Below are 72,089 nucleotides of genomic sequence, written 5' to 3' on the forward strand. Positions count from 1 at the left end.
TTTTCAGTGCACGCGCATGGATTTGTGCCAGAGTACTTGTTAAGTATGCACATGCTGCTTTTGGCAGAGCGCGCACGTGCATTTCAGCCAAACGACGTGCCAAGCACGCCCATGATGCTCCTTTCAGAGCACGCGCATCGATTTGTGGTAAACTACTTGTTAAGCATGCACATGCATCTTTTGGTAGACGCGCACGTTGTGTTCTGCCAAACCAAGAGCTAGCCATGCACATGGTGCTTTTGGTACAGTGCGCACGTGGATTTCTGCCAAACCAAGTGCTAAGCACGCCCATGCTGCTCTTTTCAGGACACGAGCATGAATTTGTGCCAAACAACTTGTCGAGCATTCACATGCATCTTTTGGTAGACGCTCACGTTGTTTTCTGCCAAACCACAAGTTATGCATGCACATGCTGCTTTTGGCAGAGCGCGCACGTGGATTTCTGCCAAACCACGAGCTAAGCATGCCCATGCTGCTCCTTTTAGCGCACGCCATGGATTTGTGCCAAACCACTTGTTAAGCATGCACATGCATCTTTTGGTAGACGCGCAGGCTGTTTTCTGCCAAACCAACAGTTATGCATGCACATGCTGCTTTTGGCAGAGCGCGCACGTGCATTTCAGCAAAACGACGTGCCAAGCTCGCCCATGCTAATCTTTTCAGAGCACGCGCATCGCTTTGTGGTAAACTACTTGTTAAGCATGCAAATGCATCTTTTGTTAGACGCGCACGTTGTTTTCTGCCAAACCACAAGTTAGCCATGCACATGCTGCTTTTGGCAGAGCGCGGGCGTGGATTTCTGCCAAACCACGTGCTAAGCACGCCCATGCTGCACTTTTCAGCACAAGCCTATGGATTTGTGCCAAACCACGTGTTAAGCATGCACATGCATCGTTTGGTAGACGCGCACGTGGATTTCTGCCAAACGACGTGCGAAGCAAGCCCATGCTGCTCTTTGCAGCGCACGCGCATGGATTTGTGCCAGACCACTTGGTGAGCATGCACATGCATCTTTTGGTAGAGGCGCACGTTGTTTTATGCCAATCCACAAGTTAAGCATGCACATGCAGCTTTTGGCAGAGCGCGCACCTGGATTTCTACCAAACAACGTGCCAAGCACACCCATGCTGCTCCTTTCAGCGCACGTGCATGGATTAGGGCCAAACCACTTGTTAAGCATGCACGCGCATCTTTTGGTAGACTCGCACGTTGTTTTCTGCCGAACCAGAAGTTAAGCATGCACATGCTGCTTTTGGCAGAGCGCGCACGTGGATTGCTGCCAAACCACAGGCTAATCATGGCCATGCTGCTCCTTTTAGCACACGCGAATGGATTTGTGCCAAACCACTTGCTAAGCATGCACACGCATGTTTTGGCAGACGCGCACGTTGTTTTCGGTCAAACCACAAGTTATGCATCTACATGCTGCTTTTAGCAGAGCGCGCACGTGGATTTCTGCCAAACGACGTGCGAAGCACGCCCATGCTGCTCTTTTCAGCGCACGCGCATTGATTTGTGGTAAACAACTTGATAAGCATGCAAATGCATCTTTTGGTAGATGCGCACGTTTTTTTCTGCCAAACCACAAGTTAGCCATGCATATGCTGCTTTTGGCAGAGCGCGAACGTGGGTTTCTACCAAAGCACATGCTAAGCACGCCCATGCTGCTCTTTTCAGCGCACGCGCATTGATTTGTGGTAAACAACTTGATAAGCATGCACATGCGTCTTTTCGTAGGCGCGCACGTTTTTTTCTGCCAAACCACAAGTTCGCCATGGACATGGTGCTTTTGGCAGAGCGCGCGCGTGGATTTCTGCCAAACCACGTGCTAAGCACGCCCATGCTGCTTTTTTCAGCACACTCGCTTGGATTTGTTTCAAACCACTTGTTAAGCATGAACATGCAGCTTTTGGTGGCGCGCGGATGTTGTTTTCTGTTAAACCAGAAGTTAAGCATGCACATGCTGCTTTTGGCAGAGCGCGCACGTAGATTTCTGCCAAACCACGTGCTAAGCACGCCCATGATGCTCTTGTCAGCGCACGCCATGGATTTGTGCCAAACCACTTGTTAAGCATGCACATGCATCTTTTGGTAGACGCGCAGGTTATTTTCTGCCAAACCAACAGTTATGCATGCACATGCTGCTTTTGGCAGAGCGCGCACGGCATTTCAGCCAAACGACGTGCGAAGCACGCCCATGCTAATCTTTTCAGAGCACGCGCATCGCTTTGTGGTAAACTACTTGTTAAGCATGCACATGCATCTTTTGGTAGACGCGCACGTTGTTTTCTGCCAAACAAGCTAAGCATGCACATGCAGCTTTTCCGAGAGCGTGCACGGGGATTTGTGCCAAACGACGTGCGAAGCATGCCCATGCTGCGCTTTGCAGCGCACGCGCATCGATTTGTGCCAACCACTTGGTAAGCATACACATGCATCTTTTGGTAGAGGCGCACGTTGTTTTATGCCAAACCACAAGATGAGCATGCACATGCTGCTTTTGGCAGAGCGCGCACGTGGTTTTCTGCCAAACGACGTGCCAACCTCCCCATGCTGCTCTTTTCATTTCACGCGTATGGATTTGTGCTAAACCACTTGTGAAGCATGCACATGCATCTTTTGGTAGACGTGCACGTTGTTTTCTGCCAAACCACAAGCTAAGCATGCACAAGAAGCTTTTGGCAGAGCGCGCACGTGGATATCCACCAAACGACGGGCCAAGCACACCCATGCTGCTCTTTTCAGTGCACGCGCATGGATTTGTGCCAGAGTACTTGTTAAGTATGCACATGCTGCATTTGGCAGAGCGCGCACGTGGATTTCTGCCAAACCACGTGCTAAGCACGCCCGTGCTGCTCTTTTCAGCACACGCGCATCGATTTGTGCCAAACATCTAGTTAAGCATGCACATGCATCTTTTGGTAGGCGGTTAGTTGTTTTCTGCCAAACCACAAGTTAAGCATGCTGCTTTTGGCCAGCGCGCACGTGGATTTCTGCCAAACCAAGTGCTAAGCACGCTCATGCTGCACTTTTCAGCGCATGCGCATGGATTTGTGCCAAACCACTTGTTAAGCACGCACATGCATTTTTTGGAAGACGCGCAGGTTGTTTTCTGCCTAACCAACAGTTATGCATGCACATGCTGCTTTTGGCAGAGCGCGCACGTGTTTTTCTGCCAAACGACGTGCGAACCTCCCCATGCTGCTCTTTTCAGTGCACGCGTATGGAATTGTGCTAAACCACTTGTTAAGCATGCACATGCATCTTTTGGTAGACGTGCACGTTGTTTTCTGCCAAACCAGAAGCTAAACATGCACATGCAGCTTTAGGCAGAGCGCGCGCGTGGATTTCTACCAAACGACGTGCCAAGCACACCCATGCTGCTCTTTTCAGCACACTCGCTTGGATTTGTTTCAAACCACTTGTTAAGCATGCACATGCATCTTTTGGTAGGCGGTTAGTTATTTTCTGCCAAACCACAAGTTAAGCATGCAGATGCTGGTTTTGGCCCAGCGCGCACGTGGATTTCTGCCAAACCAAGTGGTAAGCACGCCCATGCTGCTCTATTGAGCGCACGCGCATGGATTTGTGCCAAACCACTTGTTAAGCATGCACATGCATCTTTTGGAAGACGTAAACGTTGTTTTCTGCCAAACCACAAGCTAAGCATGCACATGCTGCTTTTGCCAGAGCGCGCACGTGGATTTCGGCCAAACCACTTGCTAAGCACGCCCATGCTGCTCTTTTCAGCACAAGCCTATGGATTTGTGCCAAACTACTTGTTATGCATGCACATGCATCTTTTGGTAGACGCGCACGTTGTTTTCTGCCAAACCACAAGTTAAGCATGCACATGCTGCTTTTGGCAGAGCGCTCACGTGAATTTCTGCCAAACCACGTGCTAAGCACGGCCCATGCTGCTTTTTTCAGCACACTCGCTTGGATTTGTTTCAAACCACTTGTTAAGCATGAACATGCAGCTTTTGGTGGCGCCCGCACGTTGTTTTCTGCCAAACCACAAGTTAAGCATGCACATGCTGCTTTTGGCAGAGCGCGCACGTGGATTTCTGCCAAACCACGTGTTAAGCACGGCCATGATGCTCTTTTCAAGGCACGCGCATGGATTTGTGCCAAACAACTTGTTGAGCATTCACATGCATCTTTTGGTTGACGCGCACGTTGTTTTCTGCCAAACCACAAGTGAAGCATGGACATGCTGCTTTTGGGAGAGTCCGCACGTGAATTTCTGCCAAATGACGTGCCAACCTCCCCATGCTGCTCTTTTCAGCGCACGCCATGGATTTGTGCCAAACCACTTGCTAAGCCTGCACAAGCATCTTTTGGTAGACGCGCACATTGTTTTCTGCAAAACGACAAGTTATGCATGCACGTGCTGCTTTTGGCAGAGCGCGCACGTGGATTTCTGCCCAACGACGTGCGAAGCACGACCATGCTGTTCTTTTCAGCGCACGCTCATCGATTTGTGGTAAAATACTTCTTAAGCATGCACATACATCTTTTCGTAGACGCGCACGTTTTTTTCGGCCAAACCACAAGTTAGCCATGCACATGCTTCTTTTTGCAGAGCGCGCGTGTGGATTTCTGCAAAACCACATGCTAAGCAGGCCCATGCTGCTTTTTTCAGCACACTCGCTTGGATTTGTTTCAAACCACTTGTTAAGCATGAACATGCAGCTTTTGGTGGCGCCCGCACGTTGTTTTCTGCCAAACCACAAGTTAAGCATGCACATGCTGCTTTTGGCAGAGCGCGCACGTGGATTTCTGCCAAACCACGATCTAAGCACGGCCATGATGCTCTTTTCAGGACACGCGCATGGATTTGTGCCAAACAACTTGTTGAGCATTCACATGCATCTTTTGGTTGACGCGCACGTTGTTTTCTGCCAAACCACAAGTTAAGCATGGACATGCTGCTTTTGGCAGAGTCCGCACGTGAATTTCTGCCAATTGACGTGCCAACCTCCCCATGCTGCTCTTTTCAGCGCACGCCATGGATTTGTGCCAAACCGCTTGCTAAGCCTGCACAAGCATCTTTTGGTAGGCGCGCACATTGTTTTCTGCAAAACGACAAGTTATGCATGCACGTGCTGCTTTTGGCAGAGCGCGCACGTGGATTTCTGCCCAACGACGTGCGAAGCACGACCATGCTGTTCTTTTCAGCGCACGCTCATCGATTTGTGGTAAAATACTTGTTAAGCATGCACATACATCTTTTCGTTGACGCGCACGTTTTTTTCGGCCAAACCACAAGTTAGCCATGCACATGCTGCTTTTTGCAGAGCGCGCGTGTGGATTTCTGCAAAACCACATGCTAAGCAGGCCCATGCTGCTTTTTTCAGCACACTCGCTTGGATTTGTTTCAAACCACTTCTTAAGCATGAACATGCAGCTTTTGGTGGCGCCCGCATGTTGTTTTCTGCCAAACCACAAGTTAAGAATGCACATGCTGCTTTTGGCAGAGCGCGTACGTGGATTTCTGCCAAACCACGTGCTAAGCACGCCTATGACGCTCTTTTCAGCGCACGCCATGGATTTGTGACTAACTACTTGTTAAGCATGCACATGCATCTTTTGGTAGACGCGCAGGCTGTTTTCTGCCAAACCAATAGTTATGCATGCACATGCTGCTTTTGGCAGAGCGCGCACGTGCATTTCAGCCAAACGACGTGCCAAGCTCGCCCATGCTAATCATTTCAGGGCACGCGCTTCGCTTTGTGGTAAACAACTTGTTAAGCATGCACATGTATCTTTTGGTAGACGCGCACGTTGTTTTCTGCCAAACCACAAGTTAGCCATGCACATGCTGCTTTTGGAAGAGTGCGGACGTAGATTTCAGCCAAACGACGCGCCAAGCACGCTCATGCTGCTCTTTTCAGCGCACGCGCATCGATTTATGGTAAACCACTTGTTAAGTATTCTCATGGATCTTTTGGTAGACGCGCACGTTGTTTTCGGCCAAACCGCAAGTTAAGCATGCACATGCTGCTTTTGGCAGAGCGCGCACGTGTATTTCTGCCAAACGACGTGCGAGCCTCCCCATGCTGCTCTCTTTGGTGCACGCGTATGGAATTGTGCTAAACCACTTGTTAAGCATGCACATGCATCTTTTGGTAGACGTGCACGTTGTTTTCTGCCAAACCACAAGCTAAGCATGCACATGCAGCTTTTGGCAGAGCGCGACGTGGATTTCTGCCAAACCGCGTGTTAAGCACGCCCATGCTGCTCTTTTCAGCACACTCGCTTGGATTGGTTTCAAACCACTTGTTAAGCATGAACATGCAGCTTTTGGTGGCGCGCGCACGTTGTTTTCTGCCAAACCACAAGTTAAGCATGCACATGCTGCTTTTGGCAGAGCGCGCAAGTAGATTTCTGCCAAAGCACGTGCTAAGCACGCCCATGCTGCTCTTTTCAGCACAGGCGGATCGATTTTTGCCAAACATCTTGTTAAGCATGCCATGCATCTTTTGGTAGGCGGTTAGTTGTTTTCTGCCAAACCACAAGTTAAGCATGCAGATGCTGGTTTTGGCCCAGCGCGCACGTGGATTTCTGCCAAACCACGTGCTAAGCACGCCCATGATGCTCTTGTCAGGACACGCGCATGAATTTGTGCCAAACAATTGTTGAGCATTCACATGCATCTTTTGGTTGACGCGCACGTTGTTTTCTGCCAAACCACAAGTTAAGCATGGACATGCTGCTTTTGGCAGAGTCCGCACGTGAATTTCCGCCAAATGACGTGCCAACCTCCCCATGCTGCTCTTTTCAGCGCACGCCATGGATTGGTGCCAAACCACTTGCTAAGCCTGCACAAGCATCTTTTGGTAGACGCGCACATTGATTTCTGCAAAACGACAAGTTATGCATGCACGTGCTGCTTTTGGCAGAGCACGCACGTGGATTTCTGCCCAACGACGTGCGAAGCACGCCCATGCTGTTCTTTTCAGCGCACGCTCATCGATTTGTGGTAAAATACTTGTTAAGCATGCACAGACATCTTTTCGTAGACACGCACGTTTTTTTCGGCCAAACCACATGCTAAGCAGGCCCATGCTGCTTTTTTCAGCACACTCGCCTGGATTTGTTTCAAACCACTTGTTAAGCATGAACATGCAGCTTTTGGTTTCGCCCGCATGTTGTTTTCTGCCAAACCACAAGTTAAGCATGCACATGCTGCTTTTGGCAGAGCGCGCACGTGTATTTCTGCCAAACGACGTGCGAACCTCCCCATGCTGCTCTTTTCAGTGCACGCGTATGGAATTGTGCTAAACCACTTGTTAAGCATGCACATGCATCTTTTGGTAGACGTGCACGTTGTTTTCTGCCAAACCACAAGCTAAGCATGCACATGCAGCTTTTGGCAGAGCGAGCGCGTGGATTTCCACCAAACGACGTGCCAAGCACACCCATGCTGCTCTTTTCAGCGCACACGCATGGATTTGTGCCAAAGTACTTGTTAAGTATGCACATGCTGCTTTTGGCAGAGCGCACACGTGGATTTCTGCCAAACCACGTGTTAAGCACGCCCATGCTGCTCTTTTCAGCACACTCGCTTGGATTTGTTTCAAACCACTTGTTAAGCATGAACATGCAGCTTTTGGTGGCGCGCGCACGTTGTTTTCTGCCAAACCACAAGTTAAGCATGCACAAGCTGCTTTTGGCAGAGCGCGCACGTGGATTTCTGCCAAAGCACGTGCTAAGCACGCCCATGCTGCTCTTTTCAGCACAGGCGCATCGATTTGTGCCAAACATCTTGTTAAGCATGCACATGCATCTTTTGGTAGGCGGTTAGTTGTTTTCTGCCAAACCACAAGTTAAGCATGCAGATGCTGGTTTTGGCCCAGCGCGCACGTGGATTTCTGCCAAACCAAGTGGTAAGCAAGCCCATGCTGCTCTATTCAGCGCACGCGCATGGATTTGTACCAAACCACTTGTTAAGCATGCACATGCATCTTTTGGAAGACGTGCACGTTGTTTTCTGCCAAACCACAAGCTAAGCATGCACATGCTGCTTTTGCCAGAGCGCGCACGTGGATTTCTGCCAAACCATGTGCTAAGCACGCCCATGCTGCTCTTTTCAGCACAGGCCTATGGATTTGTGCCAAACAACTTGTTAAGCATGCACATGCATCTTTTGGTAGACGCGCACGTTGTTTTCTGCCAAACCACAAGTTAAGCATGCACATGCTGCTTTTGGCAGAGCGCGCACGTGGATTTCTGCCAAACCACGTGCTAAGCACGCCCATGATGCTCTTTTCAGGACACGCGCATGGATTTGTGCCAAACAACTTGTTGAGCATACACATGCACCTTTTGGTTGACGCGCACGTTGTTTTCTGCCAAACCACAAGTTAAGCATGGACATGCTGCTTTTGGCAGAGTCCGCACGTGAATTTCTGCCAAATGACGTGCCAACCTCCCCATGCTGCTCTTTTCAGCGCACGCCATGGATTTGTGCCAAACCACTTGCTAAGCCTGCACAAGCATCTTTTGGTAGACGCGCATATTGTTTTCTGCAAAACGACAAATTATGCATGCACGTGCTGCTTTTGGCAGAGCGCGCACGTGGATTTCTGCCTAACGACGTGCCAAGCACGCCCATGCTGTTCTTTTCAGCACACGCTCATCGATTTTTGGTAAAATACTTGTTAAGCATGCACATACATCTTTTCGTAGACGCGCACATTTTTTTCGGCCAAACCACAAGTTAGCCATGCACATGCTGCTTTTTGCAGAGCGCGCGTGTGGATTTCGGCCAAACCAAATGCTAAGCAGGCCCATGCTGCTTCTTTCAGCACACTCGCTTGGATTTGTTTCAAACCACTTGTTAAGCATGAACATGCAGCTTTTGGTGGCGCCCGCATGTTGTTTTCTGCCAAACCACAAGTTAAGCGTGCACATGCTGCTTTTGGCAAAGCGCGTACCTGGATTTCTGCCAAACCACGTGCTAAGCACGCCTATGACGCTCTTTTCAGCGCACGCCATGGATTTGTGCCAAACCACTTGTTAAGCATGCACATGCATCTTTTGGTAGACGCGCAGGCTGTTTTCTGCCAAACCAACAGTTATGCATGCACATGCTGCTTTTGGCAGAGCGCGCACGTGCATTTCAGCCAAACGACGTGCCAAGCTCGCCTATGCTAATCTTTTCAGAGCACGCGCATCGCTTTGTGGTCAACTACTTGTTAAGCATGCACATGCATCTTTTGGTAGACGCGGACGTTGTTTTCTGCCAAACCACAAGTTAGCCATGCACATGCTGCTTTTAGCAGAGCGCGCACATAGATTTCAGCCAAACGACGCGCCAAGCAACCTCATGCGGCTCTTTTCAGCGCACGCGCATCGATTTATGGTAAACCACTTATTAAGCATTCACATTCACCTTTTGGTAGACGTGCACGTTGTTTTCTGCCAAACCACAAGCTAAGCATGCACATGCAGCTTTTGGCAGAGCGCGCGCGTGGATTTCTACCAAACGACGTGCCAAGCACACCCATGCTGCTCTTTTCAGCGCACGCGCATGGATTTGTGCCAAAGTACTTGTTAAGTATGCACATGCTGCTTTTGGCAGAGCGCACACGTGGATTTCTGCCAAACCACGTGTTAAGCACGCCCATGCTGCTCTTTTCAGCACACTCGCTTGGATTTGTTTCAAACCACTTGTTAAGCATGAACATGCAGCTTTTGGTGGCGCGCGCACGTTGTTTTCTGCCAAACCACAAGTTAAGCATGCACAAGCTGCTTTTGGCAGAGCGCGCACGTGGATTTCTGCCAAAGCACGTGCTAAGCACGGCCATGCTGCTCTTTTCAGCACAGGCGCATCGATTTGTGCCAAACATCTTGTTAAGCATGCACATGCATCTTTTGGTAGGCGGTTAGTTGTTTTCTGCCAAACCACAAGTTAAGCATGCAGATGCTGGTTTTGGCCCAGCGCGCACGTGGATTTCTGCCAAACCAAGTGGTAAGCACGCCCATGCTGCTCTATTCAGCGCACGCGCATGGATTTGTGCCAAACCACTTGTTAAGCATGCACATGCATCTTTTGGAAGATGTGCACGTTGTTTTCTGCCAAACCACAAGCTAAGCATGCACATGCTGCTTTTGCCAGAGCGCGCACGTGGATTTCTGCCAAACCACGTGCTAAGCACGCCCACGCTGCTCTTTTCAGCACAAGCCTGTGGATTTGTGCCAAACTACTTGTTAAGCATGCACATGCATCTTTTGGTAGACGCGCACGTTGTTTTCTGCCAAACCACAAGTTAAGCATGCACATGCTGCTTTTGGCAGAGCGCGCACGTGGATTTCTGCCAAACCACGTGCTAAGCACGCCCATGCTGTTCTTTTCAGGACACGCGCATGGATTTGTGCAAAACAACTTGTTGAGCATACACATGCATCTTTTGGTAGACGTGCACGTTGTTTTCTGCCAAACCACAAGCTAAGCATGCACATGCAGCTTTTGGCAGAGCGCGCGCGTGGATTTCTACCAAACGACGTGCCAAGCACACCCATGCTGCTCTTTTCAGCGCACGCGCATGGATTTGTGCCAAAGTACTTGTTAAGTATGCACATGCTGCTTTTGGCAGAGCGCGCACGTGGATTTCTGCCAAACCACGTGTTAAGCACGCCCATGCTGCTCTTTTCAGCACACTCGCTTGGATTTGTTTCAAACCACTTGTTAAGCATGAACATGCAGCTTTTGGTGGCGCGCGCACGTTGTTTTCTGCCAAACCACAAGTTAAGCATGCACAAGCTGCTTTTGGCAGAGCGCGCACGTGGATTTCTGCCAAAGCACGTGCTAAGCACGCCCATGCTGCTCTTTTCAGCACAGGCGCATCGATTTGTGCCAAACATCTTGTTAAGCATGCACATGCATCTTTTGGTAGGCGGTTAGTTGTTTTCTGCCAAACCACAAGTTAAGCATGCAGATGCTGGTTTTGGCCCAGCGCGCACGTGGATTTCTGCCAAACCAAGTGGTAAGCACGCCCATGCTGCTCTTTTCAGCACAAGCCTATGGATTTGTGCCAAACCACTTGTTAAGCATGCCCATGCATCTTTTGGAAGATGTGCACGTTGTTTTCTGCCAAACCACAAGCTAAGCATGCACATGCTGCTTTTGCCAGAGCGCGCACGTGGATTTCTGCCAAACCACGTGCTAAGCACGCCCATGCTGCTCTTTTCAGCACAAGCCTGTGGATTTGTGCCAAACTACTTGTTAAGCATGCACATGCATCTTTTGGTAGACGCGCACGTTGTTTTCTGCCAAACCACAAGTTAAGCATGCACATGCTGCTTTTGGCAGAGCGCGCACGTGGATTTCTTCCAAACCACGTGCTAAGCACGCCCATGATGCTCTTTTCAGGACACGCGCATGGATTTGTGTCAAACAACTTGTTGAGCATACACATGCATCTTTTGGTTGACGCGCACGTTGTTTTCTGCCAAACCACATGTTAAGCATGGACATGCTGCTTCTGGCAGAGTCCGCACGTGAATTTCTGCCAAATGACGTGCCAACCTCCCCATGCTGCTCTTTTCAGCGCAGGCCATGGATTTGTGCCAAACCACTTGCTAAGCCTGCACAAGCATCTTTTGGTAGACGCGCACATTGTTTTCTGCAAAACGACAAATTATGCATGCACGTGCTGCTCTTGGCAGAGCGCGCACGTGGATTTCTGCCCAACGACGTGCGAAGCACGCCCATGCTGTTCTTTTCAGCGCACGCTCATCGATTTGTGGTAAAATACTTGTTAAGCATGCACATACATCTTTTCGTAGACGCGCACGTTTTTTTCGGCCAAACCACAAGTTAGCCATGCACATGCTGCTTTTTGCAGTGCGCGCGAGTGGATTTCTGCCAAACCACATGCTAAGCAGGCCCATGCTGCTTTTTTCAGCACACTCGCTTGGATTTGTTTCAAACCACTTGTTAAGCATGAACATGCAGCTTTTGGTGGCGCCCGCATGTTGTTTTCTGCCAAACCACAAGTTAAGCGTGCCCATGCTGCTTTTGGCAGAGCGCGTACGTGGATTTCTGCCAAACCACGTGCTAAGCACGCCTATGACGCTCTTTTCAGCGCACGCCATGGATTTGTGCCAAACCACTTGTTAAGCAAGCACATGCATCTTTTGGTAGACGCGCAGGCTGTTTTCTGCCAAACCAACAGTTATGCATGCACATGCTGCTTTTGGCAGAGCGCGCACGTGCATTTCAGCCAAGCGACGTGCCAAGCTCGCCTATGCTAATCTTTTCAGAGCACGCGCATCGCTTTGTGGTAAACTACTTGTTAAGCATGCACATGCATCTTTTGGTAGACGCGCACGTTGTTTTCTGCAAACCACAAGTTAGCCATGCACATGCTGCTTTTGGCAGAGCGCGCACATAGATTTCAGCCAAACGACGCGCCAAGCACGCTCATGCTGCTCTTTTCCGCGCACGCGCATTGATTTATGGTAAACCACTTGTTAAGCATTCACATGCATCTTTTGGTAGACGCGCACGTTGTTTTCTGCCAAACCACAAGTTAAGCATGCACATGCGGCTTTTGGCAGAGCGCGCACGTGTATTTCTGCCAAACGACGTGTGAACCTCCCCATGCTGCTCTTTTCAGTGCACGCGTATGGAATTGTGCTAAACCACTTGTTAAGCATGCACATGCATCTTTTGGTAGACGTGCACGTTGTTTTCTGCCAAACCACCAGCTAAGCATGCACATGCAGCTTTTGGCAGAGCGCGCGCGTGGATTTCTACCAAACGACGTGCCAAGCACACCCATGCAGCTCTTTTCAGCGCACGCGCATGGATTTGTGCCAAAGTACTTGTTAAGTATGCACATGCTGCTTTTGGGAGAGCGCGCACGTGGATTTCTGCCAAACCACGTGTGAAGCACGCCCATGCTGCACTTTTCAGCACACTCGCTTGGATTTGTTTCAAACCCCTTGTTAAGCATGAACATGCAGCTCTCGGTAGGCGGTTAGTTGTTTTCTGCCAAACCACATGTTAAGCATGCAGATGCTGGTTTTGCCAGAGCGTACACGTGGATTTCTGCCAAACCACGTGCTAAGCACGCCCATGCTGCTCTTTTCAGCACTAGCCTATGGATTTGTGCCAAACTACTTGTTAAGCATGCACATGCATCTTTTGGTAGACGCGCACGTTGTTTTCTGCCAAACCACAAGTTAAGCATGCACATGCTGCTTTTGGCAGAGCGTGCACGTGGATGTCTGCAAAACCACGTGCTAAGCACGCCCATGATGCTGTTTTCAGGACACGCGCATGGATTTGTGCCAAACAACTTGTTGAGCATTCACATGCATCTTTTGGTTGACGCGCACATTGTTTTCTGCAAAACGACAAGTTATGCATGCACCTGCTGGTTTTGGCAGAGCGCGCACGTGGATTTCTGCCCAACGACGTGCGAAGCACGCCCATGCTGTTCTTTTCAGCGCACGCTCATCGATTTGTGGTAAAATACTTGTTAAGCATGCACATACATCTTTTCGTAGACGCACACGTGTTTTTCGGCCAAACCACAAGTTAGCCATGCATATGCTGCTTTTTGCAGAGCGCGCGTGTGGATTTCTGCCAAACCACATTCTAAGCAGCCCCATGCTGCTTTTTTCAGCACACTCGCTTGGATTTGTTTCAAACCACTTGTTAAGCATGAACATGCAGCTTTTCGTGGCGCGCGCACGTTGTTTTCTGCTAAACCACAAGTTAAGCATCCACATGCTGCTTTTGGCAGATCGCGCACGTGGATTTGTGCCAAATTACTCGGTAAGCACGCCCATGCTGCACTTTTCAGCACAACCCTATGGATTTGTGCCAAACCACGTGTTAAGCATGCACATGCATCGTTTGGTAGACGCCCACGTTGTTTTCTGCCGAACAAGCTAAGCATGTACATGCAGCTTTTGGGAGAGCGCGCACGTGGATTTCTGCCAAACGACGTGCGAAGCAAGCCCATGGTGCTCTTTGCAGTGCACGCGCATGGATTTGTGCCAAACCACTTGGTAAGCATGCACATCCATCTTTTGGTAGAGGCGCACGTTGTTTTATGCCAATCCAGAAGTTAAGCATGCACATGCAGCTTTTGGCAGAGCGCGCACCTGGATTTCTACCAAACAACGTGCGAAGCACACCCATGCTGCTCTTTTCAGCGCACGTGCATCGATTATTGCCAAACGATTTGTTAAGCATTCAGATGCATCTTTTGGTAGACTCGCACGTTGTTTTCTGCCAAACGACAAGTTAAGCATGCACATGCTGCTTTTGGCAGAGCGCGCACGTGGATTGCTGCCAAACCACAGGCTTATCATGGCCATGCTGCTCCTTTTAGCACACGCGCATGGATTTGTACCAAACCACTTGTTAAGCATGAACATGCAGCTTTTGGTGGTGCGCGCACGTGGTTTTCTGCCAAACCACAAGTTAAGCACGCACATGCTGCTTTTGGCAGAGCGCGCATGTGGATTTCTGCCAAACCACATGCTAAGCACTCCCATGCTGCTCTTTTCAGCACACGCGAATGGATATGCGCCAAACCACATGTTAAGCATGCACATGCATCTTTTGGTGGACGCGCCCGTTTTTTCTGCCAAACCACAAGTTAGGCGTGCACATACTGCATTTGGCCGAGCGCGCACGTGGATCTCTGCCAAACGCCGTGCTAAGCACGGCCATGGTGCTCTTTTCAGTGCACACGCATGGATTTGTGCCAAACCACTTGCTAAGCATGCACATGCATGTTTTGGCAGACGCGCACGTTGTTTTCTGCCAAACCACAAGTTATGCATGCACATGCTGCTTTTGGCAGAGCGCGCACATAGATTTCAGCCAAACGACGCGCCAAGCACGCTCATGCTGCTCTTTTCAGCGCACGCGCATCGAGTTATGGTAAACCACTTGTTAAGCATTCACATGCATGTTTTGGTAGACGCGCACGTTGTTTTCTGCCAAATCACAAGTTAAGCATGCACATTCTGCTTTTGGCAGAGCGCGCACGTGTATTTCTGCCAAACGACGTGCGAACCTCCCCATGCTGCTCTTTTCAGTGCACGCGTATGGAATTGTGCTAAACCACTTGTTAAGCATGCACATGCATCTTTTGGTAGACGTGCACGTTGTTTTCTGCCAAACCACAAGCTAAGCATGCACATGCAGCTTTTGGCAGAGCGCGCGCGTGGATTTCTACCAAACGACGTGCCAAGCACGCCCATGCTGCTCTTTTCAGCGCAGGCGCATGGATTTGTGCCAAAGTACTTGTTAAGTATGCACATGCTGCTTTTGGCAGAGCGCGCACGTGGATTTCTGCCAAACCACGTGTTAAGCACGCCCATGCTGCTCTTCTCAGCACACTCGCTTGGATTTGTCCCAAACCACTTTTTAAGCATGAACATGCAGCTTTTGGTGGCGCGCGCACGTTGTTTTCTGCCAAACCACAAGTTAAGCATGCACATGCTGCTTTTGGCAGAGCGCGCACGTGGATTTCTGCCAAAGCACGTGCTAAGCACGCCCATGCTGCTCCTTTCAGCACAGGCGCATCGATTTGTGCCAAACGTCTTGTTAAGCATGCACATGCATCTTTTGGTAGGCGGTTAGTTGTTTTCTGCGAAACCACAAGTTAAGCATGCAGATGCTGGTTTTGGCGCAGCGCGCACGTGGATTTCTGCCAAACCAAGTGGTAAGCACGCCCATGCTGCTCTATTGAGCGCACGCGCATGGATTTGTGCCAAACCACTTGTTAAGCATGTACATGCATCTTTTGGAAGACGCGCAGGTTGTTTTCTGCCAAACCAACAGTTATGCATGCACATGCTGCTTTTGGTAGAGCGCGCACGTGCATTTGATCCAAACGACGTGCCAAGCACGCCCATGCTGCTCTTTTCAGAGCGCGCGCATCGATTTGTGGTAACTACTTGTTAAGCATGCACATGCATCTTTTGGTAGACGCGCACGGTGTTTTCTGCCAAACCACAAGTTAGACATGCACGTGCTGCTTTTGGCAGAGTGCGCACGTGAATTTCTGCCAAACCACGTGCTAAGCACGCCCATGCTGCTTTTGGCAGGGCGTGCACGTGGATTTCTGCCAAACGACGTGCTAAGCACGCCCATGCTGCTCTTTGCAGCGCACGCGCATAGATTTGTGCCAAACAACTTGGTAAGCCTGCACATGCATATTTTCGTAGAGGCGCACGTTGTTTTGTTCCAAACCCCAAGCTAAGCATGCACATGCAGCTTTTGGCAGAGCGCGCACGCGGATTTCTGCCAAACGACGTCCCAAGTATGCACATGCTGCTCTTTCCAGCGCACGCGCATGGATTTGCGCCAAACCATTTTTTAAGCATGCACAGACCTCTATTGGTAGACGCGCACGTTGTTTTCTGCCAAACCACAAGTTAAGCATGTACATGCTGCATTTGGCAGAGCGCGCACGTGGATTTATGCCAAACCACGTGCTAAGCAGGACCATGCTTCTCTTTTCAGCACACGCGCTTATATTTGTTTCAAACCACTTGTTAAACATGAACATGCAGCTTTTGGTGGCGCGCGGACGTTGTTTTCTGCCAAACCACAACTTAAGCATGCACATGCTGCTTTTGGTAGAGCGCGCACGTGGATTTCTGCCAAACCACGTGCTAAGCACGCCCATGTTGCTCGTTTCAGCACAGCCGCATCGATTTGTGCCAAACATCTTTTTAAGCATGCACGTGCATCTTTCGGTAGACGTTTAGTTGTTTTCTACCAAACCAAAGGTTAAGCATGCAGATGGTTTTGGGCCAGCGCGCACGTGGATTTCTGCCAAACCAAGCGCTAAGCACGCCCATGCTGCTCTTTTCAGCGCACGCGCATGGATTTGTGCCAAACCACTTGTTAAGCACGCACATGCATCTTTTGGTAGACGCGCAGGTTGTTTTCTGCCAAACCAACAGTTATTCATGCACATGCTGCTTTTGGCTGCGCGCGCACGTGCATTTCAGCCAAACGACATGCGAAGCACGCCGATGCTGCTCTTTTCAGAGCACGCGCATCGATTTATGGTAAACTACTTGTTAAGCATGCACATGCATCTTTTGGTAGACGCGCACGTTGTTTCCTGCCAAACAAAAAGTTAGCCATGCAGATGCTGCTTTTGGCACAGTGCGCACGTGGATTTGTGCCAAACCACGTGCTAAGCACGCCCATGCTGCTTTTGGCAGAGCGCGCAAGTGGATTGCTGCCAAACCACGTGCTAATCATGGCGATGCTGCTTCTTTTAGTACACGCGCATGTATTTGTGCCAAACCACTTGTTAAGTATGAACATGCAGCTTTTGGTGGTGCGCGCACGTTGTTTTCTGCCAAACCACAAGTTAAGCATGCACATGCTGCTTTTGGCAGAGCGCGCACGTGGATTTCTGCCACACGACGTGCGAACCTGCCCATGCTGCTCTTTTCAGTGCACGCGCATGGATTTGTGCTAAACCACTTGTTAATCATGCACATCCATCTTTTCGCAGAGCGCGCACGTGGATTTCTGCCAAACCACGTGCTAACCAGGCCCATGATGCTCTTTTCAGGACACGCACATGGATTTGTTCCAAATCACTTGTTAATCATGCACATGCATCTTTTGGTAAACGTGCACGTTGTTTTCTGCCAAACCACAAGCTAAGCATGCACATGCAGCTTTTGGCAGAGCGCGCACGTGGATTTCTACCAAACGACGTGCTAAGCACACTCATGCTGCTCTTTTCAGCGCACGCGCATGGATTTGTGCCAAAGTACTTGTTAAGTATGCACATGCTGCTTTTGGCAGACGGTTAGTTGTTTTCTGGCAAACCACAAGTTAAGCATGCAGATGCTGGTTTTGGCCCAGCGCGCACGTGGATTTCTGCCAAACCAAGTGCTAAGCACGCCCATGCTGCTCTTTTCAGCGCACGCGAATGGATTTGTGCCAAACCACTTGTTAAGCATTCACATGCATCTTTCGGAAGACGCGCAGGTTGTTTTCTGCCAAACCAACAGTTATGCATGCACATGCTGCTTTTGGCAGAGCGCGCGCGTGCATTTGAGCCAAACGACATTCCAAGCACAGCCATACTGCTCTTTTCAGCGCGCGCGCATGGATTTGTGCCAAAATACTTGTTAAGCATGCACATGCGTCTTTTGGTAGACGCGCACGTTGTTTTCTGCCAAACCACAAGCTAGACATGCACATGCTGCTTTTGGCAGAGCGAGCACGTGGAATTCTGCGAAACCACGTGCTAAGCACGCCAATGCTGCTTTTGGCAGAGCGCGCACGGGGATTTCTGCCCAACCACGTGCTAAGCACGCCCATGCTGCTCTTTTAGCAAACGCGCATGGATTTGTGCTAAACCACTTGTTAAGCATGCGCATGCATCTTTTGGTAGACGTGCACGTTGTTTTCTACCAAACCACAAGCTGAGCATGCACATGCTGCTTTTGGCAGAGAGTCAAGTGGATTTCTGCCAAACGATGTGCCAAGCACGCCCATGCTGCTCTTTTCAGCGCACGCGCATAGATTTGTGCCAAACCACTTGTTAAGCACGCACATGCATCTTTTGATAGACGCATACGTTGTTTTCTGCCAAACCACAAGTTAAGCATGCACATGCTGCTTTTGGCAGAGCGCGCACGTGGATCTCTGCCAAGCGCCGTGCTAAGCACGGCCATGCTGCTCTTTTCAGCGCAAGCGCATGGATTTGTGCCAAACCACTTGCTAAGGATGTTCATGCATGTTTTGGAAGACGCGCACGTTGTTTTCTGCCAAACCACATGTTATGCATATACATGCTGCTTTTTGCAGAGCGCGCAGGTAGATTTCAGCCAAATGACGTGCCAAGCACGCTCATGCTGCTCTTTTCAGTGCCCGCGCACCGATTTGTGCTAAACCACTTGTTAAGCATGCACATGCATCTTTTGGCAGATGCGCACGTTGTTTTCAGCCAAACCACAACTTAAGCATGCACATGCTGCTTTTCGCAGAGCGTCCACGTGGATTTCTGCCAAACCACGTGCTAAGCACGCCCATGCTCCTCTTTTATCACACGCGCATGGATTTGTTCCAAATCACTTGTTATGCATGCACATGCATCTTTTGGTAGACGCGCACGTTGTTTTCTGCCAAACCACAAGCTAGACATGCACATGCTGCTTTTGGCAGAGCGAGCACGTGGAATTCTGCGAAACCACGTGCTAAGCACGCCCATGCTGCTTTTGGCAGAGCGCGCACGGGGATTTCTGCCCAACCACGTGCTAAGCACGCCCATGCTGCTCTTTTAGCCAACGCGCATGGATTTGTGCTAAACCACTTGTTAAGCATGCACATGCATCTTTTGGTAGAGGTGCACGTTGTTTTCTACCAAACCACAAGCTGAGCATGCACATGCGGCTTTTGGCAGAGAGTCAAGTGGATTTCTGCCAAACGATGTGCCAAGCGCGCCCATGCTGCTCTTTTCAGCGCACGCGCATGGATTTGTGCCAAACCACTTGTTAAGCATGCACATGCATCTTTTGATAGACGCGCACGTTGTTTTCTGCCAAACCACAAGTTAAGCATGCACATGCTGCTTTTGGCAGAGCGCGCACGTGGATTTCTGCCAAACCACGAGCTAAGCACGCCCATGCTGCTCTTTTCAGCACAAGGCTATGGATTTGTGCCAAACTACTTGTTAAGCATGCACTTGCATCGTTTGGTAGACGCGCACGTTGTTTTCTTCCAAAGAAGCTAAGCATGCACATGCAGCTTTTGGGAGAGCGCGCACGCGGATTTCTGCCAAACGACGTCCCAAGTGTGCACACTCTGCTCTTTCCAGCGCACGCGCATGGATTTGCGCCAAGCCATTTTTTAAGCATGCACATACATCTATTGTTAGACGCGCACGTTGTTTTCTGCCAAACCACAAGTTAAGCATGCACATGCTGCTTTTGGCAGAGCGCGCGCGTGGATTTCTGCCAAAGCACGTGCTAAGCACGACCATGCTTCTCTTTTCAGCACACGCGCTTGGATTCGTTTCAAACATCTTGTTAAGCATGCACATGCATCTTTTGGTAGACGGTTAGTTGTTTTCTGCCAAAGCAAAGGTTAAGCATGCAGATGCTTTTGGCCGAGCGCGCGCGTGGATTTCTGCCAAAGCAAGTGCTAAGCACGCCCATGCTGCTCTTTTCAGCGCACGCGCATGGATTTTTGTCAAACCACTTGTTAAGCACGCACATGCATCTTTTGGTAGACGCGCAGGCTGTTTTCTGTCAAACGAACAATTATGCATGCACATGCTGCTCTTGGCTGAGCGCGCACGAGCATTTCATCCAAACGACATGCCAAGCACGCCGATGCTGCTCTTTTCAGAGCACGCGCATGGATTTATGCCAAAGCACTTGTTAAGCATGCACATACATCTTTTGGTAGAGGCGCACGTTGTTTTCACCCAAACCACTAGATAGCCATGGACGTGCTGCTTTTGGCACAGCCCGCACGTAGATTTCTGCCAAACCACGTGCTAAGCACGCCCATGCTGCTTTTGGCAGAGCGTGCACGTGGATTTTTGCCAAATGACGTGCCAAGCACGCCCATGCCGCTCTTTTACAGCGCACGCGCATGGATTTGTGCTAAAGCACTTGTTAAGCATGAACATGCCGCTTTTGGTGGCGCGCGCGCGTTGTTTTCTGCCAAACCATAAGTTAAGCATGCGCATGCTGCTTTTGGCAGAGCGCGCATGTGGTTTTCTGCCAAACGACGTGCCAACCTCCCCTTGCAGCTCTTTTCAGCGCACGCCCATGGATTTGTGCCAAACCACTTGTTAAGCATGCGCATGCATCTTTTGATAGACGCGCACGTTGTGTTCGGTCAAAGCACAAGTTATGCATCTACATGCTGCTTTGAGCAGAGCGCGCACGTGTATTTCTGCCAAACGATGTGCCAAGCACGCCCATGCTGCTCTTTTCAGCCCACGCGCAAGGATTTATGCCAAGCCACTTGTTAAGAATGAACAAGCAGCTTTTGCTAGCACGGGCACGTTGTTTTCTGCGAAACCACAAGTTAAGCATGCACTTGCTGCTTTTGGCAGAGCGCGCACGTGGATTTCTGCAAAACGACGTGACATGCACGCCCATGCTGTTCTTTTCAGCGCACGCCATGGATTTGTACCAAACCACTTGTTAAGCATGCACATGCATCTTTTGGTAGACGCGCACGTTGTTTTCTGCCAAACCACAAGCTGAGCATGCACATGCAGCTTGTGGCACAGCGCGCACGTGGATTTCTACCAAACGACGTGCCAAGCGCAGCCATGCTGCTCTTTTTAGCGCACGCGCAAGGATTTGTGCCAAAATACTTGTTAAGCATGCACATACATCTTTTTGTAGACGCGCACGTTGTTTTCTGCCAAACCACAAGTTAAGCGTGCACATGCTGCTTTTGGCAGAGCGCGCACGTGGATTTCTGTCAAACCAAGTGCTAAGCACACCCATGCTGCTCTTTTCAGCGCACGCGCTTGGATTTGTTTCAAACCACTTGTTGAGCATGAACATGCAGCTTTTGGTGGCGCGCGCGCGTTGTTTTCTGCCAAACCACAAGTTAAGCATCCACATGCTGCTTCTGGCAGAGCGCGCACAAGGATTTCTGCCAAACCACGTGCTAACCACGCCCACGCTGCTCTTTTCAGCACATGCCTATGGATTTGTGCCAAACCACTTGCTAAGCATGCACATGCATGTTTTGGCAGACGCGCACGTTGTTTTCTGCCAAACCACAAGTTATGCATGGAAATGCTGCTTTTGGCAGAGCGCGCTCGTAGATTTCAGCCAAACGACGCGCGAAGCACGCCCATGCTGCTATTTTCAGCGCACGCGCATTGATTTGTGGTAAACAACTTGTTAAGCATGCAAATGCATCTTTTGGTAGATGCGCACGTTTTTTTCTGGCAAACCACAAGTTAGCCATGCATATGCTGCTTTCGGCAGAGCGCGAACGTGGGTTTATACCAATCCCCGTGCTAAGCAGGCCCATGCTGCTCTTTTCAGCGCACGCTGATCGATTTGTCGTAAAATACTTGTTAAGCATGCACATGGATCTTTTCGTACAAGTTAGCAATCCACATGCTGCTTTTGGCAGAGCGCGCGCGTGGATTTCCGCCAAACGACGTTCTAAGCACGCCCATGCTAATCTTTTCAGAGCACGCGCATGAATTTGTGCCAAAATACTTGTTAAGTATGCACATGCATCTTTTGGTAGACGCGCACGTTGTTTTCTGCCAAACCACAAGTTAGCCATGCATATGCTGCTTTCGGCAGAGCGCGAACTTGGGTTTATACCAATCCCCGTGCTAAGCAGGCCCATGCTGCTCTTTTCAGCGCACGCTGATCGATTTGTCGTAAAATACTTGTTAAGCATGCACATGGATCTTTTCGTACAAGTTAGGAATCCACATGCTGCGTTTGGCAAAGCGCGCACGTGGATTTCTGCCAAACCACGTGCTTAGCACGCCCATGCTGCTCTTTTCAGCACAAGCCTATGGATTTGTGCAAAACCACTTGTTAAGCATGCACATGCATGTTTTTGTAGACGGTTAGTTGTTTTCTGCCAAACCACAAGTTAAGCATGCAGATGCTGGTTTTGGCAGAGCGCGCACGTGGATTTCTGCCAAACCACGTGCTAAGCACGCCCATGCTGCTCTTTTCAGCGCACGCGCATCGATTTGTGGTAAACCACTTGTTAAGCATTCACATGCATCTTTCGGAAGACGCGCAGGTTGTTTTCTGCAAAACCAACAGTTATGCATGCACATGCTGCTTTTGGCAGAGCGCGCGCGTACATTTGAGCCAAACGACCTGCCAAGCACAGCCATACGGCTCTTTTCAGCGCACGCGCATGGATTTGTGCCAAAATACTTGTTAAGCATGCACATGCGTCTTTTGGTAGACGCGCACGTTGTTTTCTGCCAAACCACAAGCTAGACATGCACATGCTGCTTTTGGCAGAGCGAGCACGTGGAATTCTGCCAAACCACGTGCTAAGCACGCCCATGCTGCTTTTGGCAGAGCGCGCACGGGGATTTCTGCCCAACCACGTGCTAAGCACGCCCATGCTGCTCTTTTAGCAAACGCGCATGGATTTGTGCTAAACCACTTGTTAAGCATGCACATGCATCTTTTGGTAGACGTGCACGTTGTTTTCTACCAAACCACAAGCTGAGCATGCACATGCTGCTTTTGGCAGAAAGTCAAGTGGATTTCTGCCAAATGATATGCCTAGCACGCCCATGCTGCTCTTTTCAGCGCACGCGCATGGATTTTGGCCAAACCACTTGTTAAGCATGCACATGCATCTTTTGATAGACGCGCACGTTGTTTTCTACCAAACCACAAGTTAAGCATGCACATGCTTCTTTTGGCAGAGCGCGCACGTGGATTTCTGCCAAACCACGTGCTAACCACGCTCATGATGCTCTTTTCAGGACACGGGCATGGATTTGTGCCAAACAACTTGTTGAGCATTCACATGCATCTTTTGTTTGTCGCGCTCGTTGTTTTCTGCCCAACCACAAGTTAAGCATGGACATGCTGCTTTTGGCAGAGCGCGCACGTGGATTTCTGCCAAACCACGTGCTAAGCACGCCCATGCTGCTCTTTTCTGCACAAGGCTATGGATTTGTGCCAAACTACTTGTTAAGCATGCGCTTGCATATTTTGGTAGACGGTTAGTTGTTTTCTGCCAAACCAAAGGTTAAACATGCATATGGCTTTGGCCCAGCGCGCGCGTAGTTTTCTGCCAAACCAAGTGCTAAGCACGCCCATGCTGCTCTTTTCAGCGCACGCGCATGGATTTGTGTCAAACCACTTGTTAAGCAGGCACATGCATCTTTTGGTAGACGCGCAGGTTGTTTTCTGTCAAACCAACAATTATGCATGCACATGCTGCTTTTGGCTGAGCGCGCACGTGGATTTCTGCCAAACCACGTGCTAAGCACGCCCATGCTGCTCTTTTCAGGACACGCGCATGGATTTGTGCCAAACAACTTGTTGAGCATTCACATGCATCTTTTGGTAGACGCGTACGTTGTTTTCAACCAAAGCCAAGCTAAGCATGAACATGCAGCTTTTGGCAGAGCGCGCACGTGGATGTCTTCCAAACGACGTGCCAAACACAGCCATGCTGCTCTTTTCAGCGCACGCGCATGGATTTGTGCCAAAATACTTGTTAAACATGCACATGCATCTTTTGTTAGACGCGCATATTGTTTTCTGCCAAACCAAAAGGTATGCATGGAAATGCTGCTTTTGGCAGAGCGCGCTCGTAGATTTCAGCCAAACGACGCGCCAAGCACGCCCATGCTGCTATTTTCAGCGCACGCGCATTGATTTGTGGTAAACAACTTGTTAAGCATGCAAATGCATCTTTTGGTAGATGCGCACGTTTTTTTCTGGCAAACCACAAGTTAGCCATGCATATGCTGCTTTCGGCAGAGCGCGAACGTGGGTTTATACCAATCCCCGTGCTAAGCAGGCCCATGCTGCTCTTTTCAGCGCACGCTGATCGATTTGTCGTAAAATACTTGTTAAGCATGCACATGGATCTTTTCGTAGACGCGCACGTTTTTTTTCTGCCAAACCACAAGTTAGCAATCCACATGCTGCTTTTGGCAGAGCGCGCGCGTGGATTTCCGCCAAACGACGTTCTAAGCACGCCCATGCTAATCTTTTCAGAGCACGCGCATGAATTTGTGCCAAAATACTTGTTAAGTATGCACATGCATCTTTTGGTAGACGCGCACGTTGTTTTCTGCCAAACTACAAGTTAAGCATCCACATGCTGCGTTTGGCAAAGCGCGCACGTGGATTTCTGCCAAACCACGTGCTTAGCACGCCCATGCTGCTCTTTTCAGCACAAGCCTATGGATTTGTGCAAAACCACTTGTTAAGCATGCACATGCATGTTTTTGTAGACGGTTAGTTGTTTTCTGCCAAACCACAAGTTAAGCATGCAGATGCTGGTTTTGGCAGAGCGCGCACGTGGATTTCTGCCAAACCACGTGCTAAGCACGCCCATGCTGCTCTTTTCAGCGCACGCGCATCGATTTGTGGTAAACCACTTGTTAAGCATTCACATGCATCTTTCGGAAGACGCGCAGGTTGTTTTCTGCAAAACCAACAGTTATGCATGCACATGCTGCTTTTGGCAGAGCGCGCGCGTACATTTGAGCCAAACGACCTGCCAAGCAAAGCCATACGGCTCTTTTCAGCGCACGCGCATGGATTTGTGCCAAAATACTTGTTAAGCATGCACATGCGTCTTTTGGTAGACGCGCACGTTGTTTTCTGCCAAACCACAAGCTAGACATGCACATGCTGCTTTTGGCAGAGCGAGCACGTGGAATTCTGCCAAACCACGTGCTAAGCACGCCCATGCTGCTTTTGGCAGAGCGCGCACGGGGATTTCTGCCCAACCACGTGCTAAGCACGCCCATGCTGCTCTTTTAGCAAACGCGCATGGATTTGTGCTAAACCACTTGTTAAGCATGCACATGCATCTTTTGGTAGACGTGCACGTTGTTTTCTACCAAACCACAAGCTGAGCATGCACGTGCTGGTTTTGGCAGAAAGTCAAGTGGATTTCTGCCAAATGATGTGCCATGCACGCCCATGCTGCTCTTTTCAGCGCACGCGCATGGATTTTGGCCAAACCACTTGTTAAGCATGCACATGCATCTTTTGATAGACGCGCACGTTGTTTTCTACCAAACCACAAGTTAAGCATGCACATGCTGCTTTTGGCAGAGCGCGCACGTGGATTTCTGCCAAACCACGTGCTAACCACGCTCATGATGCTCTTTTCAGGACACGGGCATGGATTTGTGCCAAACAACTTGTTGAGCATTCACATGCATCTTTTGTTTGTCGCCCTCGTTGTTTTCTGCCCAACCACAAGTTAAGCATGGACATGCTGCTTTTGGCAGAGCGCACACGTGGATTTCTGCCAAACCACGTGCTAAGCACGCCCATGCTGCTCTTTTCTGCACAAGGCTATGGATTTGTGCCAAACTACTTGTTAAGCATGCACTTGCATATTTTGGTAGACGGTTAGTTGTTTTCTGCCAAACCAAAGGTTAAACATGCATATGGTTTTGGCCCAGCGCGCGCGTAGTTTTCTGCCAAACCAAGTGCTAAGCACGCCCATGCTGCTCTTTTCAGCGCACGCGCATGGATTTGTGTCAAACCACTTGTTAAGCAGGCACATGCATCTTTTGGTAGACGCGCAGGTTGTTTTCTGTCAAACCAACAATTATGCATGCACATGCTGCTTTTGGCTGAGCGCGCACGTGCATTTCTGCCAAACCACGTGCTAAGCACGCCCATGCTGCTCTTTTCAGGACACGCGCATGGATTTGTGCCAAACAACTTGTTGAGCATTCACATGCATCTTTTGGTAGACGCGTACGTTGTTTTCAACCAAAGCCAAGCTAAGCATGAACATGCAGCTTTTGGCAGAGCGCGCACGTGGATGTCTTCCAAACGACGTGCCAAACACAGCCATGCTGCTCTTTTCAGCGCACGCGCATGCATTTGTGCCAAAATACTTGTTAAACATGCACATGCATCTTTTGTTAGACGCGCATATTGTTTTCTGCCAAACCACAAGTTATGCATGCACATGCTGCTTTTAGCAGCGCGCGCACGTGGATTTCTGCCAAACAACGTGCTAAGCACGCCCATGCTTCTATTTTCAGCACACGCGCTTGGATTTGTTTCAAACCACTTGTTAAGCATGAACATGCCGCTTTTGTTGGCGCGCGCGCGTTGTTTTCTGCCAAACCACAAGTTAAGCATCCACATGCTGCTTCTGGCAGAGCGCGAACATGGATTTCTGCATGATCACGTGCTAACCACGCCCAAGCTGCTCTTTTCAGCACAAGCCTATGGATTTGTGCCAAACAACTTGCTAAGCATGGAAATGCATGTTTTGGCAGATGCGCACGTTGTTTTCTGCCAAACCACAAGTTATGCATGGTAATGCTGCTTTTGGCAGAGCGCCCTCGTAGATTTCAGCCAAACGACGCGCCAAGCACGCCCATGCTGCTCTTTTCAGCGCACGCGCATCGCTTTGTGGCAAACCACTTGTTAAGCATTCACACGCATGTTTTGGCAGAAGCGCACGTTGTTTTCTGCCAAACCATAAGTTAAGCATGCACATGCAGCTTTTCCGAGAGCGTGCACGGGGATTTGTGCCAAACGACGTGCGAAGCATGCCCATGCTGCGCTTTGCAGCGCACGCGCATCGATTTGTGCCAACCACTTGGTAAGCATTCACATGCATCTTTTGGTAGAGGCGCACGTTGTTTTATGCCAAACCACAAGATGAGCATGCACATGCTGCTTTTGGCAGAGCGCGCACGTGGTTTTCTGCCAAACGACGTGCCAACCTCCCCATGCTGCTCTTTTCAGTTCACGCGTATGGATTTGTGCTAAACCACTTGTGAAGCATGCACATGCATCTTTTGGTAGACGTGCACGTTGTTTTCTGCCAAACCACAAGCTAAGCATGCACAAGAAGCTTTTGGCAGAGCGCGCACGTGGATATCCACCAAACGACGGGCCAAGCACACCCATGCTGCTCTTTTCAGTGCACGCGCATGGATTTGTGCCAGAGTACTTGTTAAGTATGCACATGCTGCTTTTGGCAGAGCGCGCACGTGCATTTCAGCCAAACGACGTGCCAAGCACGCCCATGCTGCTCCTTTCAGAGCACGCGCATCGATTTGTGGTAAACTACTTGTTAAGCATGCACATGCATCTTTTGGTAGACGCGCACGTTGTGTTCTGCCAAACCAAGAGCTAGCCATGCACATGGTGCTTTTGGTACAGTGCGCACGTGGATTTCTGCAAAACCAAGTGCTAAGCACGCCCATGCTGCTCTTTTCAGGACACGAGCATGAATTTGTGCCAAACAACTTGTCGAGCATTCACATGCATCTTTTGGTAGACGCTCACGTTGTTTTCTGCCAAACCACAAGTTATGCATGCACATGCTGCTTTTGGCAGAGCGCGCACGTAGATTTCTGCCAAACCACGAGCTAAGCATGCCCATGCTGCTCCTTTTAGCGCACGCCATGGATTTGTGCCAAACCACTTGTTAAGCATGCACATGCATCTTTTGGTAGACGCGCAGGCTGTTTTATGCCAATCCACAAGTTAAGCATGCACATGCAGCTTTTGGCAGAGCGCGCACCTGGATTTCTACCAAACAACGTGCCAAGCACACCCATGCTGCTCTTTTCAGCGCACGTGCATGGATTAGGGCCAAACCACTTGTTAAGCATGCACGTGCATCTTTTGGTAGACTCGCACGTTGTTTTCCGCCGAACCAGAAGTTAAGCATGCACATGCTGCTTTTGGCAGAGCGCGCACGTGGATTGCTGCCAAACCACAGGCTAATCATGGTCATGCTGCTCCTTTTAGCACACGCGAATGGATTTGTGCCAAACCACTTGCTAAGCATGCACACGCATGTTTTGGCAGACGCGCACGTTGTTTTCGGTCAAACCACAAGTTATGCATCTACATGCTGCTTTTAGCAGAGCGCGCACGTGGATTTCTGCCAAACGACGTGCGAAGCACGCCCATGCTGCTCTTTTCAGCGCACGCGCATTGATTTGTGGTAAACAACTTGATAAGCATGCAAATGCATCTTTTGGTAGATGCGCACGTTTTTTTCTGCCAAACCACAAGTTAGCCATGCATATGCTGCTTTTGGCAGAGCGCGAACGTGGGTTTCTACCAAAGCACATGCTAAGCACGCCCATGCTGCTCTTTTCAGCGCACGCGCATTGATTTGTGGTAAACAACTTGATAAGCATGCACATGCATCTTTTCGTAGGCGCGCACGTTTTTTTCTGCCAAACCACAAGTTCGCCATGGACATGGTGCTTTTGGCTGAGCGCGCGCGTGGATTTCTGCCAAACCACGTGCTAAGCACGCCCATGCTGCTTTTTTCAGCACACTCGCTTGGATTTGTTTCAAACCACTTGTTAAGCATGAACATGCAGCGTTTGGTGGCGCGCGCATGTTGTTTTCTGTTAAACCAGAAGTTAAGCATGCACATGCTGCTTTTGGCAGAGCGCGCACGTAGATTTCTGCCAAACCACGTGCTAAGCACGCCCATGATGCTCTTGTCAGCGCACGCCATGGATTTGTGCCAAACCACTTGTTAAGCATGCACATGCATCTTTTGGTAGACGCGCAGGTTATTTTCTGCCAAACCAACAGTTATGCATGCACATGCTGCTTTTGGCAGAGCGCGCACGTGCATTTCAGCCAAACGACGTGCGAAGCACGCCCATGCTAATCTTTCAGAGCACGCGCATCGCTTTGTGGTAAACTACTTGTTAAGCATGCACATGCATCTTTTGGTAGACGCGCACGTTGTTTTCTGCCAAACAAGCTAAGCATGCACATGCAGCTTTTCCGAGAGCGTGCACGGGGATTTGTGCCAAACGACGTGCGAAGCATGCCCATGCTGCGCTTTGCAGCGCACGCGCATCGATTTGTGCCAACCACTTGGTAAGCATACACATGCATCTTTTGGTAGAGGCGCACGTTGTTTTATGCCAAACCACAAGATGAGCATGCACATGCTGCTTTTGGCAGAGCGCGCACGTAGTTTTCTGCCAAACGACGTGCCAACCTCCCCATGCTGCTCTTTTCATTTCACGCGTATGGATTTGTGCTAAACCACTTGTGAAGCATGCACATGCATCTTTTGGTAGACGTGCACGTTGTTTTCTGCCAAACCACAAGCTAAGCATGCACAAGAAGCTTTTGGCAGAGCGCGCACGTGGATATCCACCAAACGACGGGCCAAGCACACCCATGCTGCTCTTTTCAGTGCACGCGCATGGATTTGTGCCAGAGTACTTGTTAAGTATGCACATGCTGCATTTGGCAGAGCGCGCACGTGGATTTCTGCCAAACCACGTGCTAAGCACGCCCGTGCTGCTCTTTTCAGCACACGCGCATCGATTTGTGCCAAACATCTAGTTAAGCATGCACATGCATCTTTTGGTAGGCGGTTAGTTGTTTTCTGCCAAACCACAAGTTAAGCATGCTGCTTTTGGCCAGCGCGCACGTGGATTTCTGCCAAACCAAGTGCTAAGCACGCTCATGCTGCACTTTTCAGCGCATGCGCATGGATTTGTGCCAAACCACTTGTTAAGCACGCACATGCATTTTTTGGAAGATGCGCAGGTTGTTTTCTGCCAAACCAACAGTTATGCATGCACATGCTGCTTTTGGCAGAGCGCGCACGTGGATTTCTGCCAAACCACGAGCTAAGCATGCCCATGCTGCTCTTTTAGCACACGCGCACGGATTTGTGCTAAACCACATGTTAAGCCTGCACATGCATCTTTTGGTAGACGTGCTTGTTGTTTTCTGCCAAACCACAAGCTAAGCATGCACATCCTGCTTTTGCCAGAGCGCGCACGTGGATTTCTGCCAAACCGCGTGCTAAGCACGCCCATGCTGCTCTTTTCAGCACAAGCCTATGGATTTGTGCCAAACTACTAGTTAAGCCACATGCATCTTTTGGTAGACGCGCACGTTGTTTTCTGCCAAACCACAAGTTAAGCATGCACATGCTGCTTTTTGCAGAGCGCGCACGTGGATTTCTGCCAAACCACGTGCTAAGCACGCCCATGATGCTATTTTCAGGACACGCGCATGGATTTGTGCCAAACAACTTGTTGAACATTCACATGCATCTTTTGGTTGACGCGCACGTTGTTTTCTGCCAAACCAAAAGTTAAGCATGGGCATGCTGCTTTTGGCAGAGTCCGCACGTGAATTTCTGCCAAACGACGTGCCAACCTCCCTATGCTGCTCTTTTCAGCGCACGCCCTGGATTTGTGCCAAACCACTTGCTAAGCATGCACAAGCATCTTTTGGTAGACGCGCACATTGTTTTCTGCAAAACGACAAGTTATGCATGTACGTGCTGCTTTTGGCAGAGCGCGCGCGTGGATTTCTGCAAAACCACGTGCTAAGCACGCCCATGCTGCTCCTTTTAGCGCACGCCATGGATTTGTGCCAAACCACTTGTTAAGCATGCACATGCATCTTTTGGTAGACGCGCAGGCTGTTTTCTGCCAAACCAACAGTTATGCATGCACATGCTGCTTTTGGCAGAGCGCGCACGTGCATTTCAGCCAAACGACGTGCCAATCTCGCCCATGCTAATCTTTTCAGAGCACGCGCATCGCTTTGTGGTAAACTACTTGTTAAGCATGCAGATGCATCTTTTGTTAGACGCGCACGTTGTTTTCTGCCAAACCACAAGTTAGCCATGCACATGCTGCTTTTGGCAGAGCGTGCGCGTGGATTTCTGCCAAACCACGTGCTAAGCACGCCCATGCTGCACTTTTCAGCACAAGCCTATGGATTTCTGCCAAACCACGTGTTAAGCATGCACATGCATCGTTTGGTAGACGCGCACGTGGATTTCTGCCAAACGACGTGCGAAGCAAGCCCATGCTGCTCTTTGCAGCGCACGCGCATGAATTTGTGCCAGACCACTTGGTGAGCATGCACATGCATCTTTTGGTAGAGGCGCACGTTGTCTTATGCCAATCCACAAGTTAAGCATGCACATGCAGCTTTTGGCAGAGCGCGCACCTGGATTTCTACCAAACAACGTGCCAAGCACACCCATGCTGCTCTTTTCAGCTCACGTGCATGGATTAGGGCCAAACCACTTGTTAAGCATGCACGTGCATCTTTTGGTAGACTCGCACGTTGTTTTCTGCCGAACCAGAAGTTAAGCATGCACATGCTGCTTTTGGCAGAGCGCGCACGTGGATTGCTGCCAAACCACAGGCTAATCATGGCCATGCTGCTCCTTTTAGCACACGCGAATGGATTTGTGCCAAACCACTTGCTAAGCATGCACACGCATGTTTTGGCAGACGCGCACGTTGTTTTCTGCCAAACCACAAGTTATGCATGCACATGCTGCTTTTGGCAGAGCGCGCACATAGATTTCAGCCAAACGACGCACCAAGCACGCTCATGCTGCTCTTTTCAGCGCACGCACATCGATTTATGGTAAACCACTTGTTAAGCATTCACATGCATCTTTTGGTAGACGCGCACGTTTTTTTCTGCCACACCACAAGTTAAGCATGCACATGCTGCTTTTGGCAGAGCGCGCACGTGTTTTTCTGCCAAACGACGTGCGAACCTCCCCATGCTGCTCTTTTCAGTGCACGCGTATGGAATTGTGCTAAACCATTTGTTAAGCATGCACATGCATCTTTTGGTAGACGTGCACGTTGTTTTCTGCCAAACCACAAGCTAAACATGCACATGCAGCTTTAGGCAGAGCGCGCGCGTGGATTTCTACCAAACGACGTGCCAAGCACACCCATGCTGCTCTTTTCAGCACACTCGCTTGGATTTGTTTCAAACCACTTGTTAAGCATGCACATGCATCTTTTGGTAGGCGGTTAGTTGTTTTCTGCCAAACCACAAGTTAAGCATGCAGATGCTGGTTTTGGCCCAGCGCGCACGTGGATTTCTGCCAAACCAAGTGGTAAGCACGCCCATGCTGCTCTATTGAGCGCACGCGCATGGATTTGTGCCAAACCACTTGTTAAGCATGCACATGCATCTTTTGGAAGACGTAAACGTTGTTTTCTGCCAAACCACAAGCTAAGCATGCACATGCTGCTTTTGCCAGAGCGCGCACGTGGATTTCGGCCAAACCACTTGCTAAGCACGCCCATGCTGCTCTTTTCAGCACAAGCCTATGGATTTGTGCCAAACTACTTGTTAAGCATGCACATGCATCTTTTGGTAGACGCGCACGTTGTTTTCTGCCAAACCACAAGTTAAGCATGCACATGCTGCTTTTGGCAGAGCGCTCACGTGAATTTCTGCCAAACCACGTGCTAAGCACGACCCATGCTGCTTTTTTCAGCACACTCGCTTGGATTTGTTTCAAACCACTTGTTAAGCATGAACATGCAGCTTTTGGTGGCGCCCGCACGTTGTTTTCTGCCAAACCACAAGTTAAGCATGCACATGCTGCTTTTGGCAGAGCGCGCACGTGGATTTCTGCCAAACCACGATCTAAGCACGGCCATGATGCTCTTTTCAGGACACGCGCATGGATTTGTGCCAAACAACTTGTTGAGCATTCACATGCATCTTTTGGTTGACGCGCACGTTGTTTTCTGCCAAACCACAAGTTAAGCATGGACATGCTGCTTTTGGCAGAGTCCGCACGTGAATTCCTGCCAATTGACGTGCCAACCTCCCCATGCTGCTCTTTTCAGCGCACGCCATGGATTTGTGCCAAACCGCTTGCTAAGCCTGCACAAGCATCTTTTGGTAGGCGCGCACATTGTTTTCTGCAAAACGACAAGTTATGCATGCACGTGCTGCTTTTGGCAGAGCGCGCACGTGGATTTCTGCCCAACGACGTGCGAAGCACGACCATGCTGTTCTTTTCAGCGCACGCTCATCGATTTGTGGTAAAATACTTGTTAAGCATGCACATACATCTTTTCGTAGACGCGCACGTTTTTTTCGGCCAAACCACAAGTTAGCCATGCACATGCTGCTTTTTGCAGAGCGCGCGTGTGGATTTCTGCAAAACCACATGCTAAGCAGGCCCATGCTGCTTTTTTCAGCACACTCGCTTGGATTTGTTTCAAACCACTTCTTAAGCATGAACATGCAGCTTTTGGTGGCGCCCGCATGTTGTTTTCTGCCAAACCACAAGTTAAGCATGCACATGCTGCTTTTGGCAGAGCGCGTACGTGGATTTCTGCCAAACCACGTGCTAAGCACGCCTATGACGCTCTTTTCAGCGCACGCCATGGATTTGTGACTAACTACTTGTTAAGCATGCACATGCATCTTTTGGTAGACGCGCAGGCTGTTTTCTGCCAAACCAATAGTTATGCATGCACATGCTGCTTTTGGCAGAGCGCGCACGTGCATTTCAGCCAAACGACGTGCCAAGCTCGCCCATGCTAATCATTTCAGGGCACGCGCTTCGCTTTGTGGTAAACAACTTGTTAAGCATGCACATGTATCTTTTGGTAGACGCGCACGTTGTTTTCTGCCAAACCACAAGTTAGCCATGCACATGCTGCTTTTGGAAGAGCGCGGACGTAGATTTCAGCCAAACGACGCGCCAAGCACGCTCATGCTGCTCTTTTCAGCGCACGCGCATCGATTTATGGTAAACCACTTGTTAAGTATTCTCATGGATATTTTGGTAGACGCGCACGTTGTTTTCTGCCAAACCGCAAGTTAAGCATGCACATGCTGCTTTTGGCAGAGCGCGCACGTGTATTTCTGCCAAACGACGTGCGAGCCTCCCCATGCTGCTCTTTTTGGTGCACGCGTATGGAATTGTGCTAAACCACTTGTTAAGCATGCACATGCATCTTTTGGTAGACGTGCACGTTGTTTTCTGCCAAACCACAAGCTAAGCATGCACATGCAGCTTTTGGCAGAGCGCGACGTGGATTTCTGCCAAACCGCGTGTTAAGCACGCCCATGCTGCTCTTTTCAGCACACTCGCTTGGATTGGTTTCAAACCACTTGTTAAGCATGAACATGCAGCTTTTGGTGGCGCGCGCACGTTGTTTTCTGCCAAACCACAAGTTAAGCATGCACATGCTGCTTTTGGCAGAGCGCGCACGTAGATTTCTGCCAAAGCACGTGCTAAGCACGCCCATGCTGCTCTTTTCAGCACAGGCGGATCGATTTTTGCCAAACATCTTGTTAAGCATGCCATGCATCTTTTGGTAGGCGGTTAGTTGTTTTCTGCCAAACCACAAGTTAAGCATGCAGATGCTGGTTTTGGCCCAGCGCGCACGTGGATTTCTGCCAAACCACGTGCTAAGCACGCCCATGATGCTCTTTTCAGGACACGCGCATGAATTTGTGCCAAACAATTGTTGAGCATTCACATGCATCTTTTGGTTGACGCGCACGTTGTTTTCTGCCAAACCACAAGTTAAGCATGGACATGCTGCTTTTGGCAGAGTCCGCACGTGAATTTCCGCCAAATGACGTGCCAACCTCTCCATGCTGCTCTTTTCAGCGCACGCCATGGATTGGTGCCAAACCACTTGCTAAGCCTGCACAAGCATCTTTTGGTAGACGCGCACATTGATTTCTGCAAAACGACAAGTTATGCATGCACGTGCTGCTTTTGGCAGAGCACGCACGTGGATTTCTGCCCAACGACGTGCGAAGCACGCCCATGCTGTTCTTTTCAGCGCACGCTCATCGATTTGTGGTAAAATACTTGTTAAGCATGCACATACATCTTTTCGTAGACACGCACGTTTTTTTCGGCCAAACCACATGCTAAGCAGGCCCATGCTGCTTTTTTCAGCACACTCGCCTGGATTTGTTTCAAACCACTTGTTAAGCATGAACATGCAGCTTTTGGTTTCGCCCGCATGTTGTTTTCTGCCAAACCACAAGTTAAGCATGCACATGCTGCTTTTGGCAGAGCGCGCACGTGTATTTCTGCCAAACGACGTGCGAACCTCCCCATGCTGCTCTTTTCAGTGCACGCGTATGGAATTGTGCTAAACCACTTGTTAAGCATGCACATGCATCTTTTGGTAGACGTGCACGTTGTTTTCTGCCAAACCACAAGCTAAGCATGCACATGCAGCTTTTGGCAGAGCGAGCGCGTGGATTTCCACCAAACGACGTGCCAAGCACACCCATGCTGCTCTTTTCAGCGCACACGCATGGATTTGTGCCAAAGTACTTGTTAAGTATGCACATGCTGCTTTTGGCAGAGCGCGCACGTGGATTTCTGCCAAACCACGTGTTAAGCACGCCCATGCTGCTCTTTTCAGCACACTCGCTTGGATTTGTTTCAAACCACTTGTCAAGCATGAACATGCCGCTTTTGGTGGCGCGCGCACGTTGTTTTCTGCCAAACCACAAGTTAAGCATGCACAAGCTGCTTTTGGCAGAGCGCGCACGTGGATTTCTGCCAAAGCACGTGCTAAGCACGCCCATGCTGCTCTTTTCAGCACAGGCGCATCGATTTGTGCCAAACATCTTGTTAAGCATGCACATGCATCTTTTGGTAGGCGGTTAGTTGTTTTCTGCCAAACCACAAGTTAAGCATGCAGATGGTGGTTTTGGCCCAGCGCGCACGTGGATTTCTGCCAAACGAAGTGGTAAGCACGCCCATGCTGCTCTATTCAGCGCACGCGCATGGATTTGTGCCAAACCACTTGTTAAGCATGCACATGCATCTTTTGGAAGACGTGCACGTTGTTTTCTGCCAAACCACAAGCTAAGCATGCACATGCTGCTTTTGCCAGAGCGCGCACGTGGATTTCTGCCAAACCACGTGGTAAGCACGCCCATGCTGCTCTTTTCAGCACAAGCCTGTGGATTTGTGCCAAACTACTTGTTATGCATGCACATGCATCTTTTGGTAGACGCGCACGTTGTTTTCTGCCAAACCAAAAGTTAAGCATGCACATGCTGCTTTTGGCAGAGCGCGCACGTGGATTTCTGCCAAACCACGTGCTAAGCACGCCCATGATGCTCTTTTCAGGACACGCGCATGGATTTGTGCCAAACAACTTGTTGAGCATACACATGCACCTTTTGGTTGACGCGCACGTTGTTTTCTGCCAAACCACAAGTTAAGCATGGACATGCTGCTTTTGGCAGAGTCCGCACGTGAATTTCTGCCAAATGACGTGCCAACCTCCCCATGCTGCTCTTTTCAGCGCACGCCATGGATTTGTGCCAAACCACTTGCTAAGCCTGCACAAGCATCTTTTGGTAGACGCGCACATTGTTTTCTGCAAAACGACAAATTATGCATGCACGTGCTGCTTTTGGCAGAGCGCGGACGTGGATTTCTGCCCAAGGACGTGCGAAGCACGCCCTTGCTGTTCGTTTCAGCACACGCTCATCGATTTGTGGTAAAATACTTGTTAAGCATGCACATACATCTTTTCGTAGACGCGCACGTTTTTTTCGGCCAAACCACAAGTTGCCATGCACATGCTGCTTTTTGCAGAGCGCGCGTGTGGATTTCGGCCAAACCAAATGCTAAGCAGGCCCATGCTGCTTCTTTCAGCACACTCGCTTGGATTTGTTTCAAACCACTTGTTAAGCATGAACATGCAGCTTTTGGTGGCGCCCGCATGTTGTTTTCTGCCAAACCACAAGTTAAGCGTGCACATGCTGCTTTTGGCAGAGCGCGTACGTGGATTTCTGCCAAACCACGTGCTAAGCACGCCTATGACGCTCTTTTCAGCGCACGCCATGGATTTGTGCCAAACCACTTGTTAAGCATGCACATGCATCTTTTGGTAGACGCGCAGGCTGTTTTCTGCCAAACCAACAGTTATGCATGCACATGCTGCTTTTGGCAGAGCGCGCACGTGCATTTCAGCCAAACGACGTGCCAAGCTCGCCTATGCTAATCTTTTCAGAGCACGCGCATCGCTTTGTGGTCAACTACTTGTTAAGCATGCACATGCATCTTTTGGTAGACGCGGACGTTGTTTTCTGCCAAACCACAAGTTAGAAATGCAAATGCTGCTTTTAGCAGAGCGCGCACATAGATTTCAGCCAAACGACGAGCCAAGCAACCTCATGCGGCTCTTTTCAGCGCACGCGCATCGATTTATGGTAAACCACTTGTTAAGCATTCACATTCACCTTTTGGTAGACGTGCACGTTGTTTTCTGCCAAACCACAAGCTAAGCATGCACATGCAGCTTTTGGCAGAGCGCGAACGTGGATTTCTGCCAAACGACGTGCCAAGCACACCCATGCTGCTCTTTTCAGCGCACGCGCATGGATTTGTGCCAAAGTACTTGTTAAGTATGCACATGCTGCTTTTGGCAGAGCGCACACGTGGATTTCTGCCAAACCACGTGTTAAGCACGCCCATGCTGCTCTTTTCAGCACACTCGCTTGGATTTGTTTCAAACCACTTGTTAAGCATGAACATGCAGCTTTTGGTGGCGCGCGCACGTTGTTTTCTGCCAAACCACAAGTTAAGCATGCACAAGCTGCTTTTGGCAGAGCGCGCACGTGGATTTCTGCCAAAGCACGTGCTAAGCACGCCCATGCTGCTCTTTTCAGCACAGGCGCATCGATTTGTGCCAAACATCTTGTTAAGCATGCACATGCATCTTTTGGTAGGCGGTTAGTTGTTTTCTGCCAAACCACAAGTTAAACATGCAGATGCTGGTTTTGGCCCAGCGCGCACGTGGATTTCTGCCAAACCAAGTGGTAAGCACGCCCATGCTGCTCTATTCAGCGCACGCGCATGGATTTGTGCCAAACCACTTGTTAAGCATGCACATGCATCTTTTGGAAGACGTGCACGTTGTTTTCTGCCAAACCACAAGCTAAGCATGCACATGCTGCTTTTGCCAGAGCGCGCACGTGGATTTCTGTCAAACCACGTGCTAAGCACGCCCATGCTGCTCTTTTCAGCACAGGCCTATGGATTTGTGCCAAACAACTTGTTAAGCATGCACATGCATCTTTTGGTAGACGCGCACGTTGTTTTCTGCCAAACCACAAGTTAAGCATGCACATGCAGCTTTTGGCAGAGCGCGCGCGTGGATTTCTACCAAACGACGTGCCAAGCACACCCATGCTGCTCTTTTCAGCGCACGCGCATGGATTTGTGCCAAAGTACTTGTTAAGTATGCACATGCTGCTTTTGGCAGAGCGCGCACGTGGATTTCTGCCAAACCACGTGTTAAGCACTCCCATGCTGCTCTTTTCAGCACACTCGCTTGGATTTGTTTCAAACCACTTGTTAAGCATGAACATGCAGCTTTTGGTGGCGCGCGCACGTTGTTTTCTGCCAAACCACAAGTTAAGCATGCACAAGCTGCTTTTGGCAGAGCGCGCACGTGGATTTCTGCCAAAGCACGTGCTAAGCACGCCCATGCTGCTCTTTTCAGCACAGGCGCATCGATTTGTGCCAAACATCTTGGTAAGCATGCACATGCATCTTTTGGTAGGCGGTTAGTTGTTTTCTGCCAAACCACAAGTTAAGCATGCAGATGCTGGTTTTGGCCCAGCGCGCACGTGGATTTCTGCCAAACCAAGTGGTAAGCACGCCCATGCTGCTCTATTCAGCGCACGCGCATGGATTTGTGCCAAACCACTTGTTAAGCATGCACATGCATCTTTTGGAAGATGTGCACGTTGTTTTCTGCCAAACCACAAGCTAAGCATGCACATGCTGCTTTTGCCAGAGCGCGCACGTGGATTTCTGCCAAACCACGTGCTAAGCACGCCCATGCTGCTCTTTTCAGCACAAGCCTGTGGATTTGTGCCAAACTACTTGTTAAGCATGCACATGCATCTTTTGGTAGACGCGCACGTTGTTTTCTGCCAAACCACAAGTTAAGCATGCACATGCTGCTTTTGGCAGAGTCCGCACGTGAATTTCTGCCAAATGACGTGCCAACCTCCCCATGCTGCTCTTTTCAGCGCACGCCATGGATTTGTGCCAAACCACTTGCTAAGAATGCACAAGCATCTTTTAGTAGACGCGCACATTGTTTTCTGCAAAACGACAAATTATGCATGCACGTGCTGCTTTTGGCAGAGCGCGCACGTGGATTTCTGCCCAACGACGTGCGAAGCACGCCCATGCTGTTCTTTTCAGCACACGCTCATCGATTTGTGGTAAAATACTTGTTAAGCATGCACATACATCTTTTCGTAGACGCGCACGTTTTTTTCGGCCAAGCCACAAGTTAGCCATGCACATGCTGCTTTTTGCAGAGCGCGCGTGTGGATTTCGGCCAAACCACATGCTAAGCAGGCCCATGCTGCTTTTTTCAGCACACTCGCTTGGATTTGTTTCAAACCACTTGTTAAGCATGAACATGCAGCTTTTGGTGGCGCCCGCATGTTGTTTTCTGCCAAACCACAAGTTAAGCGTGCACATGCTGCTTTTGGCAGAGCGCGTACGTGGATTTCTGCCAAACGACGTGCTAAGCACGCCTATGACGTTCTTTTCAGCGCACGCCATGGATTTGTGCCAAACCACTTGTTAAGCATGCACATGCATCTTTTGGTAGACGCGCAGGCTGTTTTCTGCCAAACCAACAGTTATGCATGCACATGCTGCTTTTGGCAGAGCGCGCACGTGCATTTCAGCCATACGACGTGCCAAGCTCGCCTATGCTAATCTTTTCAGAGCACGCGCATCGCTTTGTGGTCAACTACTTGTTAAGCATGCACATGCATCTTTTGGTAGACGCGGACGTTGTTTTCTGCCAAACCACAAGTTAGCCATGCACATGCTGCTTTTAGCAGAGCGCGCACATAGATTTCAGCCAAACGACGCGCCAAGCAACCTCATGCGGCTCTTTTCAGCGCACGCGCATCGATTTATGGTAAACCACTTATTAAGCATTCACATTCACCTTTTGGTAGACGTGCACGTTGTTTTCTGCCAAACCACAAGCTAAGCATGCACATGCAGCTTTTGGCAGAGCGCGCGCGTGGATTTCTACCAAACGACGTGCCAAGCACACCCATGCTGCTCTTTTCAGCGCACGCGCATGGATTTGTGCCAAAGTACTTGTTAAGTATGCACATGCTGCTTTTGGCAGAGCGCGCACGTGGATTTCTGCCAAACCACGTGTTAAGCACGCCCATGCTGCTCTTTTCAGCACACTCGCTTGGATTTGTTTCAAACCACTTGTTAAGCATGAACATGCAGCTTTTGGTGGCGCGCGCACGTTGTTTTCTGCCAAACCACAAGTTAAGCATGCACAAGCTGCTTTTGGCAGAGCGCGCACGTGGATTTCTGCCAAAGCACGTGCTAAGCACGCCCATGCTGCTCTTTTCAGCACAGGCGCATCGATTTGTGCCAAACATCTTGGTAAGCATGCACATGCATCTTTTGGTAGGCGGTTAGTTGTTTTCTGCCAAACCACAAGTTAAGCATGCAGATGCTGGTTTTGGCCCAGCGCGCACGTGGATTTCTGCCAAACCAAGTGGTAAGCACGCCCATGCTGCTCTATTCAGCGCACGCGCATGGATTTGTGCCAAACCACTTGTTAAGCATGTACATGCATCTTTTGGAAGATGTGCACGTTGTTTTCTGCCAAACCACAAGCTAAGCATGCACATGCTGCTTTTGCCAGAGCGCGCACGTGGATTTCTGCCAAACCACGTGCTAAGCACGCCCATGCTGCTCTTTTCAGCACAAGCCTGTGGATTTGTGCCAAACTACTTGTTAAGCATGCACATGCATCTTTTGGTAGACGCGCACGTTGTTTTCTGCCAAACCACAAGTTAAGCCTGCACATGCTGCTTTTGGCAGAGCGCGCACGTGGATTTCTGCCAAACCACGTGCTAAGCACGCCCATGATGCTCTTTTAAGGAGACGCGCATGGATTTGTGCAAAACAACTTGTTGAGCATACACATGCATCTTTTGGTAGACGTGCACGTTGTTTTCTGCCAAACCACAAGCTAAGCATGCACATGCAGCTTTTGGCAGAGCGCGCGCGTGGATTTCTACCAAACGACGTGCCAAGCACACCCATGCTGCTCTTTTCAGCGCACGCGCATGGATTTGTGCCAAAGTACTTGTTAAGTATGCACATGCTGCTTTTGGCAGAGCGCGCGCGTGGATTTCTGCCAAACCACGTGTTAAGCACGCCCATGCTGCTCTTTTCAGCACACTCGCTTGGATTTGTTTCAAACCACTTGTTAAGCATGAACATGCAGCTTTTGGTGGCGCGCGCACGTTGTTTTCTGCCAAACCACAAGTTAAGCATGCACAAGCTGCTTTTGGCAGAGCGCGCACGTGGATTTCTGCCAAAGCACGTGCTAAGCACGCCCATGCTGCTCTTTTCAGCACAGGCGCATCGATTTGTGCCAAACATCTTGTTAAGCATGCACATGCATCTTTTGGTAGGCGGTTAGTTGTTTTCTGCCAAACCACAAGTTAAGCATGCAGATGCTGGTTTTGGCCCAGCGCGCACGTGGATTTCTGCCAAACCAAGTGGTAAGCACGCCCATGCTGCTCTTTTCAGCACAAGCCTATGGATTTGTGCCAAACCACTTGTTAAGCATGCCCATGCATCTTTTGGAAGATGTGCACGTTGTTTTCTGCCAAACCACAAGCTAAGCATGCACATGCTGCTTTTGCCAGAGCGCGCACGTGGATTTCTGCCAAACCACGTGCTAAGCACGCCCATGCTGCTCTTTTCAGCACAAGCCTGTGGATTTGTGCCAAACTACTTGTTAAGCATGCACATGCATCTTTTGGTAGACGCGCACGTTGTTTTCTGCCAAACCACAAGTTAAGCATGCACATGCTGCTTTTGGCAGAGCGCGCACGTGGATTTCTGCCAAACCACGTGCTAAGCACGCCCATGATGCTCTTTTCAGGACACGCGCATGGATTTGTGCCAAACAACTTGTTGAGCATACACATGCATCTTTTGGTCGACGCGCACGTTGTTTTCTGCCAAACCACATGTTAAGCATGGACATGCTGCTTCTGGCAGAGTCCGCACGTGAATTTCTGCCAAATGACGTGCCAACCTCCCCATGCTGCTCTTTTCAGCGCAGGCCATGGATTTGTGCCAAACCACTTGCTAAGCCTGCACAAGCATCTTTTGGTAGACGGGCACATTGTGTTCTGCAAAACGACAAATTATGCATGCACGTGCTGCTTTTGGCAGAGCGCGCACGTGGATTTCTGCCCAACGACGTGCGAAGCACGCCCATGCTGTTCTTTTCAGCGCACGCTCATCGATTTGTGGTAAAATGCTTGTTAAGCGTGCACATACATCTTTTCGTAGACGCGCACGTTTTTTTCGGCCAAACCACAAGTTAGCCATGCACATGCTGCTTTTTGCAGAGCGCGCGAGTGGATTTCTGCCAAACCACATGCTAAGCAGGCCCATGCTGCTTTTTTCAGCACACTCGCTTGGATTTGTTTCAAACCACTTGTTAAGCATGAACATGCAGCTTTTGGTGGCACCCGCATGTTGTTTTCTGCCAAACCACAAGTTAAGCGTGCACATGCTGCTTTTGGCAGAGCGCGTACGTGGATTTCTGCCAAACCACGTGCTAAGCACGCCTATGACGCTCTTTTCAGCGCACGCCATGGATTTGTGCCAAACCGCTTGTTAAGCAAGCACATGCATCTTTTGGTAGACGCGCAGGCTGTTTTCTGCCAAACCAACAGTTATGCATGCACATGCTGCTTTTGGCAGAGCGCGCACGTGCATTTCAGCCAAGCGACGTGCCAAGCTCGCCTATGCTAATCTTTTCAGAGCACGCGCATCGCTTTGTGGTAAACTACTTGTTAAGCATGCACATGCATCTTTTGGTAGACGCGCACGTTGTTTTCTGCAAACCACAAGTTAGCCATGCACATGTTGCTTTTGGCAGAGCGCGCACATAGATTTCAGCCAAACGACGCGCCAAGCACGCTCATGCTGCTCTTTTCAGCGCACGCGCATTGATTTATCGTAAACCACTTGTTAAGCATTCACATGCATCTTTTGGTAGACGCGCACGTTGTTTTCTGCCAAACCACAAGTTAAGCATGCACATGCGGCTTTTGGCAGAGCGCGCACGTGTATTTCTGCCAAACGACGTGTGAACCTCCCCATGCTGCTCTTTTCAGTGCACGCGTATGGAATTGTGCTAAACCACTTGTTAAGCATGCACATGCATCTTTTGGTAGACGTGCACGTTGTTTTCTGCCAAACCACCAGCTAAGCATGCACATGCAGCTTTTGGCAGAGCGCGCGCGTGGATTTCTACCAAACGACGTGCCAAGCACACCCATGCAGCTCTTTTCAGCGCACGCGCATGGATTTGTGCCAAAGTACTTGTTAAGTATGCACATGCTGCTTTTGGGAGAGCGCGCACGTGGATTTCTGCCAAACCACGTGTTAAGCACGCCCATGCTGCACTTTTCAGCACACTCGCTTGGATTTGTTTCAAACCCCTTGTTAAGCATGAACATGCAGCTCTTGGTAGGCGGTTAGTTGTTTTCTGCCAAACCACATGTTAAGCATGCAGATGCTGGTTTTGCCAGAGCGTACACGTGGATTTCTGCCAAACCACGTGCTAAGCACGCCCATGCTGCTCTTTTCAGCACAAGCCTATGGATTTGTGCCAAACTACTTGTTAAGCATGCACATGCATCTTTTGGTAGACGCGCACGTTGTTTTCTGCCAAACCACAAGTTAAGCATGCACATGCTGCTTTTGGCAGAGCGTGCACGTGGATGTCTGCAAAACCACGTGCTAAGCACGCCCATGATGCTGTTTTCAGGACACGCGCATGGATTTGTGCCAAACCACTTGCTAAGCCTGCACAAGCATCTTTTGGTAGACGCGCACATTGTTTTCTGCAAAACGACAAATTATGCATGCACGTGCTGCTTTTGGCAGAGCGCGCACGTGGATTTCTGCCTAACGACGTGCCAAGCACGCCCATGCTGTTCTTTTCAGCACACGCTCATCGATTTGTGGTAAAATACTTGTTAAGCATGCACATACATCTTTTCTTAGACGCGCACGTATTTTTCGGCCAAACCACAAGTTAGCCATGCACATGCTGCTTTTTGCAGAGCGCGTGTGTGGATTTCGGCCAAACCAAATGCTAAGCAGGCCCATGCTGCTTCTTTCAGCACACTCGCTTGGATTTGTTTCAAACCACTTGTTAAGCATGAACATGCAGCTTTTGGTGGCGCCCGCATGTTGTTTTCTGCCAAACCACAAGTTAAGCGTGCACATGCTGCTTTTGGCAGAGCGCGTACGTGGATTTCTGCCAAACCACATGCTAAGCACGCCTATGACGCTCTTTTCAGCGCACGCCATGGATTTGTGCCAAACCACTTGTTAAGCATGCACATGCATCTTTTGGTAGACGCGCAGGCTGTTTTCTGCCAAACCAACAGTTATGCATGCACATGCTGCTTTTGGCAGAGCGCGCACGTGCATTTCAGCCAAACGACGTGCCAAGCTCGCCTATGCTGATCTTTTCAGAGCACGCGCATCGCTTTGTGGTCAACTACTTGTTAAGCATGCACATGCATCTTTTGGTAGACGCGGACGTTGTTTTCTGCCAAACCACAAGTTAGCCATGCACATGCTGCTTTTAGCAGAGCGCGCACATAGATTTCAGCCAAACGACGCGCCAAGCAACCTCATGCGGCTCTTTTCAGCGCACGCGCATCGATTTATGGTAAACCACTTATTAAGCATTCACATTCACCTTTTGGTAGACGTGCACGTTGTTTTCTGCCAAACCACAAGCTAAGCATGCACATGCAGCTTTTGGCAGAGCGCGCGCGTGGATTTCTACCAAACGACGTGCCAAGCACACCCATGCTGCTCTTTTCAGCGCACGCGCATGGATTTGTGCCAAAGTACTTGTTAAGTATGCACATGCTGCTTTTGGCAGAGCGCACACGTGGATTTCTGCCAAACCACGTGTTAAGCACGCCCATGCTGCTCTTTTCAGCACACTCGCTTGGATTTGTTTCAAACCACTTGTTAAGCATGAACATGCAGCTTTTGGTGGCGCGCGCACGTTGTTTTCTGCCAAACCACAAGTTAAGCATGCACAAGCTGCTTTTGGCAGAGCGCGCACGTGGATTTCTGCCAAAGCACGTGCTAAGCACGCCCATGCTGCTCTTTTCAGCACAGGCGCATCGATTTGTGCCAAACATCTTGTTAAGCATGCACATGCATCTTTTGGTAGGCGGTTAGTTGTTTTCTGCCAAACCACAAGTTAAGCATGCAGATGCTGGTTTTGGCCCAGCGCGCACGTGGATTTCTGCCAAACCAAGTGGTAAGCACGCCCATGCTGCTCTATTCAGCGCACGCGCATGGATTTGTGCCAAACCACTTGTTAAGCATGCACATGCATCTTTTGGAAGACGTGCACGTTGTTTTCTGCCAAACCACAAGCTAAGCATGCACATGCTGCTTTTGCCAGAGCGCGCACGTGGATTTCTGTCAAACCACGTGCTAAGCACGCCCATGCTGCTCTTTTCAGCACAGGCCTATGGATTTGTGCCAAACAACTTGTTAAGCATGCACATGCATCTTTTGGTAGACGCGCACGTTGTTTTCTGCCAAACCACAAGTTAAGCATGCACATGCTGCTTTTGGCAGAGCGCGCACGTTGATTTCTGCCAAACCACGTGCTAAGCACGCCCATGATGCTCTTTTCAGGACACGCGCATGGATTTGTGCCAAACAACTTGTTGAGCATACACATGCACCTTTTGGTTGACGCGCACGTTGTTTTCTGCCAAACCACAAGTTAAGCATGGACATGCTGCTTTTGGCAGAGTCCGCACGTGAATTTCTGCCAAATGACGTGCCAACCTCCCCATGCTGCTCTTTTCAGCGCACGCCATGGATTTGTGCCAAACCACTTGCTAAGAATGCACAAGCATCTTTTAGTAGACGCGCACATTGTTTTCTGCAAAACGACAAATTATGCATGCACGTGCTGCTTTTGGCAGAGCGCGCACGTGGATTTCTGCCCAACGACGTGCGAAGCACGCCCATGCTGTTCTTTTCAGCACACGCTCATCGATTTGTGGTAAAATACTTGTTAAGCATGCACATACATCTTTTCGTAGACGCGCACGTTTTTTTCGGCCAAGCCACAAGTTAGCCATGCACATGCTGCTTTTGGCAGAGCGCGCACGTGGATTTCTGCCAAACCACGTGCTAAGCACGCCCATGATGCTCTTTTAAGGACACGCGCATGGATTTGTGCAAAACAACTTGTTGAGCATACACATGCATCTTTTGGTAGACGTGCACGTTGTTTTCTGCCAAACCACAAGCTAAGCATGCACATGCAGCTTTTGGCAGAGCGCGCGCGTGGATTTCTACCAAACGACGTGCCAAGCACACCCATGCTGCTCTTTTCAGCGCACGCGCATGGATTTGTGCCAAAGTACTTGTTAAGTATGCACATGCTGCTTTTGGCAGAGCGCGCGCGTGGATTTCTGCCAAACCACGTGTTAAGCACGCCCATGCTGCTCTTTTCAGCACACTCGCTTGGATTTGTTTCAAACCACTTGTTAAGCATGAACATGCAGCTTTTGGTGGCGCGCGCACGTTGTTTTCTGCCAAACCACAAGTTAAGCATGCACAAGCTGCTTTTGGCAGAGCGCGCACGTGGATTTCTGCCAAAGCACGTGCTAAGCACGCCCATGCTGCTCTTTTCAGCACAGGCGCATCGATTTGTGCCAAACATCTTGTTAAGCATGCACATGCATCTTTTGGTAGGCGGTTAGTTGTTTTCTGCCAAACCACAAGTTAAGCATGCAGATGCTGGTTTTGGCCCAGCGCGCACGTGGATTTCTGCCAAACCAAGTGGTAAGCACGCCCATGCTGCTCTTTTCAGCACAAGCCTATGGATTTGTGCCAAACCACTTGTTAAGCATGCCCATGCATCTTTTGGAAGATGTGCACGTTGTTTTCTGCCAAACCACAAGCTAAGCATGCACATGCTGCTTTTGCCAGAGCGCGCACGTGGATTTCTGCCAAACCACGTGCTAAGCACGCCCATGCTGCTCTTTTCAGCACAAGCCTGTGGATTTGTGCCAAACTACTTGTTAAGCATGCACATGCATCTTTTGGTAGACGCGCACGTTGTTTTCTGCCAAACCACAAGTTAAGCATGCACATGCTGCTTTTGGCAGAGCGCGCACGTGGATTTCTGCCAAACCACGTGCTAAGCACGCCCATGATGCTCTTTTCAGGACACGCGCATGGATTTGTGCCAAACAACTTGTTGAGCATACACATGCATCTTTTGGTCGACGCGCACGTTGTTTTCTGCCAAACCACATGTTAAGCATGGACATGCTGCTTCTGGCAGAGTCCGCACGTGAATTTCTGCCAAATGACGTGCCAACCTCCCCATGCTGCTCTTTTCAGCGCAGGCCATGGATTTGTGCCAAACCACTTGCTAAGCCTGCACAAGCATCTTTTGGTAGACGGGCACATTGTTTTCTGCAAAACGACAAATTATGCATGCACGTGCTGCTTTTGGCAGAGCGCGCACGTGGATTTCTGCCCAACGACGTGCGAAGCACGCCCATGCTGTTCTTTTCAGCGCACGCTCATCGATTTGTGGTAAAATACTTGTTAAGCGTGCACATACATCTTTTCGTAGACGCGCACGTTTTTTTCGGCCAAACCACAAGTTAGCCATGCACATGCTGCTTTTTGCAGAGCGCGCGAGTGGATTTCTGCCAAACCACATGCTAAGCAGGCCCATGCTGCTTTTTTCAGCACACTCGCTTGGATTTGTTTCAAACCACTTGTTAAGCATGCACATGCATCTTTTGGTAGACGCGCACGTTGTTTTCTGCCAAACCACAAGTTAAGCATGCACATGCTGCTTTTGGCAGAGCGCGCACGTTGATTTCTGCCAAACCACGTGCTAAGCACGCCCATGATGCTCTTTTCAGGACACGCGCATGGATTTGTGCCAAACAACTTGTTGAGCATACACATGCACCTTTTGTTTGACGCGCACGTTGTTTTCTGCCAAACCACAAGTTAAGCATGGACATGCTGCTTTTGGCAGAGTCCGCACGTGAATTTCTGCCAAATGACGTGCCAACCTCCCCATGCTGCTCTTTTCAGCGCACGCCATGGATTTGTGCCAAACCACTTGCTAAGAATGCACAAGCATCTTTTAGTAGACGCGCACATTGTTTTCTGCAAAACGACAAATTATGCATGCACGTGCTGCTTTTGGCAGAGCGCGCACGTGGATTTCTGCCCAACGACGTGCGAAGCACGCCCATGCTGTTCTTTTCAGCACACGCTCATCAATTTGTGGTAAAATACTTGTTAAGCATGCACATACATCTTTTCGTAGACGCGCACGTTTTTTTCGGCCAAGCCACAAGTTAGCCATGCACATGCTGCTTTTGGCAGAGCGCGCACGTGGATTTCTGCCAAACCACGTGCTAAGCACGCCCATGATGCTCTTTTAAGGACACGCGCATGGATTTGTGCAAAACAACTTGTTGAGCATACACATGCATCTTTTGGTAGACGTGCACGTTGTTTTCTGCCAAACCACAAGCTAAGCATGCACATGCAGCTTTTGGCAGAGCGCGCGCGTGGATTTCTACCAAACGACGTGCCAAGCACACCCATGCTGCTCTTTTCAGCGCACGCGCATGGATTTGTGCCAAAGTACTTGTTAAGTATGCACATGCTGCTTTTGGCAGAGCGCGCGCGTGGATTTCTGCCAAACCACGTGTTAAGCACGCCCATGCTGCTCTTTTCAGAACACTCGCTTGGATTTGTTTCAAACCACTTGTTAAGCATGAACATGCAGCTTTTGGTGGCGCGCGCACGTTGTTTTCTGCCAAACCACAAGTTAAGCATGCACAAGCTGCTTTTGGCAGAGCGCGCACGTGGATTTCTGCCAAAGCACGTGCTAAGCACGCCCATGCTGCTCTTTTCAGCACAGGCGCATCGATTTGTGCCAAACATCTTGTTAAGCATGCACATGCATCTTTTGGTAGGCGGTTAGTTGTTTTCTGCCAAACCACAAGTTAAGCATGCAGATGCTGGTTTTGGCCCAGCGCGCACGTGGATTTCTGCCAAACCAAGTGGTAAGCACGCCCATGCTGCTCTTTTCAGCACAAGCCTATGGATTTGTGCCAAACCACTTGTTAAGCATGCCCATGCATCTTTTGGAAGATGTGCACGTTGTTTTCTGCCAAACCACAAGCTAAGCATGCACATGCTGCTTTTGCCAGAGCGCGCACGTGGATTTCTGCCAAACCACGTGCTAAGGACGCCCATGCTGCTCTTTTCAGCACAAGCCTGTGGATTTGTGCCAAACTACTTGTTAAGCATGCACATGCATCTTTTGGTAGACGCGCACGTTGTTTTCTGCCAAACCACAAGTTAAGCATGCACATGCTGCTTTTGGCAGAGCGCGCACGTGGATTTCTGCCAAACCACGTGCTAAGCACGCCCATGATGCTCTTTTCAGGACACGCGCATGGATTTGTGCCAAACAACTTGTTGAGCATACACATGCATCTTTTGGTCGACGCGCACGTTGTTTTCTGCCAAACCACATGTTAAGCATGGACATGCTGCTTCTGGCAGAGTCCGCACGTGAATTTCTGCCAAATGACGTGCCAACCTCCCCATGCTGCTCTTTTCAGCGCAGGCCATGGATTTGTGCCAAACCACTTGCTAAGCCTGCACAAGCATCTTTTGGTAGACGGGCACATTGTTTTCTGCAAAACGACAAATTATGCATGCACGTGCTGCTTTTGGCAGAGCGCGCACGTGGATTTCTGCCCAACGACGTGCGAAGCACGCCCATGCTGTTCTTTTCAGCGCACGCTCATCGATTTGTGGTAAAATACTTGTTAAGCGTGCACATACATCTTTTCGTAGACGCGCACGTTTTTTTCGGCCAAACCACAAGTTAGCCATGCACATGCTGCTTTTTGCAGAGCGCGCGAGTGGATTTCTGCCAAACCACATGCTAAGCAGGCCCATGCTGCTTTTTTCAGCACACTCGCTTGGATTTGTTTCAAACCACTTGTTAAGCATGAACATGCAGCTTTTGGTGGCGCCCGCATGTTGTTTTATGCCAAACCACAAGTTAAGCGTGCACATGCTGCTTTTGGCAGAGCGCGTACGTGGATTTCTGCCAAACGACGTGCTAAGCACGCCTATGACGTTCTTTTCAGCGCACGCCATGGATTTGTGCCAAACCACTTGTTAAGCATGCACATGCATCTTTTGGTAGACGCGCAGGCTGTTTTCTGCCAAACCAACAGTTATGCATGCACATGCTGCTTTTGGCAGAGCGCGCACGTGCATTTCAGCCATACGACGTGCCAAGCTCGCCTATGCTAATCTTTTCAGAGCACGCGCATCGCTTTGTGGTCAACTACTTGTTAAGCATGCACATGCATCTTTTGGTAGACGCGGACGTTGTTTTCTGCCAAACCACAAGTTAGCCATGCACATGCTGCTTTTAGCAGAGCGCGCACATAGATTTCAGCCAAACGACGCGCCAAGCAACCTCATGCGGCTCTTTTCAGCGCACGCGCATCGATTTATGGTAAACCACTTATTAAGCATTCACATTCACCTTTTGGTAGACGTGCACGTTGTTTTCTGCCAAACCACAAGCTAAGCATGCACATGCAGCTTTTGGCAGAGCGCGCGCGTGGATTTCTACCAAACGACGTGCCAAGCACACCCATGCTGCTCTTTTCAGCGCACGCGCATGGATTTGTGCCAAAGTACTTGTTAAGTATGCACATGCTGCTTTTGGCAGAGCGCGCACGTGGATTTCTGCCAAACCACGTGTTAAGCACGCCCATGCTGCTCTTTTCAGCACACTCGCTTGGATTTGTTTCAAACCACTTGTTAAGCATGAACATGCAGCTTTTGGTGGCGCGCGCACGTTGTTTTCTGCCAAACCACAAGTTAAGCATGCACAAGCTGCTTTTGGCAGAGCGCGCACGTGGATTTCTGCCAAAGCACGTGCTAAGCACGCCCATGCTGCTCTTTTCAGCACAGGCGCATCGATTTGTGCCAAACATCTTGGTAAGCATGCACATGCATCTTTTGGTAGGCGGTTAGTTGTTTTCTGCCAAACCACAAGTTAAGCATGCAGATGCTGGTTTTGGCCCAGCGCGCACGTGGATTTCTGCCAAACCAAGTGGTAAGCACGCCCATGCTGCTCTATTCAGCGCACGCGCATGGATTTGTGCCAAACCACTTGTTAAGCATGCACATGCATCTTTTGGAAGATGTGCACGTTGTTTTCTGCCAAACCACAAGCTAAGCATGCACATGCTGCTTTTGCCAGAGCGCGCACGTGGATTTCTGCCAAACCACGTGCTAAGCACGCCCATGCTGCTCTTTTCAGCACAAGCCTGTGGATTTGTGCCAAACTACTTGTTAAGCATGCACATGCATCTTTTGGTAGACGCGCACGTTGTTTTCTGCCAAACCACAAGTTAAGCATGCACATGCTGCTTTTGGCAGAGCGCGCACGTGGATTTCTGCCAAACCACGTGCTAAGCACGCCCATGATGCTCTTTTAAGGACACGCGCATGGATTTGTGCAAAACAACTTGTTGAGCATACACATGCATCTTTTGGTAGACGTGCACGTTGTTTTCTGCCAAACCACAAGCTAAGCATGCACATGCAGCTTTTGGCAGAGCGCGCGCGTGGATTTCTACCAAACGACGTGCCAAGCACACCCATGCTGCTCTTTTCAGCGCACGCGCATGGATTTGTGCCAAAGTACTTGTTAAGTATGCACATGCTGCTTTTGGCAGAGCGCGCGCGTGGATTTCTGCCAAACCACGTGTTAAGCACGCCCATGCTGCTCTTTTCAGCACACTCGCTTGGATTTGTTTCAAACCACTTGTTAAGCATGAACATGCAGCTTTTGGTGGCGCGCGCACGTTGTTTTCTGCCAAACCACAAGTTAAGCATGCACAAGCTGCTTTTGGCAGAGCGCGCACGTGGATTTCTGCCAAAGCACGTGCTAAGCACGCCCATGCTGCTCTTTTCAGCACAGGCGCATCGATTTGTGCCAAACATCTTGTTAAGCATGCACATGCATCTTTTGGTAGGCGGTTAGTTGTTTTCTGCCAAACCACAAGTTAAGCATGCAGATGCTGGTTTTGGCCCAGCGCGCACGTGGATTTCTGCCAAACCAAGTGGTAAGCACGCCCATGCTGCTCTTTTCAGCACAAGCCTATGGATTTGTGCCAAACCACTTGTTAAGCATGCCCATGCATCTTTTGGAAGATGTGCACGTTGTTTTCTGCCAAACCACAAGCTAAGCATGCACATGCTGCTTTTGCCAGAGCGCGCACGTGGATTTCTGCCAAACCACGTGCTAAGCACGCCCATGCTGCTCTTTTCAGCACAAGCCTGTGGATTTGTGCCAAACTACTTGTTAAGCATGCACATGCATCTTTTGGTAGACGCGCACGTTGTTTTCTGCCAAACCACAAGTTAAGCATGCACATGCTGCTTTTGGCAGAGCGCGCACGTGGATTTCTGCCAAACCACGTGCTAAGCACGCCCATGATGCTCTTTTCAGGACACGCGCATGGATTTGTGCCAAACAACTTGTTGAGCATACACATGCATCTTTTGGTCGACGCGCACGTTGTTTTCTGCCAAACCACATGTTAAGCATGGACATGCTGCTTCTGGCAGAGTCCGCACGTGAATTTCTGCCAAATGACGTGCCAACCTCCCCATGCTGCTCTTTTCAGCGCAGGCCATGGATTTGTGCCAAACCACTTGCTAAGCCTGCACAAGCATCTTTTGGTAGACGGGCACATTGTTTTCTGCAAAACGACAAATTATGCATGCACGTGCTGCTTTTGGCAGAGCGCGCACGTGGATTTCTGCCCAACGACGTGCGAAGCACGCCCATGCTGTTCTTTTCAGCGCACGCTCATCGATTTGTGGTAAAATACTTGTTAAGCGTGCACATACATCTTTTCGTAGACGCGCACGTTTTTTTCGGCCAAACCACAAGTTAGCCATGCACATGCTGCTTTTTGCAGAGCGCGCGAGTGGATTTCTGCCAAACCACATGCTAAGCAGGCCCATGCTGCTTTTTTCAGCACACTCGCTTGGATTTGTTTCAAACCACTTGTTAAGCATGAACATGCAGCTTTTGGTGGCACCCGCATGTTGTTTTCTGCCAAACCACAAGTTAAGCGTGCACATGCTGCTTTTGGCAGAGCGCGTACGTGGATTTCTGCCAAACCACGTGCTAAGCACGCCTATGACGCTCTTTTCATCGCACGCCATGGATTTGTGCCAAACCACTTGTTAAGCAAGCACATGCATCTTTTGGTAGACGCGCAGGCTGTTTTCTGCCAAACCAACAGTTATGCATGCACATGCTGCTTTTGGCAGAGCGCGCACGTGCATTTCAGCCAAGCGACGTGCCAAGCTCGCCTATGCTAATCTTTTCAGAGCACGCGCATCGCTTTGTGGTAAACTACTTGTTAAGCATGCACATGCATCTTTTGGTAGACGCGCACGTTGTTTTCTGCAAACCACAAGTTAGCCATGCACATGCTGCTTTTGGCAGAGCGCGCACATAGATTTCAGCCAAACGACGCGCCAAGCACGCTCATGCTGCTCTTTTCAGCGCACGCGCATTGATTTATGGTAAACCACTTGTTAAGCATTCACATGTATCTTTTGGTAGACGCGCACGTTGTTTTCTGCCAAACCACAAGTTAAGCATGCACATGCGGCTTTTGGCAGAGCGCGCACGTGTATTTCTGCCAAACGACGTGTGAACCTCCCCATGCTGCTCTTTTCAGTGCACGCGTATGGAATTGTGCTAAACCACTTGTTAAGCATGCACATGCATCTTTTGGTAGACGTGCACGTTGTTTTCTGCCAAACCACCAGCTAAGCATGCACATGCAGCTTTTGGCAGAGCGCGCGCGTGGATTTCTACCAAACGACGTGCCAAGCACACCCATGCAGCTCTTTTCAGCGCACGCGCATGGATTTGTGCCAAAGTACTTGTTAAGTATGCACATGCTGCTTTTGGGAGAGCGCGCACGTGGATTTCTGCCAAACCACGTGTTAAGCACGCCCATGCTGCACTTTTCAGCACACTCGCTTGGATTTGTTTCAAACCCCTTGTTAAGCATGAACATGCAGCTCTTGGTAGGCGGTTAGTTGTTTTCTGCCAAACCACATGTTAAGCATGCAGATGCTGGTTTTGCCAGAGCGTACACGTGGATTTCTGCCAAACCACGAGCTAAGCACGCCCATGCTGCTCTTTTCAGCACTAGCCTATGGATTTGTGCCAAACTACTTGTTAAGCATGCACATGCATCTTTTGGTAGACGCGCACGTTGTTTTCTGCCAAACCACAAGTTAAGCATGCACATGCTGCTTTTGGCAGAGCGTGCACGTGGATGTCTGCAAAACCACGTGCTAAGCACGCCCATGATGCTGTTTTCAGGACACGCGCATGGATTTGTGCCAAACAACTTGTTGAGCATTCACATGCATCTTTTGGTTGACGCGCACATTGTTTTCTGCAAAACGACAAGTTATGCATGCACCTGCTGGTTTTGGCAGAGCGCGCACGTGGATTTCTGCCCAACGACGTGCGAAGCACGCCCATGCTGTTCTTTTCAGCGCACGCTCATCGATTTGTGGTAAAATACTTGTTAAGCATGCACATACATCTTTGCGTAGACGCACACGTGTTTTTCGGCCAAACCACAAGTTAGCCATGCATATGCTGCTTTTTGCAGAGCGCGCGTGTGGATTTCTGCCAAACCACATTCTAAGCACGCCCATGCTGCTTTTTTCAGCACACTCGCTTGGATTTGTTTCAAACCACTTGTTAAGCATGAACATGCAGCTTTTCGTGGCGCGCGCACGTTGTTTTCTGCTAAACCACAAGTTAAGCATCCACATGCTGCTTTTGGCAGATCGCGCACGTGGATTTGTGCCAAATTACTCGGTAAGCACGCCCATGCTGCACTTTTCAGCACAACCCTATGGATTTGTGCCAAACCACGTGTTAAGCATGCACATGCATCGTTTGGTAGACGCCCACGTTGTTTTCTGCCGAACAAGCTAAGCATGTACATGCAGCTTTTGGGAGAGCGCGCACCTGGATTTCTACCAAACAACGTGCGAAGCACACCCATGCTGCTCTTTTCAGCGCACGTGCATCGATTATTGCCAAACGATTTGTTAAGCATTCAGATGCATCTTTTGGTAGACTCGCACGTTGTTTTCTGCCAAACGACAAGTTAAGCATGCACATGCTGCTTTTGGCAGAGCGCGCACGTGGATTGCTGCCAAACCACAGGCTTATCATGGCCATGCTGCTCCTTTTAGCACACGCGCATGGATTTGTACCAAACCACTTGTTAAGCATGAACATGCAGCTTTTGGTGGTGCGCGCACGTGGTTTTCTGCCAAACCACAAGTTAAGCACGCACATGCTGCTTTTGGCAGAGCGCGCATGTGGATTTCTGCCAAACCACATGCTAAGCACTCCCATGCTGCTCTTTTCAGCACACGCGAATGGATATGCGCCAAACCACATGTTAAGCATGCACATGCATCTTTTGGTGGACGCGCCCGTTTTTTCTGCCAAACCACAAGTTAGGCGTGCACATACTGCATTTGGCCGAACGCGCACGTGGATCTCTGCCAAACGCCGTGCTAAGCACGCTCATGCTGCTCTTTTCAGCGCACGCGCATCGATTTATGGTAAACCACTTGTTAAGCATTCACATGCATGTTTTGGTAGACGCGCACGTGGTTTTCTGCCAAACCACAAGTTAAGCATGCACATTCTGCTTTTGGCAGAGCGCGCACGTGTATTTCTGCCAAACGACGTGCGAACCTCCCCATGCTGCTCTTTTCAGTGCACGCGTATGGAATCGTGCTAAACCACTTGTTAAGCATGCACATGCATCTTTTGGTAGACGTGCACGTTGTTTTCTGCCAAACCACAAGCTAAGCATGCACATGCAGCTTTTGGCAGAGCGCGCGCGTGGATTTCTACCAAACGACGTGCCAAGCACGCCCATGCTGCTCTTTTCAGCGCACGCGCATGGATTTGTGCCAAAGTACTTGTTAAGTATGCACATGCTGCTTTTGGCAGAGCGCGCACGTGGATTTCTGCCAAACCACGTGTTAAGCACGCCCATGCTGCTCTTCTCAGCACACTCGCTTGGATTTGTCCCAAACCACTTGTTAAGCATGAACATGCAGCTTTTGGTGGCGCGCGCACGTTGTTTTCTGCCAAACCACAAGTTAAGCATGCACATGCTGCTTTTGGCAGAGCGCGCACGTGGATTTCTGCCAAAGCACGTGCTAAGCACGCCCATGCTGCTCCTTTCAGCACAGGCGCATCGATTTGTGCCAAACGTCTTGTTAAGCATGCACATGCATCTTTTGGTAGGCGGTTAGTTGTTTTCTGCCAAACCACAAGTTAAGCATGCAGATGCTGGTTTTGGCGCAGCGCGCACGTGGATTTCTGCCAAACCAAGTGGTAAGCACGCCCATGCTGCTCTATTGAGCGCACGCGCATGGATTTGTGCCAAACCACTTGTTAAGCATGTACATGCATCTTTTGGAAGACGCGCAGGTTGTTTTCTGCCAAACCAACAGTTATGCATGCACATGCTGCTTTTGGTAGAGCGCGCACGTGCATTTGATCCAACCGACGTGCCAAGCACGCCCATGCTGCTCTTTTCAGAGCGCGCGCATCGATTTGTGGTAACTACTTGATAAGCATGCACATGCATCTTTTGGTAGACGCGCACGGTGTTTTCTGCCAAACCACAAGTTAGACATGCACGTGCTGCTTTTGGCAGAGTGCGCACGTGAATTTCTGCCAAACCACGTGCTAAGCACGCCCATGCTGCTTTTGGCAGGGCGTGCACGTGGATTTCTTCCTAACGACGTGCTAAGCACGCCCATGCTGCTCTTTGCAGCGCACGCGCATAGATTTTTGCCAAACCATTTTTTAAGCATGCACAGACCTCTATTGGTAGACGCGCACGTTGTTTTCTGCCAAACCACAAGTTAAGCATGTACATGCTGCATTTGGCAGAGCGCGCACGTGGATTTATGCCAAACCACGTGCTAAGCAGGACCATGCTTCTCTTTTCAGCACACGCGCTTATATTTGTTTCAAACTACTTGTTAAACATGAACATGCAGCTTTTGGTGGCGCGCGGACGTTGTTTTCTGCCAAACCACAAGTTAAGCATGCACATGCTGCTTTTGGTAGAGCGCGCACGTGGATTTCTGCCAAACCACGTGCTAAGCACGCCCATGTTGCTCGTTTCAGCACAGCCGCATCGATTTGTGCCAAACATCTTTTTAAGCATGCACGTGCATCTTTCGGTAGACGTTTAGTTGTTTTCTACCAAACCAAAGGTTAAGCATTCAGATGGTTTTGGGCCAGCGCGCACGTGGATTTCTGCCAAACCAAGCGCTAAGCACGCCCATGCTGCTCTTTTCAGCGCACGCGCATGGATTTGTGCCAAACCACTTGTTAAGCACGCACATGCATCTTTTGGTAGACGCGCAGGTTGTTTTCTGCCAAACCAACAGTTATTCATGCACATGCTGCTTTTGGCTGCGCGCGCACGTGCATTTCAGCCAAACGACATGCGAAGCACGCCGATGCTGCTCTTTTCAGAGCACGCGCATCGATTTATGGTAAACTACTTGTTAAGCATGCACATGCATCTTTTGGTAGACGCGCACGTTGTTTCCTGCCAAACAAAACGTTAGCCATGCAGATGCTGCTTTTGGCACAGTGCGCACGTGGATTTGTGCCAAACCGCGTGCTAAGCACGCCCATGCTGCTTTTGGCAGAGCGCGCAAGTGGATTGCTGCCAAACCACGTGCTAATCATGGCGATGCTGCTTCTTTTAGCACACGCGCATGTATTTGTGCCAAACCACTTGTTAAGTATGAACATGCAGCTTTTGGTGGTGCGCGCACGTTGTTTTCTGCCAAACCACAAGTTAAGCATGCACATGCTGCTTTTGGCAGAGCGCGCACGTGGATTTCTGCCACACGACGTGCGAACCTGCCCATGCTGCTCTTTTCAGTGCACGCGCATGGATTTGTGCTAAACCACTTGTTAATCATGCACATGCATCTTTTGGCAGACGCGCACGTTGTTTTCAGCCAAACCACAACTTAAGCATGCACATGCTGCTTTTCGCAGAGCGCGCACGTGGATTTCTGCCAAACCACGTGCTAACCAGGCCCATGATGCTCTTTTCAGGACACGCACAAGGATTTGTTCCAAATCACTTGTTAATCATGCACATGCATCTTTTGGTAAACGTGCACGTTGTTTTCTGCCAAACCACAAGCTAAGCATGCACATGCAGCTTTTGGCAGAGCGCGCACGTGGATTTCTACCAAACGACGTGCTAAGCACACTCATGCTGCTCTTTTCAGCGCACGCGCATGGATTTGTGCCAAAGTACTTGTTAAGTATGCACATGCTGCTTTTGGCAGACGGTTAGTTGTTTTCTGGCAAACCACAAGTTAAGCATGCAGATGCTGGTTTTGGCCCAGCGCGCACGTGGATTTCTGCCAAACCAAGTGCTAAGCACGCCCATGCTGCTCTTTTCAGCGCACGCGAATGGATTTGTGCCAAACCACTTGTTAAGCATTCACATGCATCTTTCGGAAGACGCGCAGGTTGTTTTCTGCCAAGCCAACAGTTATGCATGCACATGCTGCTTTTGGCAGAGCGCGCGCGTGCATTTGAGCCAAACGACATGCCAAGCACAGCCATACTGCTCTTTTCAGCGCGCGCGCATGGATTTGTGCCAAAATACTTGTTAAGCATGCACATGCGTCTTTTGGTAGACGCGCACGTTGTTTTCTGCCAAACCACAAGCTAGACATGCACATGCTGCTTTTGGCAGAGCGAGCACGTGGAATTCTGCGAAACCACGTGCTAAGCACGCCCATGCTGCTTTTGGCAGAGCGCGCACGGGGATTTCTGCCCAACCACGTGCTAAGCACGCCCATGCTGCTCTTTTAGCAAACGCGCATGGATTTGTGCTAAACCACTTGTTAAGCATGCGCATGCATCTTTTGGTAGACGTGCACGTTGTTTTCTACCAAACCACAAGCTGAGCATGCACATGCTGCTTTTGGCAGAGAGTCAAGTGGATTTCTGCCAAACGATGTGCCAAGCACGCCCATGCTGCTCTTTTCAGCGCACGCGCATGGATTTGTGCCAAACCACTTGTTAAGCACGCACATGCATCTTTTGATAGACGCATACGTTGTTTTCTGCCAAACCACAAGTTAAGCATGCACATGCTGCTTTTGGCAGAGCGCGCACGTGGATCTCTGCCAAGCGCCGTGCTAAGCACGGCCATGCTGCTCTTTTCAGCGCAAGCGCATGGATTTGTGCCAAACCACTTGCTAAGGATGTTCATGCATGTTTTGCAAGACGCGCACGTTGTTTTCTGCCAAACCACATGTTATGCATATACATGCTGCTTTTTGCAGAGCGCGCAGGTAGATTTCAGCCACATGACGTGCCAAGCACGCTCATGCTGCTCTTTTCAGTGCCCGCGCACCGATTTGTGCTAAACCACTTGTTAAGCATGCACATGCATCTTTTGGCAGACGCGCACGTTGTTTTCAGCCAAACCACAACTTAAGCATGCACATGCTGCTTTTCGCAGAGCGTCCACGTGGATTTCTGCCAAACCACGTGCTAAGCACGCCCATGCTCCTCTTTTATCACACGCGCATGGATTTGTTCCAAATCACTTGTTATGCATGCACATGCATCTTTTGGTAGACGCGCACGTTGTTTTCTGCCAAACCACAAGCTAGACATGCACATGCTGCTTTTGGCAGAGCGAGCACGTGGAATTCTGCGAAACCACGTGCTAAGCACGCCCATGCTGCTTTTGGCAGAGCGCCCACGGGGATTTCTGCCCAACCACGTGCTAAGCACGCAGATGCTGCTCTTTTAGCCAACGCGCATGGATTTGTGCTAAACCACTTGTTAAGCATGCACATGCATCTTTTGGTAGAGGTGCACGTTGTTTTCTACCAAACCACAAGCTGAGCATGCACATGCTGCTTTTGGCAGAGAGTCAAGTGGATTTCTGCCAAACGACGTCCCAAGTGTGCACACTCTGCTCTTTCCAGCGCACGCGCATGGATTTGCGCCAAGCCATTTTTTAAGCATGCACATACATCTATTGTTAGACGCGCACGTTGTTTTCTGCCAAACCACAAGTTAAGCATGCACATGCTGCTTTTGGCAGAGCGCGCACGTGGATTTCTGCCAAAGCACGTGCTAAGCACGACCATGCTTCTCTTTTCAGCACACGCGCTTCGATTTGTTTCAAACATCTTGTTAAGCATGCACATGCATCTTTTGGTAGACGGTTAGTTGTTTTCTGCCAAACCAAAGGTTAAGCATGCAGATGGTTTTGGCCGAGCGCGCGCGTGGATTTCTGCCAAAGCAAGTGCTAAGCACGCCCATGCTGCTCTTTTCAGCGCACGCGCATGGATTTTTGTCAAACCACTTGTTAAGCACGCACATGCATCTTTTGGTAGACGCGCAGGCTGTTTTCTGTCAAACGAACAATTATGCATGCACATGCTGCTCTTGGCTGAGCGCGCACGAGCATTTCATCCAAACGACATGCCAAGCACGCCGATGCTGCTCTTTTCAGAGCACGCGCATGGATTTATGCCAAAGCACTTGTTAAGCATGCACATACATCTTTTGGTAGAGGCGCACGTTGTTTTCTCCCAAACCACTAGATAGCCATGGACGTGCTGCTTTTGGCACAGCCCGCACGTAGATTTCTGCTAAACCACGTGCTAAGCACGCCCATGCTGCTTTTGGCAGAGCGTGCACGTGGATTTTTGCCAAATGACGTGCCAAGCACGCCCATGCCGCTCTTTTACAGCGCACGCGCATGGATTTGTGCTAAAGCACTTGTTAAGCATGAACATGCCGCTTTTGGTGGCGCGCGCGCGTTGTTTTCTGCCAAACCATAAGTTAAGCATGCGCATGCTGCTTTTGGCAGAGCGCGCATGTGGTTTTCTGCCAAACGACGTGCCAACCTCCCCTTGCAGCTCTTTTCAGCGCACGCCCATGGATTTGTGCCAAACCACTTGTTAAGCATGCGCATGCATCTTTTGATAGACGCGCACGTTGTGTTCGGTCAAAGCACAAGTTATGCATCTACATGCTGCTTTTAGCAGAGCGCGCACGTGTATTTCTGCCAAACGATGTGCCAAGCACGCCCATGCTGCTCTTTTCAGCCCACGCGCAAGGATTTATGCCAAGCCACTTGTTAAGAATGAACAAGCAGCTTTTGCTAGCACGGGCACGTTGTTTTCTGCGAAACCACAAGTTAAGCATGCACTTGCTGCTTTTGGCAGAGCGCGCACGTGGATTTCTGCCAAACGACGTGACATGCACGCCCATGCTGTTCTTTTCAGCGCACGCCATGGATTTGTACCAAACCACTTGTTAAGCATGCACATGCATCTTTTGGTAGACGCGCACGTTGTTTTCTGCCAAACCACAAGCTAAGCATGCACATGCAGCTTGTGGCACAGCGCGCACGTGGATTTCTACCAAACGACGTGCCAAGCGCAGCCATGCTGCTCTTTTTAGCGCACGCGCAAGGATTTGTGCCAAAGTACTTGTTAAGCATGCACATACATCTTTTTGTAGACGCGCACGTTGTTTTCTGCCAAACCACAAGTTAAGCGTGCACATGCTGCTTTTGGCAGAGCGCGCCCGTGGATTTCTGTCAAACCAAGTGCTAAGCACACCCATGCTGCTCTTTTCAGCACACGCGCTTGGATTTGTTTCAAACCACTTGTTGAGCATGAACATGCAGCTTTTGGTGGCGCGCGCGCGTTGTTTTCTGCCAAACCACAAGTTAAGCATCCACATGCTGCTTCTGGCAGAGCGCGCACAAGGATTTCTGCCAAACCACGTGCTAACCACGCCCATGCTGCTCTTTTCAGCACAAGCCTATGGATTTGTGCCAAACCACTTGCTAAGCATGCACATGCATGTTTTGGCAGACGCGCACGTTGTTTTCTGCCAAACCACAAGTTATGCATGGAAATGCTGCTTTTGGCAGAGCGCGCTCGTAGATTTCAGCCAAACGACGCGCCAAGCACGCCCATGCTGCTATTTTCAGCGCACGCGCATTGATTTGTGGTAAACAACTTGTTAAGCATGCAAATGCATCTTTTGGTAGATGCGCACGTTTTTTTCTGGCAAACCACAAGTTAGCCATGCATATGCTGCTTTCGGCAGAGCGCGAACGTGGGTTTATACCAATCCCCGTGCTAAGCAGGCCCATGCTGCTCTTTTCAGCGCACGCTGATCGATTTGACGTAAAATACTTGTTAAGCATGCACATGGATCTTTTCGTAGACGCGCACGTTTTTTTTCTGCCAAACCACAAGTTAGCAATCCACATGCTGCTTTTGGCAGAGCGCGCGCGTGGATTTCCGCCAAACGACGTTCTAAGCACGCCCATGCTAATCTTTTCAGAGCACGCGCATGAATTTGTGCCAAAATACTTGTTAAGTATGCACATGCATCTTTTGGTAGACGCGCACGTTGTTTTCTGCCAAACTACAAGTTAAGCATCCACATGCTGCGTTTGGCAAAGCGCGCACGTGGATTTCTGCCAAACCACGAGCTTAGCACGCCCATGCTGCTCTTTTCAGCACAAGCCTATGGATTTGTGCAAAACCACTGGTTAAGCATGCACATGCATGTTTTTGTAGACGGTTAGTTGTTTTCTGCCAAACCACAAGTTAAGCATGCAGATGCTGGTTTTGGCAGAGCGCGCACGTGGATTTCTGCCAAACCACGTGCTAAGCACGCCCATGCTGCTCTTTTCAGCGCACGCGCATCGATTTGTGGTAAACCACTTGTTAAGCATTCACATGCATCTTTCGGAAGACGCGCAGGTTGTTTTCTGCAAAACCAACAGTTATGCATGCACATGCTGCTTTTGGCAGAGCGCGCGCGTACATTTGAGCCAAACGACCTGCCAAGCACAGCCATACGGCTCTTTTCAGCGCACGCGCATGGATTTGTGCCAAAATACTTGTTAAGCATGCACATGCGTCTTTTGGTAGACGCGCACGTTGTTTTCTGCCAAACCACAAGCTAGACATGCACATGCTGCTTTTGGCAGAGCGAGCACGTGGAATTCTGCCAAACCACGTGCTAAGCACGCCCATGCTGCTTTTGGCAGAGCGCGCACGGGGATTTCTGCCCAACCACGTGCTAAGCACGCCCATGCTGCTCTTTTAGCAAACGCGCATGGATTTGTGCTAAACCACTTGTTAAGCATGCACATGCATCTTTTGGTAGACGTGCACGTTGTTTTCTACCAAACCACAAGCTGAGCATGCACATGCTGCTTTTGGCAGAAAGTCAAGTGGATTTCTGCCAAATGATGTGCCAAGCACGCCCATGCTGCTCTTTTCAGCGCACGCGCATGGATTTTGGCCAAACCACTTGTTAAGCATGCACATGCATCTTTTGATAGACGCGCACGTTGTTTTCTACCAAACCACAAGTTAAGCATGCACATGCTGCTTTTGGCAGAGCGCGCACGTGGATTTCTGCCAAACCACGTGCTAACCACGCTCATGATGCTCTTTTCAGGACACGGGCATGGATTTGTGCCAAACAACTTGTTGAGCATTCACATGCATCTTTTGTTTGTCGCGCTCGTTGTTTTCTGCCCAACCACAAGTTAAGCATGGACATGCTGCTTTTGGCAGAGCGCGCACGTGGATTTCTGCCAAACCACGTGCTAAGCACGCCCATGCTGCTCTTTTCTGCACAAGGCTATGGATTTGTGCCAAACTACTTGTTAAGCATGCACTTGCATATTTTGGTAGACGGTTAGTTGTTTTCTGCCAAACCAAAGGTTAAACATGCAGATGGTTTTGGCCCAGCGCGCGCGTAGTTTTCTGCCAAACCAAGTGCTAAGCACGCCCATGCTGCTCTTTTCAGCGCACGCGCATGGATTTGTGTCAAACCACTTGTTAAGCAGGCACATGCATCTTTTGGTAGACGCGCAGGTTGTTTTCTGTCAAACCAACAATTATGCATGCACATGCTGCTTTTGGCTGAGCGCGCACGTGCATTTCTGCCAAACCACGTGCTAAGCACGCCCATGCTGCTCTTTTCAGGACACGCGCATGGATTTGTGCCAAACAACTTGTTGAGCATTCACATGCATCTTTTGGTAGACGCGTACGTTGTTTTCAACCAAAGCCAAGCTAAGCATGAACATGCAGCTTTTGGCAGAGCGCGCACGTGGATGTCTTCCAAACGACGTGCCAAACACAGCCATGCTGCTCTTTTCAGCGCACGCGCATGGATTTGTGCCAAAATACTTGTTAAACATGCACATGCATCTTTTGTTAGACGCGCATATTGTTTTCTGCCAAACCACAAGTTATGCATGCACATGCTGCTTTTAGCAGCGCGCGCACGTGGATTTCTGCCGAACAACGTGCTAAGCACGCCCATGCTTCTATTTTCAGCACACGCGCTTGGATTTGTTTCAAACCACTTGTTAAGCATGAACATGCCGCTTTTGTTGGCGCGCGCGCGTTGTTTTCTGCCAAACCACAAGTTAAGCATCCACATGCTGCTTCTGGCAGAGCGCGAACATGGATTTCTGCATGATCACGTGCTAACCACGTCCAAGCTGCTCTTTTCAGCACAAGCCTATGGATTTGTGCCAAACAACTTGCTAAGCATGGAAATGCATGTTTTGGCAGACGCGCACGTTGTTTTCTGCCAAACCACAAGTTATGCATGGTAATGCTGCTTTTGGCAGAGCGCCCTCGTAGATTTCAGCCAAACGACGCGCCAAGCACGCCCATGCTGCTCTTTTCAGCGCACGCGCATCGCTTTGTGGCAAACCACTTGTTAAGCATTCACACGCATGTTTTGGCAGAAGCGCACGTTGTTTTCTGCCAAACCATAAGTTAAGCATGCACATGCTGCTTTTGGCAGAGCGCGCATGTGGTTTTCTGCCAAACGACGTGCCAACCTCCCCTTGCAGCTCTTTTCAGCGCACGCCCATGGATTTGCGCCAAACCACTTGTTAAGCATGCGCATGCATCTTTTGATAGACGCGCACGTTGTTTTCGGTCAAACAACAAGTTATGCATCTACATGCTGCTTTTGGCAGAGCGTGCACATGGATTTCTGCCAAACGACGTGACATGCACGCCCATGCTGCTCTTTTCAGCGCACGCCATGGATTTGTACCAAACCACTTGTTAAGCATGCACATGCATCTTTTGGTAGACGCGCACGTTGTTTTCTGCCAAACCACAAGCTAAGCATGCACATGCAGCTTTTGGCAGAGCGCGCACGTGGATTTCTACCAAACGACGTGCCAAGCGCAGCCATGCTGCTCTTTTTAGCGCACGCGCAAGGATTTGTGCCAAAATACTTGTTAAGCATGCACATACATCTTTTTGTAGACGCGCACGTTGTTTTCTGCCAAACGACAAGTTAAGCGTGCGCATGCTGCTTCTGGCAGAGCGCGCAAGTGAATTTCAGCCAAACGACGTGCCAAGCTCGCCCATGCTAATCTTTTCAGAGCACGCGCATCGCATTGTGGTAAACTACTTGTTAAGCATGCACATGCATCTTTTGGTAGACGCGCACGTTGTTTTCTGCCAAACCACATGCTAAGCAGGCCCATGCTGCTTTTTTCAGCACACTCGTATGGATTTGTGCCAAACCACTTGTTAAGCATGAACATGATGCTTTTGGTGGCGCGCGCACGTTGTTTTCTGCCAAACCAAAAGTTATGCATGGAAATGCTGCTTTTGACAGAGCGCGCTCGTAGATTTCAGCCCAACGACGCCCCAAGCACGCCCATGCTGCTCTTTTCAGCGCACGCGCATTGATTTGTGGTAAACAACTTGTTAAGCATGCAAATGCATCTTTTCGTAGATGCGCACGTTTTTTTCTGCGAAACCACAAGTTAGCCATGCATATGCACCTTTTGGCAGAGCGCGAACGTGGGTTTATACCAAACCCCGTGTTAAGCAGGCCCATGCTGCTCTTTTCAGCGCACGCTGATCGATTTGTTGTAAAATACTTGTTAAGCATGCACATGGATCTTTTCGTAGACGCGCACGTTTTTTTTTTCTGCCAAACCACAAGTTAGCCATGCACATGCTGCTTTTGGCAGAGCGCGCGCGTGGATTTCCGCCAAACGACGTTCTAAGCACGCCCATGCTAATCTTTTCAGAGCACGCGCATCGCTTTGTGGTCAACTACGTGTTAAGCATGCACATGCATCTTTTGGTAGACGCGCACGTTGTTTTCTGCCAAACCACAAGTTAGCCATGCACATGCTGCTTTTGGCAGAGCGCGCTCGTGGATTTCTGCCAAACCACGTGCTAACCACGCTCATGATGCTCTTTTCAGCGCACGCACATGGATTTGGGCCAAACCACTTGTTAAGCATGCACGTGCATGTTTTGGTAGACGGTTAGTTCTTTTCTGCCAAACCACAAGTTGAGCATGCAGATGCTGGTTTTGGCCGAGCGCGCACGTGGATTTCTGCCAAACCACGTGCTAAGCACGTCCATGCTGCTCTTTTCAGCGCACGCGAATGGTTTTGCGGGAAACCACTTGTTAAGCATGCACATGCATCGTTTGGTAGACGCGCACGTTGTTTTCTGCCAAACCACAAGTTAGCCATGCACATGCTGCTTTTGGCAGAGCGCGCTCGTGGATTTCTCCCAAACCACGTGCTAAGCGCGCCCATGCTGTACTTTTCAGCACAAGCCTATGGATTTGTGCGAAACTACTTCTTAAGCATGCACATGCATCGTTTGGTAGACGCGCACGTTGTTTTCTGCTAAACAAGCTAAGCATGCACATGCAGCTTTTGGGAGAGCGCGCACGTGGATTTCTGCCAAACGACGTGCGAAGCACGCCCAGCTGCTCTTTGCAGCGCACGCGCATGGATTTGTGCCAAACCACTTGTTAAGCAAGCACATGCATCTTTTGGTAGAGGAATACGTTGTTTTATGCCAAACCACAAGCTAAGCATGCACATGCAGCTTTTTGTAGAGCGCGCACCAGGATTTCTGCCAAACCACGCGCTAACCACGCCCATGCTGCTCTTTTCAGCACAAGCCTATGGATTTGTGCCAAACTACTTGTTAAGCATGCACATGCATCTTTTGGTAGACGCGCACGTTGTTTTCTGCCAAACCACAAGTTAAGCATGCACATGCTGCTTTTGGCAGAGCGCGCACGTGGATTTCTGCAAAACCAGGTGCTAAGCACGCCCATGCTGCTCCTTTTAGCGCACGCCATGGATTTGTGCCAAACAACTTGTTGAGCATGCACATGCATCTTTTGGTAGACGCGCAGGCTGTTTTCTGCGAAACCAACAGTTATGCATGCACATGCTGCTTTTGGCAGAGCGCGCAAGTGAATTTCAGCCAAACGACGTGCCAAGCTCGCCCATGCTAATCTTTTCAGAGCACGCGCATCGCATTGTGGTAAACTACTTGTTAAGCATGCACATGCATCTTTTGGTAGACGCGCACGTTGTTTTCTGCCAAACCACATGCTAAGCAGGCCCATGCTGCTTTTTTCAGCACACTCGTATGGATTTGTGCCAAACCACTTGTTAAGCATGAACATGATGCTTTTGGTGGCGCGCGCACGTTGTTTTCTGCCAAACCACAAGTTAAGCAACCAGATGCTGCTTTTGGCAGAGCGCGCACGTGGATTTGTGCAAAACCACGTGCTAAGCACGCCCATGATGCTCTTTTCAGGACACGCGCATGGATTTGTGCCAAACAACTTGTTGAGCATTCACATGCATCTTTTGGTTGTCGCGTACGTTGTTTTCTGCCAAACGACAAGTTAAGCATGTACACGGTGCTTCTGGCAGAGCGCCCACGTGGATTTCTGCCAAACCACGTGCTAACCACGCCCATGCTGCTCTTTCCAGCACAAACCTATGGATTTGTGCCAAACTACTTGTTCAGCATGCACATGCATCTTTTGGTAGACGCGTACATTGTTTTCTGCAAAACGACAAGTTATGCATGCACGTGCTGCTTTTGGCAGAGCGCGCACGTGGATTTCTGCCCAACGACGTGGGAAGCACGCCCATGCTGTTCTTTTCAGCCCACGCTCATCGATTTGTGGTAAAATACTTGTTAAGCATGCACATACATCTTTTCGTAGACGCGCACGTTTTTTTCGGCCAAACCACAAGTTAGCCACGCACATGCTGCTTTTGGGAGAGCGCGCGCGTGGATTTCAGCAAAACCACATGCTAAGCAGGCCCATGCTGCTTTTTTCAGCACACTCGCTTGGATTTGTTTCAAACCACTTGTTAAGCATGAACATACAGCTTTTGGTGGCGCGCGCATGTTGGTTTCTGCCAAACCACAAGTTAAGCATGCACATGCTGCTTTTGGCAGAGCGTGTACGCGGATTTCTGCCAAACCACGTGCTAAGCACGCCTATGATGCTCTTTTCAGCGCACGCCATGGATTTGTGCCAAACCACTGTCAAGCATGCACATGCATCGTTTGGTAGACGCGCAGGCTGTTTTCTGCGAAACCAACAGTTATGCATGCACATGCTGCTTTTGGCAGAGCGCGCACGTGAATTTCAGCCAAATGACGTGCCAAGCTCACCAATGCTAATCTTTTCAGAGCACGCGCATAGCTTTGTGGTAAACTACTTGTTAAGCATGCACATGCATCTTTTGGTAGACGCGCACGTTGTTTTCTGCCAAACCACATGCTAAGCAGGCCCATGCTGCTTTTTTCAGCACACTCGCATGAATTTGTGCCAAACCACTTGTTAAGCATGAACATGCAGCTTTTGGTGGCGCGCGCACGCTGTTTTCTGCCAAACCACAAGTTAAGTAACCACATGCTGCTTTTGGCAGAGCGCGCACGTGGATTTCAGCCAAATGACGTGCCAAGCTCACCAATCTCTTTTCTTTTCTGCCAAACCACGGGCTCTTTTCTGCCAAACCACGGGCTAATCTTGGCCATGCTGCTCGTTTTAGCACACGCGCATGGATTTGTACCAAACCACTTGTTAATCATGAACATGCTGCTTTTGGCAGAGCGCGCTCGTAGATTTCAGCCCAACGACGCCCCAAGCACGCCCATGCTGCTCTTTTCAGCGCACGCGCATTGATTTGTGGTAAGCAACTTGTTAAGCATGCAAATGCATCTTTTGGTAGATGCGCACGTTTTTTTCTGCGAAACCACAAGTTAGCCATGCATATGCACCTTTTGGCAGAGCGCGAACGTGGGTTTATACCAAACCCCGTGCCAAGCAGGCCCATGCTGCTCTTTTCAGCGCACGCTGATCGATTTGTTGTAAAATACTTGTTAAGCATGCACATGGATCTTTTCGTAGACGCGCACGTTTTTTTTTCTGCCAAACCACAAGTTAGCCATGCACATGCTGCTTTTGGCAGAGCGCGCGCGTGGATTTCCGCCAAACGACGTTCTAAGCACGCCCATGCTAATCTTTTCAGAGCACGCGCATCGCTTTGTGGTCAACTACGTGTTAAGCATGCACATGCATCTTTTGGTAGACGCGCACGTTGTTTTCTGCCAAACCACAAGTTAGTCATGCACATGCTGCTTTTGGCAGAGCGCGCGCGTGGATTTCTGCCAAACCACGTGCTAACCACGCTCATGATGCTCTTTTCAGCGCACGCACATGGATTTGGGCCAAACCACTTGTTAAGCATGCACGTGCATGTTTTGGTATACGGTTAGTTCTTTTCTGCCAAACCACAAGTTAAGCATGCAGATGCTGGTTTTGGCCGAGCGCGCACGTGGATTTCTGCCAAACCACGTGCTAAGCACGTCCATGCTGCTCTTTTCAGCGCACGCGAATGGTTTTGCGGGAAACCACTTGTTAAGCATGCACATGCATCCTTTGGTAGACGCGCACGTTGTTTTCTGCCAAACCACAAGTTAAGCATGCACATGCTGCTTTTGGCAGAGCGCGCACGTGGAATTCTGCCCAACCACGTGCTAACCACGCTCATGATGCTCTTTTCAGGACACGGGCATGGATTTGTGCCAAACAACTTGTTGAGCATTCACATGCATCTTTTGGTTGTCGCGCTCGTTGTTTTCTGCCCAACCACAAGTTAAGCATGGACATGCTGCTTTTGGCAGAGCCCGCACGTGAATTTCTGCCAAACGAGGTGCCAACCTCCCCATGCTGCTCTTTTCAGCGCACGCCATGGATTTGTGCCAAACCACTTGATAAGCATGCACAAGCATCTTGTGGTAGACGTGTACATTGTTTTCTGCAAAACGACAAGTTATGCATGCACGTGCTGCTTTTGGCAGAGCGTGCACATTGATTTCTGCCCAACGACCTGCGAAGCACGCAAATGCTGTTCTTTTCAGCGCACGCTCATCGATTTGTGGTAAAATACTTGTTAAGCATGCACATGGATCTTTTCGTAGACGCGCACGTTTTTTTTCTGCCAAACCGGAAGTTAGCCATGCACATGCTGCTTTCGTCAGAGCGCGCGCGTGGATGTCAGCCAAACGACGTTCTAAGCTCGCCCATGCTAATCTTTTCAGAGCACGCGCATCGCTTTGTGGTCAACTACTTGTTAAGCATGCACATGCATCTTTTGGTAGACGCGCACGTTGTTTTCTGCCAAACCACAAGTTAGCCATGCACATGCTGCTTTTGGCAGAGCGCGCGCGTGGATTTCTCCCAAACCACGTGCTAAGCACGCCCATGCTGCTCCTTTTAGCACACGCGCATGGATTTGTGCCAAACCACTTGTTAAGCATGAACATGCAGCTTTTGGTGGCGCGCGCACGTTGTTTTCTGCCGAACCAGAAGTTAAGCATCCACATGCTGCTTTCCGCAGAGCGCGCACCTGGATTTGTGCCAAACCACGTGCTAAGCGCGCCCATGCTGTACTTTTCAGCACAAATCTATGGATTTGTGCGAAACTACTTCTTAAGCATGCACATGCATCGTTTGGTAGACGCACACGTTGTTTCCTGCTAAACAAGCTAAGCATGCACATGCAGCTTTTGGGAGAGCGCGCACGTGGATTTCTGCCAAACGACGTGCGAAGCACGCCCATGCTGCTCTTTGCAGCGCACGCGCATGGATTGGTGCCAAACCACTTGTTAAGCATGCACATGCATCTTTTGGTAGAGGAATACGTTGTTTTATGCCAAACCACAAGCTAAGCATGCACATGCAGCTTTTGGTAGAGCGCGCACCAGGATTTCTGCCAAACCAGGCGCTAACCACGCCCATGCTGCTCTTTTCAGGACACGCGCATAGATTTGTGCCAAACAACTTGTTGAGCATGCACATGCATCTTTTGGTAGACGC

Source organism: Dermacentor variabilis, chromosome 8 (genome assembly GCF_050947875.1).
Source record: "Dermacentor variabilis isolate Ectoservices chromosome 8, ASM5094787v1, whole genome shotgun sequence".
Lineage (NCBI taxonomy): Eukaryota > Metazoa > Arthropoda > Arachnida > Ixodida > Ixodidae > Dermacentor > Dermacentor variabilis.